The sequence below is a fragment of the Spinacia oleracea genome, chromosome 5 (assembly GCF_020520425.1).
Source record: "Spinacia oleracea cultivar Varoflay chromosome 5, BTI_SOV_V1, whole genome shotgun sequence".
NCBI lineage: Eukaryota > Viridiplantae > Streptophyta > Magnoliopsida > Caryophyllales > Amaranthaceae > Spinacia > Spinacia oleracea.
The window spans coordinates 65,197,203-65,269,291 of NC_079491.1; the positions used below are offsets into that span (position 1 = coordinate 65,197,203).

At 36.5% G+C, this 72,089-nt stretch overlaps 2 protein-coding genes and 1 pseudogene across 2 annotated transcripts; 2 read left to right on the plus strand and 1 right to left on the minus strand.

The window, feature by feature from the left end:
- Positions 1-45,247: 45,247 nt before the first annotated feature.
- On the minus strand, positions 45,248-49,035 carry LOC110799676 (cyclic phosphodiesterase). Its single transcript, XM_022004960.2, has 3 exons — positions 48,538-49,035; positions 45,767-45,821; positions 45,248-45,621 (listed from the first exon to the last, which is right to left on the minus strand). The coding sequence occupies exons 1-3, from the start codon at positions 48,847-48,849 to the stop codon at positions 45,419-45,421; spliced, it is 570 nt and encodes a 189-aa protein (XP_021860652.1). The 5' UTR covers positions 48,850-49,035; the 3' UTR covers positions 45,248-45,418.
- Positions 49,036-61,870: 12,835 nt separating this feature from the next.
- LOC110799677 (replication protein A 70 kDa DNA-binding subunit C-like) lies at positions 61,871-66,152 on the plus strand. Its single transcript, XM_022004961.2, has 15 exons — positions 61,871-61,954; positions 62,038-62,091; positions 62,162-62,176; positions 62,265-62,340; positions 63,749-63,852; positions 63,950-64,217; positions 64,302-64,398; positions 64,470-64,594; positions 64,693-64,777; positions 64,923-65,004; positions 65,151-65,220; positions 65,305-65,438; positions 65,541-65,732; positions 65,805-65,879; positions 65,970-66,152. The coding sequence occupies exons 1-15, from the start codon at positions 61,871-61,873 to the stop codon at positions 66,150-66,152; spliced, it is 1,644 nt and encodes a 547-aa protein (XP_021860653.2).
- A 2,265-nt stretch (positions 66,153-68,417) lies between these two features.
- Positions 68,418-72,089, plus strand: part of LOC110799678 (uncharacterized) — a 6,954-nt pseudogene continuing 3,282 nt past the window's right edge.

A 72,089-nucleotide genomic window follows, 5' to 3' on the forward strand; every position in this document is an offset into this window, starting at 1 on the left:
GGAAACAACCATTAAGCCAGGAATACATATTATTTACACATAATCATTTAGCATAGTTTAGATGCATACTCTCTGTTGCGTGCCTTCCCTAGCTGCGCCCGAACCGAACAAGAACAAGTCTTTAGGACTCCAAGTGTCGTCCCTCCGTAGATAGTCCACAGCACGTCCGGATCCGCCTTAAGATTGACCAACTAGAATCGCCCCTAAGGTACTATAAATTTTCGGCACTTTTGAGCAAGATGTGTGACTGAATTTTTCTCTTAAAATCTCACGTTGAATACTTGAATAACTCGTTATAAATTGTGAACCCAGGCCACATATTTATAGGGGTATGGAAAGTGAATTGGAATCCTATTAGGATACGAATTAATTAAATTAGAATTATAATAAAACTCTTATTTAATTAATTTATCAAATAGAATTAGGAATTTATTCATTAAACGAATTCTGCACGTTTTAGATTTCGTATGCGAACACAAACACTTACGCGAGCATGACCCGCAAGCGTGCAGGCCATGCCCGCGCACAGCCCACACGGCCGCACGGCCCACGCGAGCTACAAGCCCACGCGAGCTGCAGCAATGCTCGCAGCCCACTGCTCGTAGCTGCGCGCGCTGCGCGCGCTGTGCGCGCTGCCACGGCCTGTTGGGCCTGGCCTTGCGCTGGGCCTGGCGTGGCCTTGGCTGTTCGTGTGGCGCGCTTGGCTTGCTGGGTGATGGCCTGGCTTCGTGCTGGGCCCTCGTCCGGCAGGCCTCGTCCGATGCTTATTCGTACGATACGCTTCCGATTAAATTCCCGATTCCGTAATATATTTCCGATACGAACAATATTTAATATTTTCGATTCCAGAATTAATTTCCGTTTCGAACAAATATTTAATATTTCCGTTTCCGGAATTATTTTCCGATTTTGATAATATTTCCGATTCTGACAATATTTCCGTTTCCGGCAATATTTCCGATTCCGGCAATATTTCCATTTCCGATAATATTTTCCGATACGTACCATGTTTCCGTTTCCGGCAATATCTACGACTTGGATAATATTTATATTTCCGATACGATCCATATTTCCGTTTCCGGCAATATCATCGTTTCCGGAGTATTCATTTCTTGCCTGTGACGATCTCAGCTCTCACTGAAACCAAGATCCGTCGATTCCGAATATCCATAGATGGAGTATTTAATGCCATTAAATACTTGATCCGTTTACGTACTATTTGTGTGACCCTACGGGTTCAGTCAAGAGTAAGCTGTGGATTAATATCATTAATTCCACTTGAACTGAAGCGGCCTCTAGCTAGGCATTCAGCTCACTTGATCTCACTGAATTATTAACTTGTTAATTAATACTGAACCGCATTTATTAGACTTAACATAGAATGCATACTTGGACCAAGGGCATTATTTCCTTCAGTCTCCCACTTGTCCTTAGGGACAAGTGTGCATTTCCTAATTCCTTTGTCGCTCGATGCTTGCTCTTGAACATAAGGTAAGAGTTGTCATCCTTATTATGTCCAGAGGTGTTCCTCGGTTTCAGAGTTCAACTGATCAAATAAACAGATAATCATAGCCTATGATTCATCCGAGCACGGCCATGCATTTCACAGTTTCTAGCTCTCCGAGTGGCCTTGTACAACTTTTAAGCATCTCATCCCGATTTATGGGAGGACAATCCCAATCTTGTGATCTTGAGATTAGACTTCGTTTGATAGGTGATTACCTGAGCGTTGCCTTTATAGCCTCCTTTTACGGTGCGACGGTTGGTCAACGTCAAAGCAACCAGTTCTCAAACAAGTAATCTCAAATCACTCAGGTATTGAGGATTTAGTGTCTAATAATTTTAATGAAATTTACTTATGACAGATTTTCATCTCTTACAGTAAAGTTTCATAGGTCTTGTCCGATACTAGTCTTCCCAAAGTAAGTATCTATGCAAATGATTATGACATTGCCATGTCCACATAGTTCAAGAAACAGAACTACTAGTCATCTTGCATTCTAATCGTCTAACGTTTTCTATGCGTCCAATTTTATAGAAAACTCCGACTAGGGACCATTTTCAACCTTTGACATTCAAGTTCACTTGATAGACATTTCTTAGTCACAGGACTGGTCCTGACAGTCTATCTTGAATATATCGTCAAATTGAAGGGACTCATCATTTAATAAACCACAAATTAAATGGAAAAATGAATTCTTTTCATTTATTGTAAATGATTAACCAATAATGTTTTACAAAGATTTAAACTCTAAAACTTTAAAACATTAAACAGAGACATCAAAGCCATTCTCCAATATGCTTGATTCCCATAGCTGCAGTGTGCGAGTTGTGCTTCGCCTGCGGCAGAGGTTTAGTTAATGGATCTGATATGTTGTCATCAGTACCAATTTTGCTTATCTCGACTTCTTTTCTTTCAACGAACTCTCGTAGAAGGTGAAATCTACGAAGTACATGCTTGACTCTCTGGTGGTGTCTAGGCTCCTTTGCCTGTGCAATAGCTCCGTTATTATCACAATACAGGGCTATTGGTCCTTTAATGGAGGGGACTACACCGAGTTCACCTATGAACTTCCTTAGCCATATAGCTTCCTTTGCTGCTTCATGTGCAGCAATGTACTCCGCTTCAGTTGTAGAATCCGCAATGGTGCTTTGCTTAGCACTTTTCCAGCTTACTGCTCCTCCGTTGAGGCAGAAGACAAACCCAGACTGTGATCTGAAATCATCTTTGTCGGTTTGGAAACTTGCGTCCGTATAGCCTTTAACAATTAATTCATCATCTCCACCATAGACCAGGAAGTCATCTTTGTGCCTTTTCAGGTACTTCAGAATGTTCTTGGCAGCAGTCCAATGCGCCTCTCCTGGGTCTGACTGGTATCTGCTCGTAGCACTGAGTGCGTACGCAACATCCGGGCGTGTACATATCATAGCATACATTATTGAACCAATCAATGATGCATATGGAATCCCATTCATTCGTCTACGCTCATCAAGTGTTTTTGGGCACTGAGTCTTGCTTAGAGTCATTCCATGAGACATGGGTAGGTAGCCTCGCTTGGAGTCCGCCATCTTGAACCTATCAAGCACCTTATTGATATAAGTGCTTTGACTAAGTCCAATCATCTTTTTAGATCTATCTCTGTAAATCTTGATGCCCAATATGTACTGTGCTTCTCCTAGATCTTTCATCGGAAAACATTTCCCAAGCCAAATCTTGACAGAGTTCAACATAGGAATGTCATTTCCGATAAGTAATATGTCGTCGACATATAATACTAGGAAAGCAATTTTGCTCCCACTGACCTTCTTGTATACACAAGATTCGTCCGCGTTCTTGATGAAACCAAAGTCACTGACTGCTTCATCAAAACGTATATTCCAGCTCCTGGATGCCTGCTTCAATCCGTAGATTGACTTCTTTAGCTTGCATACCTTTTTAGCATTCTTTGGATCCTCAAAACCTTCAGGCTGTGTCATAAACACAGTTTCTGTTAAAACGCCGTTTAAGAAAGCAGTTTTGACATCCATCTGCCATATTTCGTAATCGTAATATGCAGCGATTGCTAACATTATCCGAATAGACTTTAGCATTGCAACTGGTGAAAAGGTTTCATCGTAATCCACACCGTGGACTTGCCTGTAACCTTTTGCAACCAATCTAGCTTTGAAAACTTCAAGTTTCCCATCCTTGTCCTTTTTCAGTTTGAAAACCCATTTGCTTCCAATGGCTTGGTATCCATCTGGCAAATCGACCAAATCCCACACTTGGTTTTCAGACATGGAGTCTAATTCAGATTGCATGGCTTCTTGCCACTGCTTGGAGCTAGGGCTCGTCATAGCTTGTTTGTAAGTCGCAGGTTCATCACTTTCAAGTAATAGAACGTCATAGCTCTCGTTCGTCAAAATACCTAAGTACCTTTCCGGTTGAGATCTATATCTTTGCGATCTACGCGGGGTAACATTTCTAGATTGACCATGATTCTCACCAGATTCTTCTAAAGATCTCTGAGCTTCATCCTGAATGTCATCTTGAGCAATCTCTAGATTTTGTTGTTCGACTCGAATTTCTTCGAGGTCTACTTTTCTCCCACTTGTCATTTTGGAAATGTGATCTTTCTCCAAAAAGACACCATCTCGAGCAACAAACACCTTGTTCTCAGATGTATTGTAGAAGTAATACCCCTTTGTTTCCTTTGGATAGCCCACAAGGATACATTTGTCAGATTTTGGATGAAGTTTGTCTGAAATTAATCGTTTGACGTATACTTCACATCCCCAAATCTTAAGAAAAGACACATTTGGAGGCTTTCCAAACCATAATTCGTATGGAGTCTTTTCGACAGCTTTAGACGGAGCTCTATTTATAGTGAGTGCAGCTGTATTTAGTGCATGTCCCCAAAATTCTAATGGAAGTTCGGCCTGACCCATCATTGACCTGACCATGTCTAGCAAGGTTCTGTTCCTCCGTTCCGACACACCGTTCCATTGTGGTGTTCCAGGAGGAGTCAATTCTGATAGAATTCCACATTCTTTCAGATGGTCATCAAATTCATAGCTCAGATATTCACCGCCTCTATCAGACCGCAGTGCCTTAATCTTCTTGCCTAATTGATTCTCTACTTCACTCTGAAATTCCTTGAATTTGTCAAAGGATTCAGACTTATGCTTCATTAGGTAGACATAACCATATCTACTGAAGTCATCAGTGAAAGTGATAAAGTAGCTGAAACCACCTCTAGCATTTGTACTCATTGGTCCACATACATCTGTATGGATTAAACCCAATAGTTCATTTGCTCTTTCTCCAACTTTAGAGAAAGGTTGCTTTGTCATTTTGCCAAGTAAACATGATTCGCATTTACCATAATCCTCTAAGTCAAATGGTTCTAGAATTCCTTCCTTTTGAAGTCTTTCTAAGCGTTTCAAGTTTATATGGCCTAATTGACAATGCCACAGATAGGTGAGATCTGAATCATCCTTTTTGGCCTTTTTGGTATTTATGTTATATACTTGTTTGTCGTGATCTAATAAATAAAGTCCATTGACTAATCTAGCAGATCCATAAAACATCTCTTTAAAATAAAACGAACAACTATTGTCTTTTATTAAAAAGGAAAATCCCTTAGCATCTAAGCAAGAAACTGAAATGATGTTTTTAGTAAGACTTGGAACATGGAAACATTCTTCCAGTTCCAAAACTAGCCCGGAGGGCAACGACAAAAAGTAAGTTCCTACAGCTAATGCAGCAATCCGTGCTCCATTTCCCACTCGTAGGTCGACTTCACCCTTGCTTAACTTTCTACTTCTTCTTAGTCCTTGTGGATTGGAACATAAGTGTGAGCCACAACCTGTATCTAATACCCAAGAAGTTGAATTAGCAAGTATACAGTCTATAACGAAAATACATGAAGATGGAACGACTGTTCCGTCTTCTGATCTTCCTTTAGCTTCAAGCAATCTCTCTTCCAATGCCCCTTCTTCTTGCAGTAGAAGCATTCGGATTCAGAAGTGGGTTGACTGACCTTCCTCTTTACAGATTTGGCGCCAGTTTGCTTAGTTGGGCTGGCCTTGTTGCCACCTTTCTTAGCATTCCTCTTCTTTCCAGATTTCTTGAACTTGCCCCCACGCACCATAAGCACATCCTGCTTATCACTTTTGAGCGTCTTTTCAGCGGTCTTCAGCATATCGTGAAGCTCAGTGAGCGTTTTGTCCAGACTATTCATACTGTAGTTCAGTTTGAACTGATCATACCCGCTATGAAGAGAATGGAGGATGGTGTCTATAGCCATTTCCTGAGAAAATTGCTGATCCAGCCGACTCATATTCTCAATGAGTCCAATCATTTTGAGAACATGTGGACTTACGGGCTCGCCTTTCTTAAGCTTGGTCTCAAGAATTTGCCTATGAGTCTCGAATCTTTCGACTCGAGCCAGATCTTGGAACATGTTCTTCAACTCACTGATGATTGTGAAAGCATCTGAGTTGATGAACGTTTTCTGCAGATCCGCACTCATGGTGGCGAGCATTAGACATTTCACATCCTTGTTGGCATCAATCCAACGATTGACAGCTGCCTAAGTGACCACGTCGCCTGCGGCTTCGGGCATCGCCTCATCTAGGACATACTCCTTTTCTTCCTGCATAAGAACTATTTGCAAGTTCCTTTGCCAGTCAAGGAAGTTTTTCCCGTTCAACTTATCCTTTTCGAGAATTGATCGAATGTTGAATGAATTGTTGTTTGCCATATTAAAAACTACAATTGAAAAGAATAAACAAATAAATAACCATTCACAGTTTCTCTTAATAAACTTAAATTCTAGCATACATGCATAATTCAATGTTTATTAAGCATTTTATTCAAGTTATGTGTTCCGGCAGGTGTGAATAAAATGATTCCAAGATCCTAAAATCATTGAAGAACTAAGCACAGTTTGTCGACTTAATCCTAAAACATCTTAGGTAAGCAAAAAGCCTTTTGCTAATAGTCTAGAAACTATTCTTGGTTGATAGGTACGTCTAAGAACTTATTAGGTAAACCTATCGATTTTGCCACGACATAAAAGGACTCCTTACTTATATCGTTGAGTTTCACCAAAACTAACATGTACTCACAATTATTTGTGTACCTTGCCCCTTTAGGACCAATAAGTAACACCTCGCTGAGCGAAAACTATTACTAGATTGATGTAAAGGATATCCAAGCAAGTGTATATTTTGGCATGGCACCTTTTAACTCAATTTTTAAGTTTGGAACTTAAGGCTCTTACTATGTTGGTTAGATTTTAAGTGAACTAAAATCCTTAATCATGCAACATAATCAAGCCACAATCTTATGCATAATTAAGACATATTTAAAGCAATAAATAACTTAAAGCATGCATCAGATAAATGTGATCTAGTATGGCCCGACTTCATCTTGAAGCTTTGACTTCAAAGTCCGTCTGAAAATCTCCGTGGGAGGCACCATTTTCTTCAAATAGGATAAGCTATAATTAAAACTAATTACAACTATTTGATGGTACGCAGACCATATTTGAATTGAAAAACAACTTTGGTACTTTAGACCAATTACATTCAAATTAATGGTACGCAGACCATATTTTCTATCCTATTTGGGCCATACTAGTCACTTCATAACCTGCAAAACAGTACATATACAATATATACCATTCACCCATTCATTATCATGAATGGCCCACATAGCTGGTTAGTAAAACACATTATGCATCACGTAAACATTTGCAGCAATTAATCAAGGGCACCAATAATCTACCAATTATTCAGTCCTTATTAATTCTAATCAAGTTGTTTTAACCTTAAGGATTCGTAGACCTAATCAAGAGTTTATGACTAAAAAGCGCTCCCACTTAAACCAATAAATTCATATGCTTTACTAATTTTAAACATAAAAATGTATTTCATGTCTACCCGGAAACATACAAATTTAATTAAAATTTAAAGCTCATATAAATTTATAATTGAATCCAAAAAGTTTAATTTAATTTCAGTCGTATTTAAATTAATTCATGATTTTAATTTTAGTAAAATAATTAGAATAAATAAAATTTATTATAATTACAATATTCAAAATTAAAATCCAAGAAAATAATTTAAATTATTAATTTTAAAATTAATTAAAATTACGTAAACTGAAAATTTCAAATTAAACATTCAAAACGATCTAATCGTAATGCAAACACCCTACGCATCGCACGCCCATGGGCCACACGCACACAGCCATTGCTGGCCATGTGCGCGCAGCCCATGCGCTCGTCGCATAGCTGCTGCATCTACCCATCGCAAGCCATCGCACAAGTTGGTGCTCGCTGCGCGCGCTCCAGCGCTCGATGCACGCGAGCCATCGGTCGCTGTGCGCGCTCGCCAGCGCTTGCTGCGCGCGCTCCAGCGCTCGATGCACGCGAGCCATCGCTCGCTGTGCGCGAGCCATCGCTCGCTGTGCGCGAGCAATTGCTCGCTGCGCGCGATCGACGCTGGGCGCAGCGCTCGTGGCACGCGAGCTTGCGCTCGCTGCGCGCGAGGCTGCGCGCGCTTGCTCGAGGCAGTGCGCGTTGTGGCGCTGCTCGCCTGCTGCCCACACGCGACTGCCGTGCCTTGCCTTCGCCCATGCCCATTCGTCCATAGCTCGTGGCCCACGACACAAGGCAGGGCTGCTGCCTTGTGCTCGTGCATCATGCCCTTGCTCATTGCATTCGTGCCGCACGCGACGAGCTCCCTTGCTCGTCGTCGCATGCCCGCACTATACAACACCCCTTAAGGGTAACACGAAGCGTCCATTGCTTTGTGCGTGCAAGTTATATGAACGAATCGCATAAAAATTTAAAATTTATATTTAAAATTAATGACAAATTAATAAATTTATATTAATTTCATAATTTTATGGCGAAAAATCGAAAATTTATTATTCAATTGATTTCCGATTATCATGGATTCAAGCCTAGGTCATAAAAATTTAAAATTTATCATAAATTAACAATTTTTATGGTGGTTTTTAATCATAGGTTTCTAATTAAATTATAATTAATTATGAAAATCAAATTAATTCTAAATTATTCTAATTTTCAACTAATTAATCATAATTACAAATTAGATTGCATAATTAACAAGGCTAGGCATTCAAACTTGTTAAACATATACAGTAGGTCAATCAAGATTTATCAACAAGAATCGCAAATATTTAATTTAACATCTTAAATTTACGAAATTTTGCATTCGAAAAACTAAAACCTTCGAAAAGTCATAGTTAGGCTTCGAATTTGAGAATTCTGTGTTCGGCAGAAAAATACTGTTTTTGTCAAAATTTTAGAATGCCTTTTACATGCGGAATTGACACAAAAATAACTCGATTTGGATGAGTAACGAAGAAACTGCCGAAAAACTGCGTACGTATAATTAAATAAACGCAATTTGCAATTAATTAACAATTACGAAAATTAATCACCCCTTTTAATTCTTGCAAATTTGTAATATTTAACCATGTTCATGCAATTTAGATTATGAAAATAATAAGAGGCTCGTGATACCACTGTTAGGTTATGATACATATGACAATTCATAAATCATGCGGAAACAACCATTAAGCCAGGAATACATATTATTTACACATAGTCATTTAGCATAGTTTAGATGCATACTCTTTGTTGCGTGCCTTCCCTAGCTGCGCCCGAACCGAACAAGAACAAGTCTTTAGGACTCCAAGTGTCGTCCCTCCGTAGATAGTCCACAGCACGTCCGGATCCGCCTTAAGATTGACCAACTAGAATCGCCCCTAAGGTACTATAAATTTTCGGCACTTTTGAGCAAGATGTGTGACTGAATTTTTCTCTCAAAAACTCACTTTGAATACTTGAATAACTCGTTATAAATTGTGAACCCAGGCCACATATTTATAGGGGTATGGAAAGAGAATTGGAATCCTATTAGGATACGAATTAATTAAATTAGAATTATAATAAAACTCTTATTTAATTAATTTATCAAATAGAATTAGGAATTTAATCATTAAACGAATTCTGCACGTTTTAGGTTTCGTATGCGAACACAAACACTTACGCGAGCATGACCCGCAAGCATGCAGGCCATGCCCGCGCACAGCCCACACGGCCGCACGGCCCACGCGAGCTACAAGCCCACGCGAGCTGCAGCAATGCTCGCAGCCCACTGCTCGTAGCTGCGCGCGCTGTGCGCGCTGCCACGGCCTGCTGGGCCTGGCCTTGCGCTGGGCCTGGCGTGGCCTTGGCTGTTCGTGTGGCGCGCTTGGCTTGCTGGGCGATGGCCTGGCTTCGTGCTGGGCCCTCGTCCGGCAGGCCTCGTCCGATGCTTATTCGTACGATACGCTTCCGATTAAATTCCCGATTCCGGAATATATTTCCGATACGAACAATATTTAATATTTTCGATTCCGGAATTAATTTCCGTTTCGAACAAATATTTAATATTTCCGTTTCCGGAATTATTTTCCGATTCCGATAATATTTCCGATTCTGACAATATTTCCGTTTCCGGCAATATTTCCGATTCCGGCAATATTTCCATTTCCCATAATATTTCCCGATACGTACCATGTTTCCGTTTCCGGCAATATCTACGACTTGGATAATATTTATATTTCCGATACGATCCATATTTCCGTTTCCGACAATATCATCGTTTCCCGAGTATTCATTTCTTGCCTGTGACGATCTCAGCTCCCACTGAAACCAAGATCCGTCGATTCCGAATATCCATATATGGAGTATTTAATGCCATTAAATACTTGATCCGTTTACGTACAATTTGTGTGAGCCTACGGGTTCAGTCAAGAGTAAGCTGTGGATTAATATCATTAATTGCACTTGAACTGAAGCGGCCTCTAGCTAGGCATTCAGCTCACTTGATCTCACTGAATTATTAACTTGTTAATTAATACTGAACCGCATTTATTAGACTTAACATAGAATGCATACTTGGACCAAGGGCATTATTTCCTTCAGATCAATGGGAAAACTAGGTCGTTACTAGTCTCTCCTAATCAAACAAATTACTCAAACTAACCACTAAACACAAGTAAAGAGGTAAGCAAGGGTCGGAATCCACAAGGACTAAGGTGCGCTAATTTATGCTAATCGAACAACAAGCTAGGTCGGAATAGGGTTGGAAAAGTCAACTAACCAACTAAAACTAAACTAACTACCAAAGGAAAAACATGGTCAAGGAATGAGATCAAACACCAACAATAATGAGACAAGTATACGAGCAACAATTAAGAATGATGATGCATAAGCAAAGTATGAATGATGCGTTGGTTAGAAATAGATCCCCAAATGACTCCCGCCTTGGATCAATTCTTAGAATAGCTAAATGCGAACTCCCGTCCTACACACAACTACCCTTAGGTCACGATTAGGCACAAACCAAACAATAGTCAACTTAGGTCACGATCCCTCGATTTTCCTAAAGTCAACTACCCCAAAATCTAAGTCATACACAAGTAGCTAATTTGCATACAACAAAGTTTGAGTATGCTCAAACAAACAATAATTTAATCATGCAACATCACCAAATTCAAACTCATTTACCCAAATCAATCATTGTTAGGTTTTCACCCAAATCTAAGTCATACACAAGCAAGCTATGACGAGCCCTAGCTCCAAGAAATGGCAAGAAGCCATGCAATCTGAATTAGAATCCATGTATGAAAACCAAGTTTGGGATTTGGTCAATTTGTCGGATGGCTACCAAGCCACATGAAGCAAATGGGTTTTCAAACTGAAAAAGGACAAGGATGGAAAACTTGAAGTTTTCAAAGCTAGATTGGTTGCAAAAGGTTACAGGCAAGTCCACGGAGTGGATTACGATGAAACCTTTTCACCAGTTGCAATGCTAAAGTCCATTCGGATAATGTTAGCAATCACTGCATACTACGATTACGAAATATGGCAGATGGATGTCAAAACCACTTTCTTAAACGGCGTTTTAACAGAAACTGTGTTTATGACACAGCCTGAGGGTTTTGAGGATCCAAAGAATGCTAAAAAGGTATGCAAGCTAAAGATATCAATCTACGGATTGAAGCAGGCATCAAGGAGCTGGAATATACGTTTTGATGAAGCAGTCAGTGACTTTGGTTTCATCAAGAACGCAGACGAATCTTGTGTATACAAGAAGGTCAGTGGGAGCAAAATTTCTTTTCTAGTATTATATGTCGACGACATATTACTTATCGGAAATGACATTCCTATGTTGAACTCTGTCAAGATTTGGCTTGGGAAATGTTTTTCGATGAAGGATCTAGGAGCAGCACAGTACATATTGGGCATCAAGATTTACAGAGATAGATCTAAAAAGATGATTGGACTTAGTCAAAGAACTTATATCAATAAGGTGCTTGAAAGGTTCAAGATGGCAGACTCGAAGCGAGACTACCTACCCATGTCTCATGGAATAACTCTAAGCAAGACTCAGTGCCCAAAAACACTTGATGAGCGTAGACGAATGAATGGGATTCCATATGCATCATTGATTGGTTCAATAATGTATGCTATGATATGTACACGCCTGGATGTTGCGTACGCACTCAACGCTACGAGCAGATACCAGTCAGACCCAGGAGAGGCACATTGGACTGCTGCCAAGAATATTCTGAAATACCTGAAAAGGCACAAAGATCACTTCCTGGTCTATGGTGGAGATGATGAATTAATTGTTAAAGGCTATACGGACGCAAGTTTCCAAACCGACAAAGATGATTTCAGATCACAATCTGGGTTTGTCTTCTACCTTAACGGAGGTGCAGTAAGCTGGAAAAGTGCTAAGCAAAGCACCATTGCGGATTCTACAACTGAAGCGGAGTACATTGCTGCACATGAAGTAGCAAAAGAAGCTACATGGATAAGGAAGTTCATAGGTGAACTTGGTGTAGTCCCCTCCATTAAAGGACCAATAGCCCTGTATTGTGATAATAACGGAGCTATTGCACAGGCAAAGGAGCCTAGACACCACCAAAGAGTCAAGCATGTACTTCGTAGATTTCACCTTCTACGAGAGTTCGTTGAAAGAAAAGAAGTCGAGATAAGCAAGATTAGAACTGATGACAACATATCAGATCCATTGACTAAACCTCTGCCAAAGGCGAAGCACAACTCGCACGCTGCAGCTATGGGAATCAAGCATATTGGAGAATGGCTTTGATGTCCTTGATTAATGTTTTAAAGTTTTAGAGTTTAATACTTTGTAAAACATTATTGGTTAATCATTCACAATATATGAATAGAATTCATTTTCCATTTAATTTGTGGTTTATTAAATGATGAGTCCCTTCAATTTGACGAAATATTCAAGATAGACTGTCAGGACCAGTCCTGTGACTAAGAAATGTCTATCAAGTGAACTTGAATGTCAAAAGTTGAAAATGGTCCCTGGTCGGAGTTTTCTATAAAGATGGACGCATAGAAAACTGAAGGAAATAATGCCCTTGGTCCAAGTATGCATTTAATGTTAAGTCTAATAAATGCGGTTCAGTATTAATTAACAAGTTAAAAATTCAGTGAGATCAAGTGAGCTGAATGCCTAGCTAGTGGTCGTTTCAGTTCAAGTGGAATTAATGATATTAATCCACAGCTTACTCTTGACTGAACCCGTAGGGTCACACAAATAGTATGTAAACGGATCAAGTATTTAATGGCATTAAATACTCCATCTATGGATATTCGGAATCGACGGATCTTTGTTTCAGTGGGAGCTGAGATCGTCAAAGGCAAGTAAATGAATACTCTGGAAACGATGATATTGCCGGAAACGGAAATATGGATCGTATCGGAAATATAAATATTATCCAAGTCGTAGATGTTGCCGGAAACGGAAACATGGTACGTATCGGAAAATATTATCGGAAATGGAAATATTGCCAGAATCGGAAATATTGCCGGAATCGGAAATATTGACGGAAACGGAAATATTGTCAGAATCGAAAATATTATCGGAATCGGAAAATAATTCCGGAAACGGAAATATTAAATATTTGTTCAAAACGGAAATTAATTCCGGAATCGGAAATATTAAATATTGTTCGTATCGGAAATAAAATCCGGAATCGAGAATTTAATCGGAAGCGTATCGTACGAATTAACATCGGACGAGGCCTGCCAGACGAAGGCCCAGCACGAAGCGGGGCCATCGCCCAGCAAGCCAAAGCATAACACACCCACGCCAAGCCTCGACCAGGCCCAGCGCAAAAGCCAGGCCCAGCCGAAGCTTTGGGCGCGAGCATGCGGACCGAGGGCTGCGACGAGTGGGCTTGCGCTGTGCGTGGGCCGGAAGGCCTGCGTGCGGTGCTTGTGTATCACTCGAAGTGTGTTACTCGAATCCTAAGGCTACCGGGATTCGTCATATGATTAAATCTAATCCTAAAAGATTTAGTTTATTTAATTAGAGTCCTAGTAGGATTATAATTAAATAAATTAGTATTCTAATAGGATTATAATTCCTTTCCATAAACTCTATAAATAGGTGCCTAGGGTCACATATTTACATCGAGATTTAAAGTATTCAAAGGTAAGATTTTCAAGCAAAAACCAGCCACAAACACTTGCCTATTAGCCGAAAATCCTAGTACCTTAAGGGCGATTCTAGTTGGTAAAGCTTAAGGCGGATCCGGACGTGCTGTGGACTATCTACGGAGGGACGACACTTGGAGTCCTAAAGACTTGTTCTTGTTCGGTTCGGGCGCAGCTAGGGAGGGCACGCTACAAAGTGTATGCATCTGAATTATGCTAAATGATTATGTGTTAATAATATGTTTCCTGGATTTATGGTTTTTCCGCATGATTTATGTTTATTCATATGTATCATAACCTAACAGTGGTATCACGAGCCCCTTATTATTTTCATAATCTAAATTGCATGAACATGGTTAAATTTTACAAATTTGCAAAGAATTAAAGGGGTGATTAATTTTCGTAATTAATTGCAAATTGCAAATTGCAAGTTTTTCGGCAGTTTCTTCGTTACTCATCCGAATCGAGTGATTTTTGTGTCAATTCCGCATGTAAAAGGCATTCTAAAATTTTGACAAAATTAATATTTTTCGGCCGAACCCAGAATTTCGAAGCCTAACTATGACTCTTCGGAGGTTTAAGTTTTTCGAACGCAAAAGTTTGTAAATTTAAGATGTTAAATTAAGTATTTGCGATTCTTGTTGATACATCTTGAGTTTTTGATTGACCTACAGTATATGTTTAACAATTATGAATTCCTAGACTTGTTAATTATACAACCTAATTTGTAATTATGATTAATTTGTTGAAATTCGAATAATTTAGAATTGATTTGTTTTTCATAATTAATTAATAATTTAATTAGGTATCCATGATTAAAATCCACCATAAAAATTGTTAATTTATGTTAAATTTTAAATTTTTATGACCTAGATTTGAATCCATGTTAATCGGAAATTAATTGATTAATAAATTTTCGATTTTTCGCCCTAAAATTATGAAATTAATATGATTTATTAATTTGTCATTAATTTTGAATTAAAAATTTTAAATTTTTATATAACACGACCATAAATCTTGCACGCACAAAGCAATGGACGCTACGTGTTACCCTTAAGGGGTGTTGTATAGTGCGGGCACGCGACGACGAGCAAGGGAGCTCGTCGCCCTTGCGGTACAATGCAACGAGCAAGGGCCATGGCGCACGAGCACAAGGCAGCACGCTGCCTTGTGTCGAGTGCCGTGTGCAGCGTGGGCGAGTAGGCAAGGGCGATGGGCCAAGGCGCAAGCCAGCGAGCAGACGCGTGTGGGCAGCAAGCGTGCTGCGCCACAGCGCGCGCTGCCGCGCCCAGCGAAGCAAGCAGACGCGAAGCAAGCAGGCGCGACGAGTGAGCGGGCTGCGCGCAGCGTGGCCTGTGCTTGCTGCGATGCGTGTGGCCTGCTTGCGTGGTGCTGTACGATCGGTCGAGGGGCGTTAAGCCTCGTGCACTCGACGGGGCTTGGGCGGAAGCCCAAGTGCTCGTCGTGTTACGATTGAGTCGTTTTGAATTTTAATTTGAAATTTTCAGTTCGGAAATAATTTTAATTAATTTTAAAATTAATAATTTAAATTGTTTTCTCGGATTTTAATTTTGAATATTATAATTATTATAAATTTTATTTATACTAATTATTTGACTAAAATTAAACCTTGAATTAATTTAAATACATTTAATTCAACTGAAAAATAAATTTAATAAAATGGATTCAATTATAAATTTATATGAGCTTTAAATTTTAATTAAATTTGTTTGTTTCCGGTTAGACTAGAAATACATTTTTATGTTTAAAATTAGTAAAGCATATGAATTTATTGGTTTAAGTGGGAGCAATTTTAGTCATAAACTCTTGATTAGGTCTACTAATCCTTTAAGGTTAAACAACTTAATTAGAATTAATAAGGACTGAATAATTGGTAGATTATTGGTGCCCTTGATTCATTGCTGCAAATATTTATGTGATGCATACAACGTGCTTTTACTAACCAGCTATGTGGACCATTCATGATAATGAATGGGTGAATGGTATATACTGTATATGTACTGTTTTGCAGATTATGATGTGACTAGTATGGCCCAAATAGGATAGAAAATATGGTCTGCGTACCATTAATTTGAATGTAATTGGTCTAAAGCACCAAATTTGTTTTTCAATTCAAAAATGGTTTGCGTACCATCAGGTAGTTGTAATTAGTTTAATTATAGCTTATCCTATTTGAAGAAAATGGAGCCTCCCACGGTGAAATTCAAGACGAAGTTTCCATCCATTTTCAAGACGGACTTTGAAGTTGAAGCTTCAAGATGAAGTCGGGCCATACTAGATCACATTTATCTTATGCATGCTTTAAGTTATTTATTGCTTTTAAATATGTCTTAAATATGCATGAGATTGTGGCTTGATTATGTTGCATGATTAAGGATTTTAGTTCACTTAAAATCTAACCAACATAGTAAGAGCCTTAAGTTCCAAACTTAAAATTTGAGTTAAAAGGTGCCATGCCAAAATAAAACTTACTTGGATATCCTTTACATCGATTTTAGTAATAGGTTTCCGCCATAGCGAGGTGTTACTTATCGATACTAAAGGGGTAAGGTACACAAATAATTGTGAGTACATGTTAGTTTTGGTGAAACTCAACGATATAAGTAAGGAGTCCTTTTATGTCGTGGAAAAATCGATAGGTTTACCTAATAAGTTCTTAGACGTACCTATCAACCAAGAGTAATTTCTAGACTATTAGCAAAAGGCTTTTGCTTACCTAAAATGTTTTAGAATTGAGTCAAAATACATAATGTGCTTAATTCTTCAATGGTTTTAGGGTCTTGGAATCATTTTAGTAACACCTGCCGGAACGATAAAATCGAATAAAATGCTAATAACTTGTATGAATTGCATAATTGCTTTAATTTTCAAGTTATTACTCATGATAAATGTTTAGAATTTGCATGCTTCAATGTATGTTTTAATTATTGTTTATAATTAAATATCTTGCACTGCGGTAAATCCTTTTAGAAAGGTAACAGTAAATTTCCTAGATTGGCAGTGAATCCAAGAACGATTCACGGAAATGAGAGAAAATGAGCAATTTAAATGTACGTTTCTTATAGAGACTTAATTTTATGGTTGTTTTCGAGTATCAAAGTCGAATGGCAAACCGATTGTTGCTTCTGAATTCAAAATACAATGTAGTTTTGAGATCATAAAGCATTGAGTTTAAACTCTCAGCTTTACCAATGGTTAACAACCTAATATCTTTGTCCATTTATTTTCTCGAATGAGTCTAGTCCCTAGACATTCGAATAGATCGATGCTTAGAGAACTTTAGAAGCTTCTGGTAAGATCATCTAGTTGAAACAGAATATTCAACATAAATAAAATGGTAAGAACTCTGTTGGAATGACATCGGACATGTCTAACAAAGTATAAAAGTCAAACACTAGAGAAGTTAATTCTTAAGACTATAAGAAAGGGTACAAGAAATAGGAAAACAAGGAACAAATGAAAGGAATTTACGATTCCGTTTCTACCTATAAGCTTATGTTTAAAGAAAAGTGACCTAGCAATCAAACTTCCTTGGTGTCATATACCGCTTGAAGTTCTTACTTCGGTAATAACTCAAACAATGGAAGCTAGGGTACACTAATGACCTACAAGTGGGAAATGAAGCATGGCAATGCTACATTAGTTGTAGGGTCATCTAGTTTGTTTTAAGTCCTTTCAAAGGCTGGAACTTAATGGATATTTTGTTCCATAATCAGCATACCTAAATTTCTGCTTCAAACACAGTAAGACTCACATTCAGAAGAACGAAAACAATGCTTGTTTGTTTGTTTATTTGAATGAAATGGTCATTTACAGTTTGAGTCAATATGCTTGATTAAAAACAAACAACTCTTTAACAATAAAAACTTTACTAGGTTCAAATCAACCCCTTGATTTGAGTTCCCCTAATCTTTGGCATTGTTGCTTAGACCATATCAACAAGTTAACATTCATAAGCTCTATTTCGATGGACTTTTGAAAGTTGATTGATTTCTAAATCAATTCAAGACAAGCTAGTCTTACTTGTTGAAAGTAACAAAAGATATGAACTATTGTTAGAACGCCTAGACGATAGAGTTCAAAGCTAAAGAAAGATTTTATGACTTTATTATTTCACCTAAATTTGAGTGAATATAGGTTTATTTACTCAAATGTGATATAAGTTGAATCTGTTTGGCTAGTTCAAAGATTCAGAAGTATAAATCCCACTTGGAAAGAAATCATAAAGATCTAGGTTAGATCATGTTGATGATTACTTAAGTCAAGAATGATCATCAATGATTGTGTGTAGTAAAATTCACAATCTAGATCCATAAGATATGGCATATCTAAGTTGGAATGATCGAAGTCGATTAGTACTTGATTCGATCAATGATGGATCATAATGACTTTTCCTATAATTTCTAAACAAAATGCTCAACTACCACCAAACTAAACCAAATTCGTCAAAGCGCGCTATTGAAAAGTAATTTCAGAATATCTTTTCATAATATATCTAAAGAGTTCCTAAACTCAGTGGGAGCTTGTTTTGTTATTCAAACTAAGGCCCAAGTATAGATATATGTTTCATTGTGATGAGACACAAGGGTATTGTTTGTACCACGAATTTTTGAGAACATAATGTTTGTTTGCTCGAAATAATGTCCTTTTGGAGATCCGTTTCCAAAATGACAAGTGGGAGAATATAGACCTCGAAAGTCTTCGAGGCGAACAACAAACATAAACGGACATTCCGGAGGATTTTCGAAAATCTTCAGAAAATCCGAACTTATTCTTTAAGGACTTTAGAAGTGGCTTTAAAGAATAGACATCTCTTAGAAGACTTTACAAGTGCTTCAAGGAGAACAGAATATTCAAAGGACTTTCAAGTGGCTATTGATATTCTATTGTTTGATGTTCTATACTCAAGTAGGCATAGAATTCAAGTCACTGAAACTATGAGATTCTTCTATTAGATAGTGAAGAAACATAGAGTTCAAGTCAATGAAACTATGAAATTCTTCTATTAGATAGTGAAGAAAACCTACAAATTACAGTCAAACTATTATCATGTAGATTAATGAGTTTGTGACTTGTAAGAAAGCTATGACGAAACCTAGATTCCCTAAAATGGTTAGAGGCTATAAATAGACTCAATGTTTTGGACGGTTAAAGGCCATAAAACATAACCAATGTTTTGATGACAAAATTGAAATTTTGTTGATTTGCAAGAATAGATTAAACACCTATTGGTTGCGAATTGGTTTTAAGGATAAAAACCATCAAACATGGAGTTGTGTTCACACACAAAAGCTAGATTAGTTGCTAAAGGTTACAAGAAAATTCATGGCATGGATTGTGTTGAAACCTCATGCATAATCATCATGCTCAAGTCTATAAATCAAGAAATGATTGCATATTGGTACATATGGCAATTGGATGACAAAACGTATTCCTCAATCAAATGTTGGAATAAACTATGTACATGGCATGTCATAGGATTTGTGTATCCAAATAAATGCTTGAAAAGGAAAGCTAGCTTATGAAATCTAAGTACATATTTAAGCATGCAATTGGGAATTAGAACTGTATTTTAGTGAACCTAATAAGTATTTTAGTTTCATAAAATATACATGATTCTTATAGATATATAAGAAGTTTAGTGGGAGTACGTAAAACTTAATTGGTCCTATGTGTATCACACACATATCTCTCTATTGTGAAATAATATTCAAATGCTAATGACTTAGATTTGAAATTATTCATCAATGAGGGACCAAGGCGAAACTTAGTGCATACTGGGTATTAAGATCTATTTACAAAGATCTTATATTATTGTTTTGGATTAAGTAATGGCATTTACTAAATCAAACACGAAAGACTCCATTGGAGATATTCGACCCATGTGAATAAATCTAAGTAAAGAATGTTTGAACTATGTATAAGCATTTACTAAGTTAAACATCAAAGGATCTAAGTAAGATTCTTAACCTATATTATATGTCAAAGAATTTAGCTGGATTCAGTGTCTACTGAAACTGAATGAGCTAAAGTTACATGAATAGAATTCAATTGGGAATTATTCTGCAAAAGAATTTATCATGTATGATATAATATGAGGATCGCCAAATACGTATCGTATGACTTCAGGCATGACGAACATATACCAATCTCTATTGATCTAAGTAAAGATCTACTAGATTGAGATCAAGAAAAACTTATGGTACTTGAAAAGGGACATAAGAGTAGTTCTTGATTCAAGGAAATAAACATATGCTAAATATTGATGCTACACGCATAAACACTGGTAAAGGATCAAGCAAGATTCCTTTGGAGTTAACCATTGACAAGGACAAGCTAAAGAGCATAGTGTTTTGAAATGGCAACATGGACTGGAGACCATGAGTTGTTGCGTGGGAAATTAAAATAATAATTTCTATGTTCTAAGATACAGCTGGAAAGTTTTCCACATATCCGTGAACTGCTTGGATAAGTAAATCCAAACCAAAGCATCACTAGCAACCTATACAGTTGAAGTAGAAGTACTTATTCCCTAAGAAGCAATAAAACTGAGTTGTTTACATTAAAAAGTTCTTCACTGAACTTGGGTGGATCACATGTCTGCTAACTTGATGATTCTTCATTGCAAAATGCGTGGAACCACTAATGTAGCAAGAAAGACTAGATCACAAGATAAACATACTCAAAAGATCTTATCATCTATCTCGAAGAACATTCGATGAAAAGGATATTAAGATTGGCAAAGTATGATAACTAAACCTATGCAACAAGTGAGAAGCAACACTCACATTGTAGCACTGGAAATCAAGCATAGCTTTGAATTCCATGAACTGTTTTAAAGATGGGTTAGAGGCCCATGGTTGTAAAACGTTGGGGTTGAACATTTATCATATATGAAATGTATTTTTCATATTCCATTTAATCTTGGTTTAGTATTAAATGATGAGTCCCTTCAATTTGACGATATATTCAAGATAGACTGTCAGGACCAGTCCTGTGACTAAGAAATGTCTATCAAGTGAACTTGAATGTCAAAAGTTGAAAATGGTCCCTGGTCTGAGTTTTCTATAAAGATGGACGCATAGAAAACGTTAGACGACCAGAATGTAAGATGACTAGTAGTTCTGTTTCTAGAAATATGTGGACATGGCAACGTCGTAATCATTTGCATAGATACTTACTTTGGGAAGACTAGTATCGGACAGACCTATGAACTTTACTGTAAGAGATGAAAATCTGTCATAAGTAAATTTCATTAAAATTATTAGACACTAATCCTCAATACCTGAGTGATTTGAGATTACTTGTTTGAGAACTGCTTACTTTGACGTTGACCAACAGTCGCACCGTAAAAGGAGGCTATAAAGGCAACGCTCAGGTAATCACCTATAAAACAAATTCTAATCTCAAGATCGCAAGATTGGGATTGTCCTCCCATAAATCGGGATGAGATGCTTAAAAGTTGTACAAGGCCACTCGGAGAGCTAGAAACTGTAAAATGCATGGCCATGCTCGGATGAATCATAGGCTATGATTATCTGTTTATTTGATCAGTTGAACTCTGAAACCGAGAAACGCCTCTGGACATAATAAGGATGACAACTCTTACCTTATGTTCAAGAGCAAGCATCGAGCGACAAAGGAATTAGGAAATGCACACTTGTCCCTAAGGACAAGTGGGAGACTGAAGGAAATAATGCCCTCGGTCCAAGTATGCATTTAATGTTAAGTCTAATAAATGCGGTTCAGTATTAATTAACATGTTAATAATTCAGTGAGATCAAGTGAGCTGAATGCCTAGCTAGAGGCCGCTTCAGTTCAAGTGGAATTAAAGACATTAATCCACAGCTTACTCTTGACTGAACCCGTAGGGTCACACAAATAGTACGTAAACGGATCAAGTAATTAATCGCATTAAATACTCCATCTATGGATATTCGGAATCGACATATCTTGGTTTCAGTGGGAGCTGAGATCGTCAAAGGCAAGTAAATAAATACTCCGGAAACGATGATATTGCCGGAAATGAAAATATGGATCGTATAGGAAATATAAATATTATCCAAGTCGTAGATGTTGCCGGAAACAGAAACATGGTACGTATCGGAAAATATTATCGGAAATGGAAATATTGCCGGAATCAGAAATATTGCCGGAATCGGAAATATTTCCGGAAACGGAAATATTGTCAGAATCGGAAATATTATCGAAATCGGAAAATAATTCCGGAAACGGAAATATTAAATATTTGTTCAAAACGGAAATAAATTCCGGAATCGGAAATATTAAATATTGTTCGTATCGGAAATGAATTCCGGAATCGAGAATTTAATCGGAAGCGTATAGTACGAATTAGCATCGGACGAAGCCTGCCAGACGAAGGCCCAGCACGAAGCCGGGCCTTGGCCCAGCAAGCCAAAGCGCAACACACCCACGCCAAGCCTCAACCAGGCCCAGCGCAAAAGCCAGGCCCAGCCGAAGCTTTGGGCGCGAGCATGCGGACCGAGTGCTGCGACGAGTGGGCTTGCGCTGTGCGTGGGCCGTAAGGCCTGCGTGCGGTGCTTGTGTATCACTCGAAGTGTGTTACTCGAATCCTAAGGCTACCGGGATTCGTCATATGATTAAATCTAATCCTAAAAGATTTAGTTTATTTATTTAGAGTCCTAGTAGGATTATAATTAAATAAATTAGTATTCTAATAGGATTATAATTCCTTCCCATAAACTCTATAAATAGGTGCCTAGGGTCACATATTAACATCGAGATTTAAAGTATTCAAAGGTAATATTTTCAAGCAAAAATCAGCCACAAACACTTGCCTATTAGCCGAAAATCCTAGTACCTTAAGGGCGATTCTAGTTGGTCAAGCTTAAGGCGAATCCGGACGTGCTGTGGACTATCTACGGAGGGACGACACTTGGAGTCCTAAAGACTTGTTCTTGTTCGGTTCGGGCGCAGCTAGGGAGGGCACGCTACAAAGTGTATGCATCTGAATTATGCTAAATGATTATGTGTTAATAATATGTTTCCTGGCTTTATGGTTTTTCCGCATGATTTATGTTTATTCATATGTATCATAACCTAACAAAAACGTGAGACGACTTGAATGCAAGATGACTAGTAGTTCTGTTTCTTGAACTATGTGGACATGGCAATGTCGTAATCATTTGCATAGATACTTACTTTGGGAAGACTAGTATCGGACAGACCTATGAAACTTTACTGTAAGAGATGAAAATCTGTCATAAGTAAATTTCATTAAAATTATTAGATACTAAATCCTCAATACCTGAGTGATTTGAGATTACTTGTTTGAGAACTGGTTACTTTGACGTTGACCAACCATCGCACCGTAAAAGGAGGCTATAAAGGCAACGCTCGGGTAATCACCTATCAAACGAAGTCTAATCTCAAGATCGCAAGATTGGGATTGTCCTCCCATAAATTGGGATGAGATGCTAAAAAGTTGTACTAGGCCACTCGGAGAGCTAGAAACTGTAAAATGCATGGCCGTGCTCAGATGAATCATAGGCTATGATTATCTGTTTATTTGATCAGTTGAACTCTGAAACCGAGAAACACCTCTGGACCTAATTGTTAGGTTATGATACATATGACAATTCATAAATCATGCGGAAAAACCATAAACCCAGGAAAACATATTATTTACACATAATCATTTAGCATAGATTAGATGCATACTCTTTGTTGCGTGCCTTCCCTAGCTGCGCCCGAACCGAACAAGAACAAGTCTTTAGGACTCCAAGTGTCGTCCCTCCGTAGATAGTCCACAGCACGTCCGGATCCGCCTTAAGATTGACCAACTAGAATCGCCCTTAAGGTACTATTATTTTCGGCACTTTATAGGCAAATGTGTGACTGAATTTTTCTCTCAAAAACTCACTTTGAATACTTTGAAACTTGTGTTATAAATTGTGAGCCCTAGCCTCATATTTATAGCGGTATAAAAAGGGAATTGAAATCCTATTCAGATACAAATTAATTAAACCTAGAATCCTACAAGAACTCTAATTTAATTAATTTATCAAATAGAATTAGGAATTTAATCATTAACCGAACTCTGCATGTTTTAGGAAACGTGCATGAACACAAACACTTGCATACACACGCACGGCAGCCACGATGGGCCCCATGCGTGCGCGCGAGCAGCAGCCCACTCAGCGCCCGCGCGCGCTGCGCGCTGCGCGTGCTGTGCGCGCTGTGCGCTGCGCGCGCTGTGCGCGCTGTGCGCGCTGCGCGCTGCGCGCAGCCTCCTGGGCCTGGCCTTGCGCTGGGCCTGGCGTGGCTGTTTGTGCGGCGCGCTTGGCTTGCTGGGCGATGGCCTGGCTTCGTGCTGGGCCTCGTCCGGCAGGCCTCGTCCGATGCTTATTCGTACGATGCGCTTCCGATTAAATTTTCCGATTCCGGAATTCATTTCCGATACGAACAATATTTAATATTTCCGATTCCGGAATTAATTTCCGTTTCGAACAAATATTTAATATTTCCGTTTCCGGAATTATTTTCCGATTCCGGTAATATTTCCGATTCTGACAATATTTCCGTTTCCGGCAATATTTCCGATTCTGGCAATATTTCCATTTCCGATAATATTTTCCGACACGTACCATGTTTCCGTTTCCGGCAACATCTACGACTTGGATAATATTTATATTTCCGATACGATCCATATTTCCGTTTCCGGCAATATCATCGTTTCCGGAGTATTCATTCCTTGCCTGTGACGATCTTAGCTCCCACTGAAACCAAGATCCGTCGGTTCCGAATATTCATAGATGGAGTATTTAATGCTATTAAATACTTGATCCGTTTACGTACTATTTGTGTGACCCTACGGGTTCAGTCAAGAGTAAGCTGTGGATTAATATCATTAATTCCACTTGAACTAAAGCGGCCTCTAGCTAGGCATTCAGCTCACTTGATCTCACTGAATTATTAACTTGTTAATTAATACTGAACCGCATTTATTAGACTTAACATAGAATGCATACTTGGACCAAGGGCATTATTTCCTTCAGTCTCCCACTTGTCCTTAGGGACAAGTGTGCATTTCCTAATTCCTTTGTCGCTCGATGCTTGCTCTTGAACATAAGGTAAGAGTTGTCATCCTTATTATGTCCAGAGGTGTTCCTCGGTTTCAGAGTTCAACTGATCAAATAAACAGATAATCATAGCCTATGATTCATCCGAGCACGGCCATGCATTTCACAGTTTCTAGCTCTCCGAGTGGCCTTGTACAACTTTTAAGCATCTCATCCCGATTTATGGGAGGACAATCCCAATCTTGCGATCTTGAGATTAGACTTCGTTTGATAGGTGATTACCTGAGCGTTGCCTTTATAGCCTCCTTTTACGGTGCGACGGTTGGTCAACGTCAAAGCAACCAGTTCTCAAACAAGTAATCTTCAAATCACTCAGGTATTGAGGATTTAGTGTCTAATAATTTAATGAAATTTACTTATGACAAACTTTCATCTCTTACAGTAAAGTTTCATAGGTCTCGTCCGATACTAGTCTTCCCAAAGTAAGTATCTATGCAAATGATTATGACATTGCCATGTCCACATAGTTCAAGAAACAGAACTACTAGTCATCTTGCATTCTAATCGTCTAACGTTTTCTATGCGTCCAATTTTATAGAAAACTCCGATTAGGGAACATTTTCAACCTTTGACATTCAAGTTCACTTGATAGACATTTCTTAGTCACGGGACTGGTCCTGACAGTCTATCTTGAATATATCGTCAAATTGAAGGGACTTATCATTTAATAAACCACAAATTAAATGGAAAAATGAATTCTTTTCATTTATTGTGAATGATTAACCAATAATGTTTTACAAAGATTTAAACTCTAAAACTTTAAAACATTAAACAGAGACATCAAAGCCATTCTCCAATATGCTTGATTCCCATAGCTGCAGTGTGCGAGTTGTGCTTCGCCTGCGGCAGAGGTTTAGTTAATGGATCTGATATGTTGTCATCAGTTCCAATTTTGCTTATCTCGACTTCTTTTCTTTCAACGAACTCTCGTAGAAGGTGAAATCTACGAAGTACATGCTTGACTCTCTGGTGGTGTCTAGGCTCTTTTGCCTGTGCAATAGCTCCGTTATTATCACAATACAGTGCTATTGGTCCTTTAATGGAGGGGACTACACCAAGTTCTCCTATGAACTTCCTTAGCCATATAGCTTCCTTTGCTGCTTCATGTGCAGCAATGTACTCCGCTTCAGTTGTAGAATCCGCAATGGTGCTTTGCTTAGCACTTTTCCAGCTTACTGCTCCTCCGTTGAGGCAGAAGACAAACCCAGACTGTGATCTGAAATCATCTTTGTCGGTTTGGAAACTTGCGTCCGTATAGCCTGTAACAATTAATTCATCATCTCCACCATAGACCAGGAAGTCATCTTTGCGCCTTTTCAGGTACTTTAGAATATTCTTGGCAGCAGTCCAATGCGCCTCTCCTGGGTCTGACTGGTATCTGCTCGTAGCACTGAGTGCGTACGCAACATCCGGGCGTGTACATATCATAGCATACATTATTGAACCAATCAATGATGCATATGGAATCCCATTCATTCGTCTACGCTCATCAAGTGTTTTTGGGCACTGAGTCTTGCTTAGAGTCATTCCATGAGACATGGGTAGGTAGCCTCGCTTGGAGTCCGCCAACTTGAACCAATCAAGCACCTTATTGATATAAGTGCTTTGACTAAGTCCAATCATCCTTTTAGATCTATCTCTGTAAATCTTGATGCCCAATATGTACTGTGCTTCTCCTAGATCCTTCATCGAAAAACATTTCCCAAGCCAAATCTTGACAGAGTTCAACATAGGAATGTCATTTCCGATAAGCAATATGTCGTCGACATATAATACTAGGAAAGCAATTTTGCTCCCACTGACCTTCTTGTATACACAAGATTCGTCCGCGTTCTTGATGAAACCAAAGTCACTGACTGCTTCATCAAAACGCGCATTCCAGCTCCTGGATGCCTGCTTCAATCCGTAGATTGACTTCTTTAGCTTGCATACCTTTTTAGCATTCTTTGGATCCTCAAAACCTTCAGGCTGTGTCATAAACACAGTTTCTGTTAAAACGCCGTTTAAGAAAGCAGTTTTGACATCCATCTGCCATATTTCGTAATCGTAATATGCAGCGATTGCTAACATTATTCGAATAGACTTTAGCATTGCAACTGGTGAAAAGGTTTCATCGTAATCCACACCGTGGACTTGCCTGTAACCTTTTGCAACCAATCTAGCTTTGAAAACTTCAAGTTTCCCATCCTTGTCCTTTTTCAGTTTGAAAACCCATTTGCTTCCAATGGCTTGGTAGCCATCTGGCAAATCGACCAAATCCCATACTTGGTTTTCAGACATGGAGTCTAATTCAGATTGCATGGCTTCTTGCCATTGCTTGGAGCTAGGGCTCGTCATAGCTTGCTTGTAAGTCGCAGGTTCATCACTTTCAAGTAATAGAACGTCATAGCTCTCGTTCGTCAAAATACCTAAGTACCTTTCCAGTTGAGATCTATATCTTTGCGATCTACGCGGGGTAACATTTCTAGATTGACCATGATTCTCACCAGATTCTTCTAAAGATCTCTGAGTTTCATCCTGAATGTCATCTTGAGCATTCTCTAGAGTTTGTTGTTCGACTCGAATTTCTTCGAGGTCTACTTTTCTCCCACTTGTCATTTTGGAAATGTGATCCTTCTCCAAAAAGACACCATCTCGAGCAACAAACACTTTGTTCTCAGATGTATTGTAGAAGTAATACCCCTTTGTTTCCTTTGGATAGCCCACAAGGATACATTTGTCAGATTTTGGATGAAGTTTGTCTGAAATTAATCGTTTGACGTATACTTCACATCCCCAAATCTTAAGAAAAGACACATTTGGAGGCTTTCCAAACCATAATTCGTATGGAGTCTTTTCGACAGCTTTAGACGGAGCTCTATTTATAGTGAGTGCAGATGTGTTTAGTGCATGTCCCCAAAATTCTAATGGAAGTTCGGCCTGACCCATCATTGACCTGACCATGTCTAGGAAGGTTCTGTTCCTCCGTTCTGACACACCGTTCCATTGTGGTGTTCCAGGAGGAGTCAATTCTGATAGAATTCCACATTCTTTCAGATGGTCATCAAATTCATAGCTCAGATATTCACCGCCTCTATCAGACCGCAGTGCCTTAATCTTCTTGCCTAATTGATTCTCTACTTCACTCTGAAATTCCTTGAATTTGTCAAAGGATTCAGACTTATGCTTCATTAGGTAGACATAACCATACCTACTGAAGTCATCAGTGAAAGTGATAAAGTAGCTGAAACCACCTCTAGCATTTGTACTCATTGGTCCACATACATCTGTATGGATTAAACCCAATAGTTCATTTGCTCTTTCTCCAACTTTAGAGAAAGGTTGCTTTGTCATTTTGCCAAGTAAACATGATTCGCATTTACCATAATCCTCTAAGTCAAATGGTTCTAGAATTCCTTCTCTTTGAAGTCTTTCTAAGCGTTTCAAGTTTATATGGCCTAATCGACAATGCCACAGATAGGTGAGATCTGAATCATCCTTTTTGGCCTTTTTGGTATTTATGTTATATACTTGTTTGTCGTGATCTAATAAATAAAGTCCATTGACTAATCTAGCAGATCCATAAAACATCTCTTTAAAATAAAACGAACAACTATTGTCTTTTATTATAAAGGAAAATCCCTTAGCATCTAAGCAAGAAACTGAAATGATGTTTTTAGTAAGACTTGGAACATGGAAACATTCTTCCAGTTCCAAAACTAGCCCGGAGGGCAACGACAAATAGTAAGTTCCTACAGCTAATGCAGCAATCCGTGCTCCATTTCCCACTCGTAGGTCGACTTCACCCTTGCTTAACTTTCTACTTCTTCTTAGTCCCTGTGGATTGGAACATAAGTGTGAGCCACAACCTGTATCTAATACCCAAGAAGTTGAATTAGCAAGTATACAGTCTATAACGAAAATACCTGAAGATGGAACGACTGTTCCGTTCTTCTGATCTTCCTTTAGCTTTGGACATTCTCTTTTGTAATGGCATATTCCATCACAATAAAGACAGCTTGATGTGGACTTGTCCTGCTTTGATTTAGCATTGCCCTTGGACTTTCCACCTTTCTTGAATGGTCTCTTTCTAGCCTTGAGTAAATCTTTGGCTTCACAGTCCAGTACTATTTCAGCCTTTCTGACAAGGTGAATAAATTCTGCAACTGTTTCTTCTCTTGGTTCACTTAGGTATAGTTGCTTGAAGCGACCAAACCCACTGTGTAGTGAATTGAGCAAGACAGAGACTGCCATCCTTTCGCTTATTGGTGTTCCTAGTAGACTTAGGCGATCAAAATATGAACACATAAGATCCACATGGAACCTCAGTGGGACGCCTACCCTTTGTTTAGTGCGAAGGAGCTGAACATGTGTTTCTTGGACCTCCATCCTATAACACCTGTTGGGAGAACTAACCTTTAGACCAGACATTGATTCAATCAACTCATGGACGTTCAGGTCCCTGTCCTCCGTACTTCCACGACAGATATCCCTCAGATTCTTGATGAGCGTAAAAGGTTCATAGGCTACAAACCTTCTAGCCCAATCATCAGGGATATTGTTCAGCATGAGACTCATAACCTTTTTGAGATCCGCATCCCAGGCGTAAAATCTCTCAGGGGTCATGTCTCTGGCATAGTAGCTTGGCATGGGATGTGACAGTACATACTCAAGTCCATTGAGTTTGACTATTTCAACTAGCTTAGCTTCCCATTCAAGAAAATTTGTCAGGTTCAGCTTGACCATAAGCTCAGAACCCATGATGATGTTTTGATTGTTGTTTGCCATATTAAAACTACAATTGAAAAGAATAAACAAATAAATAACCATTCACAGTTTCTCTTAATAAACTTAAATTCTAGCATACATGCATAATTCAATGTTTATTAAGCATTTTATTCAAATTATGTGTTCCGGCAGGTGTGAATAAAATGATTCCAAGATCCTAAAATCATTGAAGAACTAAGCACAGTTTGTCGACTTAATCCTAGAACATCTTAGGTAAGCAAAAGCCTTTTGCTAATAGTCTAGAAACTATTCTTGGTTGATAGGTACGTCTAAGAACTTATTAGGTAAACCTATCGAATTTGCCACGACATAAAAGGACTCCTTACTTATATCGTTGAGTTTCACCAAAACTAACATGTACTCACAATTATTTGTGTACCTTGCCCCTTTAGGACCAATAAGTAACACCTCGCTGAGCGAAAACTATTACTAGATTGATGTAAAGGATATCCACGCAAGTGTATATTTTGGCATGGCACCTTTTAACTCAATTTTTAAGTTTGGAACTTAAGGCTCTTACTATGTTGGTTAGATTTTAAGTGAACTAAAATCCTTAATCATGCAACATAATCAAGCTTTTGATCTCATGCATTTTAAGACATATTTAAAACAATAAATAACTTAAAACATGCATAAGATATTTGTGATCTAGTATGGCCCGACTTCATCTTGAAGCTTTGACTTCAAAGTCCGTCTTGAAAATCTCCGTGGGAGGCACCATTTTCTTCAAATAGGATAAGCTATAACTAATTACAACTATTTGATGGTTCGCAGACCATATTTGAATTGAAAAATAACTTTGGTACTTTAGACCAATTACATTCAAATTAATGGTACGCAGACCATATTTTCTATCCTATTTGGCCATACTAGTCACTTCATAACCTGCAAAACAGTACATATACAATATATACCATTCACCCATTCATTATCATGAATGGCCCACATAGCTGGTTAGTAAAACACATTATGCATCACGTAAACATTTGCAGCAATTAATCAAGGGCACCAATAATCTACCAATTATTCAGTCCTTATTAATTCTAATCAAGTTGTTTTAACCTTAAGGATTTGTAGACCTAATCAAGAGTTTATGACTAAAAAGCGCTCCCACTTAAACCAATAAATTCATATGCTTTACCAATTTTAAACATAAAAATGTATTTCTAGTCTAACCGGAAACATACAAATTTAATTAAAATTTAAAGCTCATATAAATTTATAATTGAATCCAAAAAGTTTAATTTAATTTCAGTCGCATTTAAATTAATTCATGATTTTAATTTTAGTAAAATAATTAGAATAAATAACATTTATTATAATTATAATATTCAAAATTAAAATCCAAGAAAATAATTTAAATTATTAATTTTAAAATTAATTAAAATTACGTGAACTGAAATTTTCAAATTAAACATTCAAAACGATCTAATCGTAACGCAAACACCCTACGCGTAGCACGCCCATGGGCCGCACGCACACAGCCAATGCTGGCCATGTGCGCGCAGCCCATGCGCTCGTCGCATAGCTGCTGCATCCCTATCGCAAGCCTCCGCACGCATTGGTGCTCGCTGCGCGCGCCAGCGCTCATCGCACGCGGGCTATCGCTCGCAGTGCGCGCGCGACATCGCTCGCTGGGCGCGCGACATCGCTCGCTGGGCGCGCGACATCGCTCGCTGGGCGCGCGACATCGCTCGCTGGGCGGGCGACATCGCTCGCTGTGCGCGCGAGCAATGCTAGGCGCAGCGCTCGTGGCACGCGAGCTTGCGCTCGCTGCGCGCGAGGCTGCGCGCTCTTGTGCGAGGCAGCGCGCGTTGTGGCGCAGCTCGCTTGCTGCCCACACGCGACTGCCTTGGCTCGCCCTACGCCCATGCCCATTCGTCCATTGGTCGTGGCACACGACACAAGGCAGGGCTGCTGCCTTGTGCTCGTGCACTACGCCCTTGCTCATTGCATTCGTGCCGCATGGGCGACGAGCTCCCTTGCTCGTCGTCGCATGCCCGCATTATACAACACCCCTTAAGGGTAACACGAAGCGTCCATTGCTTCGTGCGTGCAAGTTATATGAACGAATCGCATAAAAATTTAAAATTTATATTTAAAATTAATGACAAATTAATAAATAATATTAATTTCATAATTTTAGGGCGAAAAAATCGAAAATTTATTATCCAACTGATTTCCGATTGTTATGGATTCAAGTCTAGGTCATAAAAATTTAAAATTTATCGTAAATTTACAATTTTTATGGTGGTTTTTAATCATAGGTTTCTAATTAAATTACAATTAATTATGAAAATCAAATTAATTCTAAATTATTCTAATTTTCAACAAATTAATCATAATTACAAATTAGATTGCATAATTAACAAGACTAGGCATTCAAACTTGTTAAACATATGCAGTAGGTCAATCAAAAATTCAAGATTTATCAACAAGAATCGCAAATATTTAATTTAACATCTTAAATTTACGAAATATTGCATTCGAAAAACTAAAACCTTCGAAAAGTCATAGTTAGGCTTCGAATTTGAGAATTCTGGGTTCGGCAGAAAAATATTATTTTTGTCAAAATTTTAGAATGCCTTTTACATGCGGAATTGACACAAAAATCACTCAATTCGGATGAGTAACGAAGAAACTGCCGAAAAACTGCGTACGTATAATTAAATAAACGCAATTTGCAATTAATTAACAATTACGAAAATTAATCACCCCTTTTAATTCTTGCAAATTTGTAATATTTAACCATGTTCATGCAATTTAGATTATGAAAATAATAAGGGGCTCGTGATACCACTGTTAGGTTATGATACATATGACAATTCATAAATCATGCGGAAAAACCATAAACCCATGAAAACATATTATTTACACATAATCATTTAGCATAGATTAGATGCATACTCTTTGTTGCGTGCCTTCCCTAGCTGCGCCCGAACCGAACAAGAACAAGTCTTTAGGACTCCAAGTGTCGTCCCTCCGTAGATAGTCCACAGCACGTCCGGATCCGCCTTAAGATTGACCAACTAGAATCGCCCTTAAGGTACTATTATTTTCGGCACTTTATAGGCAAATGTGTGACTGAATTTCTCTCTCAAAAACTCACTTTGAATACTTTGAAACTTGTGTTATAAATTGTGAGCCCTAGCCTCATATTTATAGCGGTATGGAAAGGGAATCGAAATCCTATTCAGATACAAATTAATTAAACCTAGAATCCTACAAGAACTCTAATTTAATTAATTTATCAAATAGAATTAGGAATTTAATCATTAACCGAACTCTGCATGTTTTAGGAAACGTGCATGAACACAAACACTTGCATACACACGCACGGCAGCCACGATGGGCCCCATGCGTGCGCGCGAGCAGCAGCCCACTCAGCGCCCGCGCGCGCTGCGTGCTGTGCGCGCTGTGCGCTGCGCGTGCTGTGCGCGCTGTGCGCGCTGCGCGCTGCGCGCAGCCTGCTGGGCCTGGCCTTGCGCTGGGCCTGGCGTGGCTGTTTGTGCGGCGCGCTTCGCTTGCTGGGCGATGGCCTGGCTTCGTGCTGGGCCTCGTCCGGCAGGCCTCGTCCGATGCTTATTCGTACGATGCGCTTCCGATTAAATTTTCCGATTCCGGAATTCATTTCCGATACGAACAATATTTAATATTTCCGATTCCGGAATTAATTTCCGTTTCGAACAAATATTTAATATTTCCGTTTCCGGAATTATTTTCCGATTCCGGTAATATTTCCGATTCTGACAATATTTCCGTTTCCGGCAATATTTCCGATTCTGGCAATATTTCCATTTCCGATAATATTTTCCGACACGTACCATGTTTCCGTTTCCGGCAACATCTACGACTTGGATAATATTTATATTTCCGATACGATCCATATTTCCGTTTCCGGCAATATCATCGTTTCCGGAGTATTCATTCCTTGCCTGTGACGATCTTAGCTCCCACTGAAACCAAGATCCGTCGGTTCCGAATATTCATAGATGGAGTATTTAATGCTATTAAATACTTGATCCGTTTACGTACTATTTGTGTGACCCTACGGGTTCAGTCAAGAGTAAGCTGTGGATTAATATCATTAATTCCACTTGAACTAAAGCGGCCTCTAGCTAGGCATTCAGCTCACTTGATCTCACTGAATTATTAACTTGTTAATTAATACTGAACCGCATTTATTAGACTTAACATAGAATGCATACTTGGACCAAGGGCATTATTTCCTTCACTAATAAGGATGACAACTCTTACCTTATGTTCAAGAGCAAGCATCGAGCGACAAACGAATTAGGAAATGCACACTTGTCCCTAAGGACAAGTGGGAGACTGAAGGAAATAATGCCCTTGGTCCAAGCATGCATTTAATGTTAAGTCTAATAAATGTGGTTCAGTATTAATTAACAAGTTAATAATTCAGTGAGATCAAGTGAGCTGAATGCCTAGCTAGAGGCCGCTTCAGTTCAAGTGGAATTAATGATATTAATCCACAGCTTACTCTTGACTGAACCCGTAGGGTCACACAAATAGTACGTAAACGGATCAAGTATTTAATGGCATTAAATACTCCATCTATGGGTATTCGGAATCGGCGGATCTTGGTTTCAGTGGGAGCTGAGATCGTCAAAGGCAAGCAAGTGAATACTCCGGAAACGATGATATTGCCGGAAACGGACATATGGATCGTATCGGAAATATAAATATTATCCAAGTCGTAGATGTTGCCGGAAACGGAAACATGGTACGTATCGGAAAATATTATTGGAAATGGAAATATTGCCGGAATCGGAAATATTTCCGAAAACGGAAATATTGTCAGAATCGAAAATATTATCGAAATCGGAAAATAATTCCGGAAACGGAAATATTAAATTTTTCTTCAAAACGGAAATAAATTCCGGAATCGGAAATATTAAATATTGTTCGTATCGGAAATGAATTCCGGAATCGAGAATTTAATCGGAAGCGTATCGTACGAATTAGCATCGGACGAAGCCTGCCAGACGAAGGCCCAGCACGAAGCCGGGCCTTGGCCCAGCAAGCCAAAGCGCAACACACCCACGCCAAGCCTCGACCAGGCCCAGCGCAAAAGCCAGGCCCAGCCGAAGCTTTGGGCGCGAGCATGCGGACCGAGTGCTGCGACGAGTGGGCTTGCGCTGTGCGTGGGCCGTAAGGCCTGCGTGCGGTGCTTGTGTATCACTCGAAGTGTGTTACTCGAATCCTAAGGCTACCGGGATTCGTCATATGATTAAATCTAATCCTAAAAGATTTAGTTTATTTAATTAGAGTCCTAGTAGGATTATAATTAAATAAATTAGTATTCTAATAGGATTATAATTCCTTCCCATAAACTCTATAAATAGGTGCCTAGGGTCACATATTTACATCGAGATTTAAAGTATTCAAAGGTAAGATTTTCAAGCAAAAATCAGCCACAAACACTTGCCTATTAGCCGAAAATCCTAGTACCTTAAGGGCGATTCTAGTTGGTCAAGCTTAAGGCGAATTCGGACGTGCTGTGGACTATCTACGGAGGGACGACACTTGGATTCCTAAAGACTTGTTCTTGTTCAGTTCGGGCGCAGCTAGGGAGGGCACGCTACAAAGTGTATGCATCTGAATTATGCTAAATGATTATGTGTTAATAATATGTTTCCTGGCTTTATGGTTTTTCCGCATGATTTATGTTTATTCATATGTATCATAACCTAACAAAAACGTGAGACGACTTGAATGCAAGATGACTAGTAGTTCTGTTTCTTGAACTATGTGGACATGGCAATGTCGTAATTATTTGCATAGATATTTACTTTGGGAAGACTAGTATCGGACAGACCTATGAAACTTTACTGTAAGAGATGAAAATCTGTCATAAGTAAATTTCATTAAAATTATTAGATACTAAATCCTCAATACCTGAGTGATTTGAGATTACTTGTTTGAGAACTGGTTACTTTGACGTTGACCAACCATTGCACCGTAAAAGGAGGCTATAAAGGCAACGCTCGGGTAATCACCTATCAAACGAAGTCTAATCTCAAGATCGCAAGATTGGGATTGTCCTCCCATAAATTGGGATGAGATGCTAAAAAGTTGTACTAGGCCACTCGGAGAGCTAGAAACTGTAAAATGCATGGCCGTGCTCAGATGAATCATAGTCTATGATTATCTGTTTATTTGATCAGTTGAACTCTGAAACCGAGAAACACCTCTGGACCTAATAAGGATGACAACTCTTACCTTATGTTCAAGAGCAAGCATCGAGCGACAAACGAATTAGGAAATGCACACTTGTCCCTAAGGACAAGTGGGAGACTGAAGGAAATAATGCCCTTGGTCCAAGTATGCATTTAATGTTAAGTCTAATAAATGTGGTTCAGTATTAATTAACAAGTTAATAATTCAGTGAGATCAAGTGAGCTGAATGCCTAGCTAAAGGCCGCTTCAGTTCAAGTGGAATTAATGATATTAATCCACAGCTTACTCTTGACTGAACCCGTAGGGTCACACAAATAGTACGTAAACGGATCAAGTATTTAATGGCATTAAATACTCCATCTATGGGTATTCGGAATCGGCGGATCTTGGTTTCAGTGGGAGCTGAGATCGTCAAAGGCAAGCAAGTGAATACTCCGGAAACGATGATATTGCCGGAAACGGACATATGGATCGTATCGGAAATATAAATATTATCCAAGTCGTATATGTTGCCGGAAACGGAAACATGGTACGTATCGGAAAATATTATTGGAAATGGAAATATTGCCGGAATCGGAAATATTTCCGGAAACGGAAATATTGTCAGAATCGGAAATATTATCGAAATCGGAAAATAATTCCGGAAACGGAAATATTAAATATTTGTTCAAAACGGAAATAAATTCCGGAATCGGAAATATTAAATATTGTTCGTATCGGAAATGAATTCCGGAATCGAGAATTTAATCGGAAGCGTATCGTACGAATTAGCATCGGACGAAGCCTGCCAGACGAAGGCCCAGCACGAAGTCGGGCCATCGCCCAGCAAGCCGAAGAACAACAAACACACGCCAGCCACGCCAGGCCCAGCGCAAGGCTAGGCCCAGCAAAGGCCAAGGCGCGCGCGCGCGGGCTGATGCTCGTTGGCTGCGAGCAGCGCCAGCTCGTGTGGGCCGCAAGGCTTGCGTGGGTTTGTGCGATGCTCGTGCTCTTTCAACGCTTGTGTTTCAATACAAATCCTAAAGCTAATGGAATTTGTTCTATGATTAAATCCTAATCCTAATAAAGATAGAATTTGTTTAATACAGTTTTAATAAGATTCTAATTAAATAAATTAGTATCCTAATAGGATTCCAAGTCCTTTTCCATAACTCTATTTAAATATTCCTAGGGTCACATATTTAGATTGAGAATTGAAGTATTCAAAGGTAAGAGTTTCAAGCAAAAATCAGCCACAAACACTTGCCCTATTAGCCGAAATTTATAGTACCTTAAGGGCGATTCTAGTTGGTCAAGCTTAAGGCGAATCCGGACGTGCTGTGGACTATCTACGGAGGGACGACACTTGGATTCCTAAAGACTTGTTCTTGTTCGGTTTGGGGCGCAGCTAGGGAGGGCACGCTAAAAAGTGTATGCATCTGAATTATGCTAAATGATTATGCGTAAATAATATGTTTCCTGGCTTTATGGTTTTTCCGCATGATTTATGTTTATCCATATGTATCATAACCTAACATATGGTAGCATACTATTTTCTTTCATCATACTATAGGACACGTAGAAGCAGCATGACATAGATGGATATATATTTTGGTGGGATATTAAAATGAGATTCATGAAAGTATTAAACAAATAAAAGTTATGTTAATCTTAAGCATACAATTGATCATTTCAGGTATATAAAACAAATACTTACTTATTAAGAAAGTTTGTTGTGAACCGGCTGTTTAGGCGTATGCACTATTTTTGTGTTGCTTTCCCGAAATTTTTTAGGCTTAGCGGCACATTCTTTGCCTACTTTGTAAGTTCCTTGATTGCATCTATCAGTAGGAACTAGTTGTCCTTTGCTTCTCTTTGGCTTTGGCTGCTGGGCTTTTTAACGTCTTGCATTCTCGGATTAGAAGACTAATCACTGTGGCGTTTCTTCCTTTTAATTATTTTGTGTCTAAGCAACATTAACCGTCGGTGATTAAAATATTTCCCCCTTTCTCCCTTCTTTGATAAAAACATTTTAGTATAAAGAAATGTAAGAGACATAATACTTTTGTGTTCAGTTAGATGTGCTTGTCATAGTCTTGGATACTTCAAGAATCCACAAGTGTCAGGGTATAGAAGTCCTTAGACTGAACATCTTCTCCTGTTAGGAAACAAATTTCTTCTGTTAGCAACACATTTCTTCTGTTAGGCAATATTTGATTTTATCATATTCCTATTCGAGATGCATGGAGTAATATGTCTATATAGCATTTCTTTCAAACCCTCCCTTAGATTTGTTTCGCAACCTCTCTAGAAAGGTGTTAGCTATTTATTACTCTGTATATACGAGGTTCTCATGCCTTCCTAGGTGTCTTGCCTCATTTGTATTGACGGCTCATTGATAACCTCCTGTAGTATTATGAAAACGAAATTGCAAATGCTTAGGCAACCTTTGGTTAACTTTTTTCCCTCTCGCACATGCTTTAGCATTCAGTCTTTTGTGAATGTTTTGGTTTTTGATATTATATTGAAGATTTTGATATTAAGATGGGATAATTCAGAGTATGGAAAAAGAGATGGTTAGTTCATCCATCTAAATCTAGAGTATGTTAGTTCATCCGACCATCTAAATCCATGGTCATTTTGCTAATGTAAATACATATTTCTCTACTATGAGTATGATGATTGTGTTTACCAATTTCCATCTTCTTTACTGTTCCCTAAAGTAAGGACTTTCCAGCATTGCACAAATTGCAGAAAAATTCATGAATCTGCTGATTTCACATAATTGTTGTAGTGTCTTTTCTTGTATCATTGTACAAATGAGTAGTTTCTGTTGTATTGTGCTACACACTGATTATGTTTGTTGTTGTTGTTGATTTGTTGGGCCTGATGTCACGTTGTTGTTGCCCTGCTGCCCTTCTGATGTCCTGTTGCCCTCCTGCTGCCCTCCTGATGCCCTCCTGCTGTCCTCTTGATGTCCTGCTGATGCCCTCCTATAGGATGCTCTCCTACTGATATTGTTGTGCTGTTGATACTGTTGTTCTCCTGTTTTGTTGTATTGATTTGACTTTTTTGTATGCACCAATCTATTGAAATTCAACCATGCGTTAAAGTTGTAACAGTGGTAGAAATATCCGAATATATCACTCAGGCATCTTTCAAGACATGTTACTTTGTGGTTTTTGTTAGTTTTGGGATTGTGGGGTGTTGCAAGCCCTAAAGTGTTTTTTTAGTTGAGATTCAACAACAATTGGTTCTCTTTTGATTAATAATATTACTTGGAGTTGATAAATCTTCAATTCCTATGAAATTTGGTTTATTTTTGCTATTTTATCAATGATTATTTTTTATAGGTGACCGTGCTTGCAAATGCATGAAAAAATACGCTAGCTTCATTTTGGGTGTCTCTAACCACCTTTTTTGACAATATCTAATTGCATCTAAATATCATTATTTAAAAAATAAGTTACTGCCTCTAATTATATTTGGAGGCATTATTAAATTGCTGCCCCTAAATATACGTCGTTTTAGAAACAACTTTTTATACCGCCTCTGATTATATTTCGATGCAAAATTAAATGGTTGCCCCTAACTTTTTATATCGCCTCTAATTATATTTGGAGGTAAAATTATATGTCTGCCCCTAAATATATTATGTCTTTAGAATCAAATTTTAATATTGCCTCTAAATATATTTTGATGCAAATATATGTTAGCCCCTAAATAGTTTTTGAGGCAAAAATTGTGCACTACTAGAAAATGAATATATAACGACAAGATAATAACGACAAACACAATATACAGTCGTTACCAGTACAAGTGCCGCATTGTATTACGACGAGAAATCAGTTCGTCGTAAGTGGTGAACAAGAAAAAAAAAAGTTAAAAACAAAATAAATTTGTTTGTCGTTATTTATCATTTCTAAAGCATTTTCGAAGCCCATCTCGAATTTTACTCTCCTCTAACCTAAAATCCTAGGTTAAAATCGCCTCCAAACGCGATTCTCAAATTCCATTCCTCTGAATTTCTTTTCTACTCCCAGTAATGATTTTACTTATTAATGTGATATAGCCATATAGGGCTTCATTTATCCTCTTGGTGTAATTGATCGATGAATTTGGGTTCAGATCTAGCTGTTAATATCATCGACCGCAACAATTCTGGTAATTTCCTAATTTTTCTTTGATTTGTACGGGGAACAGTTATTTCTATCGTTAATTGTTGTGAATTGAATCCTTATGTAGTTGTTCTTGAGACTTGAAATTCTGTTTTTCTGATAAATGCAAAATGATAAATAGGTGATTTATCTCAAATGAGGTGTTGTCAAGAAAGAAAAAATCTTAGACGAGTTATGGATTTGTAATTTTCTTGTTAATAGATTTGTAATTTCTTGTTAATTATTACCCCTTTTGGGCTCACGGGTCAAAGTATATTCTACTGTCTAATCGCCTTCGAAGTGAAAATTGAAAGGAATTAGGAATTTTTGTTGGATGAAAAGGTAGATTTGTACTTTTTTCATCCTAAATTTACTGTTTTTATTTCTCTAAATTGCAATTTGAATATTTTGATAGAATTTGGACTGTAATTCCCCTAATATTCCATTTCATTATGCTCAGCTGTTACCAACATTATTTCTTCCTCATATAGATGTTTTTCCCCTTTTCATCTTCTGGTCAGGTATACAACATTTCTTAAGTTTTGTATATGAAGGGAAAAAAATGGATTCTTTTTTATATAATCAAGGTTTGACCATAATCAATAAATTTTTTGGCCTTGTTAACAATTCTTCCCCTAAGAACAATAGCTTTTGCTGTAGCTTTTTCTTTTGGCTCAATTGATTAATGGAGTTTATTCATTGTTCAGTATCGTCTAGGCACTTATCATATCTGTAGTGCTTCTGCATACAAACAATTTGTGGCAACATTTTCAAACCAAAAAATGACCAATTATTTTAATTTATAAAATGTGTGATGCTAATGCACTAGACAATATGTTACTGGAACGTTTCATTGTTACTCATGAAGAAGTAATCAAAACAAGTCTTTATCCTCTTATTGACACAGTTAACATGGATGGCTTAGCTAAGATGATATACCACGTGTCTTGGACTGTATATGCTTATGGTGTTAGAGCAATGATATTGCACCCATGTCCTATCTGTTTTAGTTTTGGATTTTTTAATGAATCGGGCCTCTAGTGTATACATAAATGTTGCCTTAGTTTGACTTGCTACTGGTCTGTGTGTTTTGGATTACATTTGTGTGTGAAACTCATTGATCTTTTACTATCTCTAAGGTACTTTGATTACCTCTTTTGTGATTTTCTTAAATGTTATACTCGCTGAATTATAAACTTCTTTATTGCCTATCATTTGTTTTTTTTCTTTCTAGTGTGGCGTTTATTTTCTTTCATTGCAGTGATAAAGATTTGCTACTATGTCTTTAAAATGTGTATACTTATCTCCTTAAAGCTCAAATTCTAACTCATTGTTGTTTCATACTTTCTTTGCTTTCCTCGTGGTCATATTCAAGCTGCGAATTTTGTAGTTAGAATCAAGCTGTGAATTTAATTTGTGGTATGTATTCTGGCTCTGCTCTCAGTATTTGCGCTATATGTTATTTAGTCGGTTTATTTTCACTACAAATGCTATTGTTTTTTCTTTTCTGTAATCTATGTATTGTGTGTCAATATGATCTGCAACTTTTGTGCTCTATAGTTTGTCTTATGGGTGCTTGAATATCACAAGTTATTTGCACGACATATGGGGATCATTATACAACATGCAAATATCTGTCCAGTGAGAGTACTCTATTGGGATGATATTGGAGATAAGAATAGGTACGTATGTGGATTGTCGTTACTGTAAGAATTAGACATGTAGCTTTCAGTTTAAGCCTGATTATATAAGTTATGTGAACTAAACCAACAAAAGCAAGGACAATTCTGCCATCCACTTCCACACTTCCTTTTGTTGAACTGACATGAGGCTGCCCATCATACCAACAAACTGCAGCCTCCAAAACTTATGAAACCTTCTCTATTAGCTGAACTGTCCAAAACCAAAGAAACGGGGATAAAAAATCTCGGTCTTGTTCAGTCAGGACTGCAGGAACTCAGAAATTACGTGGCACACTTCACGCAGGTCAAAAAGAAATTATGGTTCTAATTAAACCAGGCTCTAAGTGACTTATGGTAGCTTTTGGGGAAATAAACTGTTTTCAATTCAGTTTCTGTTGTAGAGTTCTTGAGAACTGCTAGGGGGGATTGTGTTTTGATAAACTGATATTTATCTGAAATAAACCTACTGAGGTGGTGTTTAAAGACTTACTGAGGTGGGATTGTGTTGGTGTTTTGTTGGTAGCTGCAGTTTACTCTGCAATTTATTTTACTTCTCTTATTAAAACCAAATATGTCCAGAATCTTCCTTGAACTTCCTCTGAAGTCTTTAAGCTTATTTTCATGAAACTAAATTAGAACTTTGATAGTTGGTTGTAACTAGAGTTTCTTGTGTATGATATTAATTTTGTTGTGGTTATACATGTTGCAGGATGCAGCTCATGAAATAGTAGAAGAACCAACACTTCCTCATGTCCAGGTAATTTTTCACTTTTCTTCTTATATATGAAGGTGACACCTTGTCTTCTTCTATGTGTAGGTAACAAAATCATATTTTTACCAATCTCATGGGCACGGTACAAGAAGAGAATAATGCACTTAGGAACCGCATGAGTTCAAGTATTTAAGATGTGCTGCTACAAAAACTCCAATATCTCTAATCCAAGAAGGGACGCTCCAAATCTTGATTATATTTGATGTAGATTTTTTTTGTTTTAGATCAAACAAGAGATAGTTTAGAATTTAAAGACAAGATGACGTGGGTGTGATTCTTGGTTTCACATAAATTCTATATATGATGTTGAAATACATTCTAGTAATGAAATTTCCATTTGCTTTGATAGATAAAATTGTAGATTTAACTCTTAGTATAGATCAAGTTATTTGATCTTATTAGTTTGGTTGTTTTGACTCACATTGAAATTGCTTATTATAAATCCTATGTTTATTGATTACGTTTAATATAAATTTAGTGTATTATTCTATATACTTTTTATGATTTTTAATGAATTGCATGTTATAAATATTTTTCATATTAACGACAAAATATATTTATTTTTTATAGTTACATTAACGTCGAAATATTTTGTCGTTGTTGGACGATAATTAAAATTATTGTGTCAATTTGATTCTCTTTTTACGTCAACTTTATTGGTTGTTATTTGTTGTTTGTTCGACGTCATTGAATACATAATAACGACAAACAAGTATTTTGTCGTTAATGAATAACGACAAACAATTATTTTGTCGTTAATGAATAACGACAAACAATGATTCCGTCGTGTAAAATTCACGACGAACGTTGACGTTAATACTATTAACGTCGGAACCTATTACGACAAAACACACGACGAACTTTGTTCGTCGTTAAAGGTTTTAACGACGAATTTTTAGACTTATAACGACAAAAAAGTTTGTCGTTATAAACCCTTTTTCTAGTAGTGGTGGTTGCCTCTAATCATATTTTGAGACAAATATATACGAACGCATCTAATTATATTTTGAGGCAATAATTTATGGTTGCCTCTAATTATATTTTGAGGCAAAGATATATGGTTGTCTCTAAATGTATAGGCTTTTAGGAGCAACACATTGTATTGCCTCAAAAAGGGGTCTTTAGAGGCAACCACGAATTAGCGGCGGACTTATTAGAGGCATCCAGTTTTTTGCATCAAAAACTCATTAGAGGCTACATCCCCACTTTTAGAGGCAATAATGGCTTGCCTCTGTAAGCGATTTTTCTAGTAGTGTTAAACCGTTGCTATAGGCCTATTACAACAGTTAATTGATCTATGGTAACTGTTTATTGCCGTTGCTATAAGCCTATTTTGTAGTAGTGGATAAAAATTACTCTGTTATACATTAAATTTATCGTAGCCTGAGTGTGCGCAAGATCTTTTGTTCTTTCTCTGTTTCTTTCATTTTTCCTGTTTTGCGGATTTGTAACATTGATAAATTGGCATTGGTAGTAGCTAGACCTAGGGCTGTCAAATTGGGTCATCGGACCGATTTCGGAGCAATTAAAAAATGTTCGGGTCACTTTGATATCGGTTAATATCGGGTCAATATTTCTATTCGGGTCGATTCAGATCGGTTCGGATAACTTCGCTTAGGGTGAAATCGGGTGATAAATTATTTCGGATTGAACTCAATTTCGGATCGGGTAGCTTCGGCCTGGGCCAATCTCAGGTTCTGTTGGAACTGGTTCGGGTTTATAACGGTTTTTTACCGGTTTGATTTGGTTGGGATTGAGTTTGGTTCGGGTGTATTCCAGATTTGTGTAAAATTTGATCGGTTTACTTCGGGTACGGGTTATGTCCGGATAGCCTAATTCTCTGATTCAGGTCAAGTATGGGTCGGTGAGTCTCGGGTTCGGGTGAAGTTCGAATAAGACCTATCTCGGAGTTGAGTCAATTACAGATTGGGTTTGAAGTTCAAGTTTAGATACAGTTAAGTTTGAAATCTTGTGTACTACGGAATATTAATCGAGTGACACTCGAGTTTGCGATAAAGTCATATCACTTTATTATTCTATTACTTCATGCCAAATAAATTTTTTTGTATACTTTGGTTGATTTCTCTCCAAATTATTTAATATAAATAGAACATAGAATAAATTCTTCATGTATCACCCAAAACCACCCAAAAATATTTATGGTTGAATGAAAATTTAAGAAGAAACTGTGATTGTTTCGGTGAATTTAGCACTACATGGACATGTGTAGGTATATGATTTCTTGATTTTTTACATTTTTCCCAATTCATTCGCATTACTACCAATTATTACCAGCTGCCAACCTAGATTTTTCACATATTGGGCAATTGACCTGTTATACAAAGCGTGCAGCTAACTAAAATAACACAACAAAATGATCCAATTACACTAAGAAACCTAATATGCGTTGGAAGTAAAATTTATAAAATATTCTATCATATCTAATTATTTTTTGTAAGAATTTTTAGGCTCATGCAGGTCGGAATAATAAAACTATTAACAAAATGTTTCAAGTTTTTAAGCAAGAACACGTAAGTTACAAACTAAGAGCAGTTTGAAATTCTTTTATTGAACGGCACAAGTTGCGTAGTACATCATTAATCCTTGTTCCAGCAACATTTCATCAACAAACACACTAATAATTTAAGATGGAAAAGAGCTCAAATTAGGGTGCGCAAAGCACATATTCTTCCACCTTTACCCAGGACTTGAGAGTCTTATCACTAGGAGTTATGTACAGTTCTAGGCGATCTATCGCGAAGCTCATTGTATCAATCGTGTCATCCAACTTTTTAGCTTCCGCTAGGGCTTCATGCTTCTCTTCATCTGTAAAGTCCGCGTATAGAAGGCTCATGTGTGGCAGGTAAGCTGTCAATTTTTATGTTTATTATAAATCAATTAAATGGTATATATTTTAGACAACATAATACTTAAACCATAATTTTAAAGATAACATAAACAATTTCATATTACATTAAAATCAAAGACAACACTAGCTTAGCTTAGAACTTACGTGTGGAACGGTCGTAACCAAAATGTGCATCAAAATGTTCGCTAATTCCGACCACCTGCATAAAGAATTTAGCATATTTCTTGATTAATGATTCAAAGCAAAATGTTGATACACGTATACCCACCTCTAAAAGATGGGTAACAAATTCATCTCCTAAACTACGGTAATACATACATATACTTTATTTCTAAATAATTGTATATTTTGATTTTTGACACTATTCACTTATCTTATTCTGAGCATAATTTTCTATTAATAAATAAAATTAAATATTATTAAGTAAAATATTATCGGGTTTGTGTCAACGTATATTTTAAATTGACCAACTTTTATAACTTTTGCTAATACCTAATTATGAGGATTATATAGGGAGTAGTATTTATTAAGTTATACATTACGGAGTACATGAAAGTTAAAATAATACAACTATTAAAAAAAGGAAGAAATGTATTGTAAATTCCTAACAGTGCGATAGAGGGGAGAGACAATTCAATGTCCAACGACTCCAACCCATACAATAAGGAGGTGCCCATGGATGTACGTAGACAAATTTTAAGAGATACATGCATGTGGTAATTTGCTAATTTATTACTCCGCAGAACAAGGCCTTAAATATTTGGGTCCAAAAAAATAAATTTTGGTGGGTATGCTTAGAGCCTTAGATTGCCCAATTATTCCCCTAAAAAAAAAAAAGGAGTTTGCCCAATTATACACTTTATATAAGAAAAAAGAACGTGCGGAATATAGTTGCTTGTTTGCTTCTGGATCAGTGTTTGAGGAAATAAAAATCAATAACACCAAATACATAACATGTTAATTTTGTAAATACACTAAACTTTTAAAGGTATCATTTAAAGAATGATGGTAACAAAAATAAGAAAAATGGCACTGTGTATGTGAAAAATTACGTATTTATGTATGATATAAAATAAGAACAATGCTATAAAAAAAATAAGAAAAATGACGTTTTAATGTGAAAAATTGCATGTTTATGTGAAAATGGGTTTGTAGACCACAACCTGTCATGTGTTTTCCAACACATAACAGTGTGCGTCTACGCCGTTCTCATCAGCGGTTAGCAATTAGCACCCACCTAACAACTTTGAGGTCGCTGGTTAGATATCCATTCTCAACCCTTTTTTTAGCTTTTAACAAAAGACAAATTTTAAAAAAACAAATAATAATTACTCCATACATACTCACACCCTACTTCGTATTACACTACGAAATATAATAGGTAGTGTTACTAATTGCTAAATGATTAAGACCACCAAGCTACATCAATCTTAATAGCGGTAACTTACATTTACATCAATCATTTTATAATCTCCACTAACAAATCCTCCAATTCACCATACAAAGTGAAATCACAATTAGCATTACAAACACAAAGTATTTACTCGAAAAAGGATCTTTAAAAAAAAAAAATCCGTACTCTTTGGACAAAGAATCATAAACCCTACTGGTGGATTCTACGAAGTATTTTCTAACCCACCAGCACGGAATAGTTTTGTAAATGGTTCCTAAATCTCACCAACTCTTGATAGATCATATAATTTTTCCTAAGTCTCTTAAACTTTTGTCTCATACTCCATCCGTATTTATTTAAGAGACACACTTGGTCGGGCACAGGTATTAAGAATAAAAATTGAATGAAATAAAGTATTTTTTCTCCGTTCCGCAATAGATGCATCGTTTCTCTTTTGGACACTATTCATTAACTAACGTTGCCAATTATTCTTTTACATTTTGTAAAAACAAACATAGTCAAGTGAGATCTTATTAAATTCGTATTAATGTGAGAATTCCAAGTATCAATTTTTTATAATTTTTACTTATATGCAATTAGAGATATTAATGTTCAAAGAAACAGGTTGGGATACGTGAAAAAAGAAATGATGCATCTATTGCGCGAAACGGATGAAGTAATAAACAAATGGGGTTCGGTAGATATTTTAATAGGTAAAACAAGTGGGGACCATGTCATTTTAAGGGGTGGGATGAGGTGTAGTTCTGAAATTAATTGTTTAATAGGATGTGGAACATAAGATATATTAGATAAATTATTTAATTAGATGGGAGGTTGATAAGTTACTAAAAATAGCAAGTGTATATATCTTAAATAAATACAGCCAAAAAAGACAAGTGTGTCCCTTAAATAAATAAGTAGGGAGTATCATATAAGTAACCCATAACCTAATTAAATCTTGGTATTCTATTAACTGGGATAACTATCAACATGCATCATATTATTAAGAAAACAACCACCACGTCATAAAAGCAAAAAAACCTCAAATTTCCAGAGATTGTCCTATACTGTGCTTCTAAATTTGTATTACAAGCCCTATACAAAAAAACATTATAGATAAAATTGTTTTTAAAAAGCATGTGACCGATCAGCCTGTGCCAGTCAAAAGCAAGAAAATTAGAGTCAACCTTCGGGCAGAAATAGGCTACATATACCCCTTGGGTATGAAATAGTTCCATATCCTGAGCTGTGATTGATTTAGATTTAGTTATTTTAGATTTAAATTTATGGGTAATGATTAAATGTTCTATTTGACAACAAAAAAATCAATTTTAGATTTCTATCTCATAATAATTCTTTTATATGTTCCTTTGTCAAAAAAATTGGATTTTTGTATGCATTCGAGGGTTGCAGACTTGTGAATATGAAGTTGTCAACTATCTTTTGTTTAGTTGGTCAAAGTTTTAGACAGGGATCGATCTGGTATCTAATACTTGGGATAAATTTTTTTTAAAAAAAGTACCTGAGGGGTAGCGTCGAGGCGGAGAAAAACAGACTGCCAGAAAGAGTCACCGGTAGAGACATCCTTAACTTGAGCAGGATAAGCCTTCAACCCATGGCAAGCAGCCCTGAATTTGTCAAGTGCATCTTTACCCTTCAAGTTGATTGGCCCTATAACTGTAAGATGAGGATCAAACTTAGGCCCACCAAATTTTGATCGTAGACCGCTCATCAACTTCTTGATCCTCTTCAATGCGTCCTTTGATGGAGTCGCCCATACTGCGTACGCCCCTTCCTCATCAGATCGCTTGGAATTAACCTTATCTTCAGACATTGTCACAATGTTACTTTTTTGGAATGGATTTATAATTTAAGACTTTGGAATTCATATGTTTTTCAGTATTTTGTTTTTGTATTTATAAGCTTAAACCAATTTTATGTTGCATTTGTTTAATATTTTTCGGGGGACAATTACGGTATTGTAAAAAGAGTTGTATATTTACAAGTGGTATGGAATCTATAAAACGTGTAAAGTCGTATTGCAGTTACCGACTAATCATTAAAATCAAGCATTTCATCTCCTTCTTTGGCCTCTTCTTGCAATTAGAATCTATCCATCTCTATTATATAAAGAACAGCTGAGGGCGTTTTGGTAACTCAACTTTTCGTGTCCCCAAGCAAAAAAGACGAATGTAGCCTTCACACTTTAGTTGCAACCCAAACCCTTCGGCCTTCCGCGGTTCCGCCTTCGCTCTCCCCTCCCGTTTCCTTCTCTCTCCTCCCTCCCTGCAACACAAACCCTTTGCTCTCCCTCCCGTGCTCTCCCTCCCGTTCGTTTTCTTCTCTCTCCTCCATCAGATTCTCTCCTTCAATCTTATTCATCTACTACAAAATCAACATGCTCGAAAAAATCCATACAAAAAAAAATCGAGATCTAATTGGTGTGGCGGGTTCCAATTATCTGGGGTAGAAATGGGGAAGAACGAGTTCAGAATCACGCTACATCCCTCTCTCTTAGGTAAAACATTCAATTTCTCTTATTTATTAAATCTTTCGATTTCAAATTTTTAAGATTTGGGGGTTTAATTTTGTTCCAGCTCCATTGATTGATGATTAAGATTTGGCGAATAAATCGAGTTACAGAATCACGATCTTTCTCTCTCAGGTATATCACTCAATTTCTTTACTATTATTGATAGTCGTAGTTGATCAAGGGAATACCGGGATTTGCTAACATTAACTGAGCTGTGTTATAATCCCGTAACAGTGTTATATTACCAACCTGTATTTTTGTGTTAATTCTTTGTTGTTTAATGCCATTGTGTTTGAATTTTGATTACATTTTTGTGTTAATTCTTTGAATTTGGTTGTTTAATGCCATTGTATTTGAATTTTGATTGCATTTTTGTGTTAATTCTTTCAATTTGGTTGTTTTATGCTATTGGGTTTGAATTTTGATTTCATTTGTGTGTTGATTCTTTGAATTTGGTTGTTTGAATTGATAGGTTGCTGCCACTGGAGTTATGATTATTGGGGATGATTTATCCAATCTGGTTCTGAGGCTTCGTGGTGGAATTATTGAGCCTTCTCTGATGGCCCTGGCTAGGAAATTCAACCAAGAGAAGATGATATGCCGCAAGTAAGTATTTCGGAATTGATTGACTGCTTGATGCTTTTTCGTTTTAGCAAGCTTTCTATGGTGATTGGCATTGAGATTATCTATTGTGTATAGAGTCCTTTTGCAATCCTCTTCTTACTGTCTTGCAATGAGTATAGTAACTGTTGAGCTTTGACTCAGTCATTTTGGTTGAATCCCATGAAGTCATGAGCATATGTACATTATGTATTTGGTTATCAATTGTTATTGTATGCCTTGGCCTTGATGTTGCTTCTAAATTTTCTTTGACTTGGATTCTTTCAATCCCAAACTTGACTGATGCATGATCATGTGGTAATTACTAATTAGTGCTTTCATTAGTGACCAAAATGTCATAGTTGATGATGAGAAACGGAATCAAACTGTAAGTGCATGTTTGGTATGGGAAAATTGAAGATGAGAAACGGAATCAAATAATCCAATCCATTTTTAAGTGTTTGTTAAGATTAAAATGTAACCCATTCCGTTATCCGACGGTAATAGACTCCTCTGAAATGTTACTGTGCACTTCCCTGTGGTAACGCAATCCCTTAACCTCCTCTAACAATAAAAAGATGTGCTTCCATTTATCACAGATGAAAGCTCATCTCAATCTCCCTCCCATCTCTTATCCGTATTTGGAAATTATGAATTTGTTTAACTGTGCTTCGTGCTCTTATCCGAATCGCAGTGGTAACTGATTTTCTGTCCTCCTGATTGTGGTTTTGAGTACTTTGAAAAACCGATCTCAACTTTTGAAAATATTAGTAAAACAATTTAAAATTTTATGTCTGGAAAAAATAATTCAAAAAGATCGCAATCTTATCCGAATCGCATTGGTAATTGATTTTTCTTTCCTCCTCCAGATTGTGGTTTTGATTACTTTGGAAAACAAATCTCAAATTTTGAATGATTATCGTGATGATGTTTTATCCAAAAAAATTCCAGAAGACAGGGAGCAGTTTTTTTACCTAACTACGAGTATTTTACCAGGTATTACTTCGATTCCCCCACATATATGTGAACTGTATTTTCTTTTACCTAACTACGAGTATTTTTTTAATGTTCTAATTCAGTCATTGTGTTTGTTAATTTAGATTTCATTTGATTAAGTTTTTGGAGGTGTTGTTGAACCTTTAGTTGATATATGCAATCGTTTGGGTTACATTGAACCAATCTTTTGAAAGGTGTTGTTGAACCATTATCAATACTTTGACAGGTTCTGTTGTAATCCCCCGTAAATTTATAAATTTTATTAAATATATTTTAACGTATATTATTTATATTTAAATAGAATTTATGAATTTTAGTAATAAATATATAATTAACGTATATTTATTTTATTTACGTTTTAAATATTTTAACGATTTATGAAATTAAAAGTAATTTTAGAATTTTACGTTGAAAAGAATTCGAATTACGAAAACACGTTCGATTGAAATTAGAAATTTGGATTCTAACAACTTAAATCCTACTCCTAGCCCAATTTGGAAAAGCCCAAACCAAAAAAATAAAGACAAAACCCAACCAATACTCCCTTTCTCTTTTCTAATTCACGTACAAACCAACTACACCCAAAACCCTCCATCCTCCTTCAACCTCACGCACAACACCAGCAACTCATCCTCTCTCATCGCCGTTTCTCTCCTTCACGTCGGTCTCCTCGCCGTCGGTAAGTCTCCTCCGACCTTCTCCTTCGTCCTTTCCTCCTCCATTGTTCCTCGTTAAGTTCGTTTATCTCATGGATTTGTTCTCACACCCCTGATTCGCTGTTGGTGTTCGAACCCGCAGCCTGAACCTTGCTGTAACCGTCGTCCGCGGCAACCTCTCATCGTGCCGCCGTCCACCTTGCACGGTAGCCTTCTCTTTCCTCCTCCCTTTTTCTTTTTATTTTTCGTTCTTTTCATTGCTTGAGCTCTTTGATTTCGTGGCTGACCACCACCATGTTCGCGCAACAACCACCGCACGCAACCACCGTGCTCATCCCTCGCCGCGAGCCACCACCTGTCCGCCGGCCAGCCATTCTCTCTCCCTATTTTCTTGGTTATTTCTTGAACCTTAAGTAACGAATTATTTTAATTAATTATGGTTTGTTAATTTAAATTATGTTCTTGATATTACATTTATAATTTTTATGGCTTGGATTTGATTTTCAGATTTGGTGTGAAATTATTATAAACCAATTATTTTCAGTTTTGGTTAATTAAAAATTAAGTTAGGGCTTAATCATGATTTATTGATTTGAATTATGTTTTCTTGAATTAAAGTTATGGGTTTTGTGATTTAAATTATAAATTTAAGATTATATGAATTTTATAATAAAGTTATTAATTTTCAGATTATCAAATTACATTGAAATATTAATTTTGATTGTTTAAAGTATGAAATTCAAGGTTTTTATGATTATAAATCATGGTAGGTTGAGTATGGATTATTGAAATTGTTGTTTTGAGATACTAGGAACGTAGATTGACTTTGGGGAAGCTTTTAAATGAATTTATATTGCTGAAAATTTAAAGTACGATGTTTGCAAAAAGTTTTCAACGAATTTCAATCACTAGTTCAATAACTATGATGCTAGGAAATCAAATGTTTAAGTTTTGTTATTGGGGAAGGTTCTAAATATGCTTAGGATGCATTTAGAATGCTTTATTATGATTGCCAATGATTAGAAATTGATTGGGATTACTTGTTGGTTGTTTTAGGCGGAGAATTCTCTTTAGGCGACTTTTGAAAGTGTCAAAGCGGGCTATCAGTTTGTTTACACAAGGTACGTACATACCTGTGTGCTTGGAATACGTGCTAATTGTTGAAACCATGTTGAATTTGTTGTTGAACTTGGCTATGTTGATATTATTGTTGAACTTGGTGATGTTGATATTATCGACGAACCTAGTTAGGTTGAAATTGCATGTTTAATACTGTTGGATGGACGTATTGAACCTATATTGCATTAAGAGAATTATAACATGTTAGTATGGATGATTGATGCAAACATGTTTGATTGGGAACACTAGATTACTTTGTATATGTTGATTCAGATCAGTTGATTGTTGTTCCCTTTTTAGCTTTTCACTACTTTATGAGGGCCGAGGACCTTGTTTAGTAAGTTAAAACTTTATACCCATATACAGGGTTGATCATGGTTAAAGGAAAGGTTGGGTAAATTGGAATGAGTCTTGATTGATGCCTTTATGATCACGTACTTAATTCTAAGATAAAAATAGTTGTGAACGAATGTGGATTATATGCCTTATGTGATTGTTGAGTCATAACAGAGTCTCAATTTGTAAATCATGTAAAGTGAAACTGAGTAGCAATAGCTTTAGACTGTGCACGTCTAAAGTGACGGACAAACAGGAGTTGGGGTTCATGGTGGTAGCCCATGGCCTTTATCTCGGACCGGATTGATCACCGTGTCCTATTTTTATTCAAATGTTCCTCGATATCGCAGGTCTCTGAGGTTACGGAGTCGCGCCCGTACCTCGTCTTCCTTAGTGAAGGCTGTCGGAAGGTCAACTCGGTCCATTGTCTATTTCAACTAAAATAATATTATTGCTAAAAGTCTAGCCTAGTCTAGTCTGGTCAAGTATGGTCGTCAAACTATCATGTTTTGCCTGCCTTTATTTGTGTTCATTAGTATCATGTTAGGGTTGTTCGTTTAATAGAATCATGTTAGGATTATTATTGATTTAGTATGTAGTACTCAGCTTTGCTGATTACGTGCTTTTGCTTGTGCATGTTGATCATGGCTATGCCTTATTGATCCTGTGATGACCCAATCTTTGGTGAGCAGTCTCTAAGGATCAATAAGCATTGTCCATCTGCAGGTTTGAAGATGTTGCATCATTGGGATCGGGAATAGAGAGCTTGTATTTAGTTTTGATTTGCTAAGTTGACTTGGGTTTGTTTAATTGGACTTTAAACTTGTCGTACTATTTATATTTCCTTATTTTCGTTGGTTGATTTTTGGGACTAAACCTGTAATCGATTATTTATAAACCTAAAGTTAGTTTTATGTTTTCCGCTGCAAAATTCTGAATAAGCCGTTACGTTTTCACACGGGCGATAATGCCTTGATAATTCTCTACGTTTTATATTAAAAGGTTATTTTAGAAAAGAAAGAATTGTCGGGGTGTTACAAAGTGGTATCTAGAAGCTAAGGTTTTACTTTAATAAATTTTTAGGCGCCTAACTATCTAGTTATTTAAAATAAATTTCTTAAAAATCGAGCTTCTACGTATTATAGTGTTCAAAAATTGGTACTTTTTTTTTGGGGGGGCAGATTTCCTTTTATCTTGTTTGAAAGTATATAATATTTCTTATTTAAGTTCGAAATCAAATTATTTATTCGAATTAAAGTGACTTTCGAAATTTTTATTCTTTTTCTTATTATTTATTATTCAAAAATGAGTACAATTTTTTTTAGAAGTTCAAATATTTTTTAAAATTGTTTCAAGAGTTAGAATTCGTTATTTTAAAAAAAAGAAATATATAAATCTTCTTCGAATTAATAACTTTATTTTCTAATTTATTCGCTACGCATTTCCTTAATTTATTTTACTTTATTTATTTTATATTTTTATTCTATGTTATAATTTTATTATATTATCGTCCTTTTACTTTGTTATTTAAACTATTTCAATGCTTTAGTTTATGAGAGATGGGTAGTATAAGAAGGGCATATAAGATAGAATTATATGTGCATTAGTAGCTAGTCAATGCTAGCATAAGAAATTGATTGTTATGTACGTGCGTGTGCTAATTGTTTAATGTTACATTTAAATGTGCATAAAGAATTGTTTGCTTCCACCAAACTTATTGCATTATTGAACTTTGTTTATGATTTGGCTGGAAAATCGTTAGTGAGACATGGAATTGTTTATTTCAGGAATAAAATGTTTCTTTCCAAGTATACCAACATAGGATCTTTCGAGAAACTTGATATAGAAACCCCTGACATTTACGTGAAGAAAATTGTGTTTGGATGTGAATATCATGCTAAAGTTCAAGGGAAACCTATCTTAATGAGAAAGGATACCATAGCAGCCACTATCATTAATTGCTTACCTAACAAATTTCCATACCTAGAACTCAAGGAAAAGTTTAAAGACATGCATTCTGATAATGGAACTCCAAACTTGGCTAAGTATGGGACTAGGGATGGTAGATGGAAATATGACTCAGAAATTCTGACCACCATTATTGAGGCGGCAGAAAGTGGGTTTAGAGACGGTAAAATCGTAGGGAGTCATGTTGGAGATGAAGTTACAGAAGAACCTATGGGAGTAAGTGTAAATAATGACCTAGAGGAAAATGATGTAGCTGTGGAGAATGCGAATGTAGGTGTTGAGGCAGAGAATCCTAACCCAGCGGCCCATGAGCCAACCATTGAGATTTCTAGTGATTCAGATGCAGAGCTCGAAAGTGAACAGGAGATTGCAAGTGAGCCTAATCAAAATGAAGACATGGAAGAAGATGAAGACCCTGAGGAAGAGTTTGATGATCTTGAGATCTAAATTTCACTCCGCAAGTCTCAGGAGCAATGGATAGGCAAGAGGCCACAAATATTTTGAAGTCATAAATAGTTAATTAGCTCTTTTATGTTTTAAAGAATAAGTAGCAAAGCTACAACAGTTTAAGGTTAAAATTTATTGAAGTTTGAAATGTTCTTTATTATTTTGAAGGATGTAATAAACTTTTTTGGAGTTAGCAATAAAAGTTAAAGTTTTCAAGGAATTGTTCTTTATTCTATTCCATGATACCCCAACCTTTAGGTAACACGTCATGGATTAATTTCTCTATTGGTTGCATACTTAGTGTGAATTGTGGATCAATTTAATTGCCACAATAATATTAAATGATTTGAGTACATAAAGGAAGTGAGGGCCAATCTAGACCCTCATGACCAATATGATTCAAAATGTCATGCCTTATGTGCAGTGTGTGAATGTCTTTCGTGAATTATTGAGGATGATTATTTTTCAATGATTATTGCATCTTGTAGACGATCGTTGCACCTTCGTAAACGATTGTCGTGCCTTCGTAAATGATGTGTATTAATGTGAACATTGTTGGTTGAGGCGATCTTTATGGTCAATTCAAGTATTAAATTGTATGGGATAACGTATAGGTGATGTTTCAAACCTAAAGTAGAGTATACTAATTGCAGGTCGCGTTCTAGAATGGCCAACAACAATGATCTAGCCGTTGCTATTCGTCTCTTGGCGGAAAAGCTGACTCAGGAAAGAACTGAGCGCCCCAATTCTGCAGGGGAAATGTTTGAAAGACTTGCTAGGGTTAAACCACCATACTTCAAGGGGAAATCAGACCCTACCTTCTTAGAAAATTGGATTAGGGAGTTTGAGAAACTGTTTGAGGCTGTGAGTTGCCCTAGGAGTATGAGAGTAGGTCAAGCTGTCCTTTACCTAAAAGATGAAGCCGATCTGTGGTGGAGAGAGAATGAAACTAGGCTAAGTACTGCCGAGGGATTTAATTGGGACTCATTTGTTGTTGCATTGAGGGAAAAGTTTTATCTTCCTTTTATAACAAAACGAAAAGCACAGGAATTCATAAACCTTGGGATGGGGAGTATGACCATCGCTGAATATTATAGCAAATTTATAGTGCTGTCGAAGTTTGCACCTGAGGTTGTAGCCACAGAGGAGATAAAGGCTCAGATGTTTGAGCAAGGGTTGACCAATGAGATCCAGTTGGGATTAGGTGGAGAAACCTTTACACCTTTAGAGAATGTGTATGAGAGAACTGCCCATATTCATGGTTTACAGTCTAGAAGGGACAAGAAAAATGTTGTTGGGGAGAAAAGAAAAGAGTTTGATGCTGGGAAAAACCGGGGAAATTTCAAGAAGAATAGAAACCTGAATAGGAATGAGAGTGGAAATGGAAATTTTCAAGGAAGAAGCAATCAGGGGCACCACAACAACTCGAACCAATCTAAGAGAGTGCATCATTGCAAGATTTGCAGTAGCAATCACCCTGGTAAGAACTGCAAAGGAGAACTAGTGACCTGCAACTATTGTCAGAAAAGGGGGCATAGGGAGTATGAGTGCTTCACTAAGCACAGAAAGGAACAAAATAGTAATGGAGGTGGAAACCAAGTGAGTTTAACCAGTCTGGAGGTCAAAATTCAAAGCCTGAAGGGGCACAAAACAATCAAGAGAACTATAATAAGCCTGCAAATGATAACAACAACCCGAATAAGGCTCCAGGAAAGTTGTACATGATGAATCAGAATGAGGATGAACGATCTGCCGATACAGATTCTGATACTTTTTCTATTAACTCCGCGCAAGTTAAGCATTATTTAATTCGTGGTAACTTGTTCTTTTGTTTCGTCATCTGTTGTGAAAAGTCTAAAGTGAGTAGTTTTAGTGAAATAGGAATTTTGAGGATAGAATTCGTCGAAAAGAGAATTTTGGTTAGCTATTCCCTGAGGTGAGTTACGAGGGCGTAACTCGTTTTCTTTAAGGGGGGTAGAATGCGATAGAAATTCGCGCTTTTTACCTATTTTATGGAAATTTTTATGCATTTTATTGCTTATTTTAGCAAATTTTACAAGTTGATGCAAAACAAATAGATTCTCCGCATAAGAAAAGGTGTTCATGAGTAACACAAACAGCTTTGAGTTGGCAAAAGTGTGCATATAGGTGGCACAAGTACTCCTCTAGTGAGAATAAGTTAAAATCATTTGGGAAAATGTGGGAATTTTCGTGTCAAGTTTCGGGACGAAACTTCTTTTAAGAGGGGTAGATTGTAATCCCCGTAAATTTATAAATTTTATTAAATATATTTTAATGTATATCATTTATATTTAAATAGAATTTATGAATTTTAGTAATAAATATATAATTAACGTATATTTATTTTATTTACGTTTTAAATATTTTAACGATTTATGAAATTAAAAGTAATTTTAGAATTTTACGTTGAAAAGAATTCGAATTACGAAAACACGTTCGATTGAAATTAGAAATTTGGATTCTAACAACTTCTCCTTCGTCCTTTCCTCCTCCTTTGTTCCTCGTTAAGTTCTTTTATCTCATGGATTTGTTCTCACACCCCTGATTCGCTGTTGGTGTTCGAACCCGCAGCCTGAATCTTGCTATAACCGTCGTCCGGCAACCTCTCATCGTGCCGCCGTCCACCTTGCACGGTAGCCTTCTCTTTCCTCCTCCCTTTTTCTTTTTATTTTTCGTTCTTTTTATTGCTTGAGCTCTTTGATTTCGTGGCTGACCACCACCATGTTCGCGCAGCAACCACCGCACGCAACCACCGTGCTCATCCCTCGCCGCGAGCCACCACCTGTCCGTCGGCCAGCCATTCTCTCTCCCAATTTTCTTGGTTATTTCTTGAACCTTAAGTAACGAATTATTTTAATTAATTATGGTTTGTTAATTTAAATTATGTTCTTGATATTAAATTTATAATTTTTTATGGCTTGGATTTGATTTTCAGATTTGGTGTGAAATTATTATAAACCAATTATTTTCAGTTTTCCTTAATTAAAAATTAAGTTAGGGCTTAATCATGATTTATTGATTTGAATTATGTTTTCTTGAATTAAAGTTATGGGTTTTGTGATTTAAATTATAAATTTAAGATTATATGAATTTTATAATAAAGTTATTAATTTTCAGATTATCAAATTACATTGAAATATTAATTTTGATTGTTTAAAGTATGAAATTCAAGGTTTTTATGATTATAAATCATGGTAGGTTGAGTATGGATTATTGAAATTGTTGTTTTGAGATACTAGGAACGTAGATTGACTTTGGTGAAGCTTTTAAATGAATTTATATTGCTGAAAATTTAAAGTACGATGTTTGCAAAAAGTTTTCAACGAATTTCAATCACTAGTTCAATAACTATGATGCTAGGAAATCAAATGTTTAAGTTTTGTTATTGGGGAAGGTTCTAAATATGCTTAGGATGCATTTAGAATGCTTTTTTATGATTGCCAATGATTAGAAATTGATTGGGATTACTTGTTGGTTGTTTTAGGCGGAGAATTCTCTTTAGGCGACTTTTGAAAGTGTTAAAGTGGCCTATCAATTTGTTTACACAAGGTACGTACATACCTGTGTGCTTGGAATGTGTGCTAATTGTTGAAACCATGTTGAATTTGTTGTTGAACTTGGCTATGTTGATATTATTGTTGAACTTGGTGATGTTGATATTATCGACGAACCTAGTTAGGTTGAAATTGCATGTTTAATACTGTTGGATGGACGTATTGAACCTATATTGCATTAAGAGAATTATAACATGTTAGTATGGATGATTGATGCAAACATGTTTGATTGGGAACACTAGATTACTTTGTATATGTTGATTCAGATCAGTTGATTGTTGTTCCCTTTTTAGCTTTTCACTACTTTATGAGGGCCGAGGACCTTGTTTAGTAAGTTAAAACTTTATACCCATATACAGGGTTGATCATGGTTAAAGGAAAGGTTGGGTAAATTGGAATGAGTCTTGATTGATGCCTTTATGATCACGTACTTAATTCTAAGATAAAAATAGTTGTGAACGAATGTGGATTATATGCCTTATGTGATTGTTGAGTCATAACAAAGTCTCAATTTGTAAATCATGTAAAGTGAAACTGAGTAGCAATAGCTTTAGACTGTGCACGTCTAAAGTGACGGAGAAATAGGAGTTGGGGTTCATGGTGGTAGCCCATGGCCTTTATCTCGGACCGGATTGATCACCGTGTCCTATTTTTATTCAAATGTTCCTCGATATCGCAGGTCTCTGAGGTTACGGAGTCGCGCCCGTACCTCGTCTTCCTTAGTGAAGGCTGTCGGACGGTCAACTCGGTCCATTGTCTATTTCAACTAAAATAATATTATTGCTAAAAGTCTAGCCTAGTCTAGTCTGGTCAAGTATGGTCCTCAAACTATCATGTTTTGTCTGCCTTTATTTGTGTTCATTAGTATCATGTTAGGGTTGTTCGTTTAATAGAATCATGTTAGGATTATTATTGATTTAGTATGTAGTACTCAACTTTGCTGATTACGTGCTTTTGCTTGTGCATGTTGATCATGGCTATGCCTTATTGATCCTGTGATGACCCAATCTTTGGTGAGCAGTCTCTAAGGATCAATAAGCATTGTCCATCTGCAGGTTTGAAGATGTTGCATCATTGGGATCGGGAATAGAGAGCTTGTATTTAGTTTTGATTTGCTAAGTTGACTTGGGTTTGTTTAATTGGACTTTAAACTTGTCGTACTATTTATATTTCCTTATTTTCGTTGGTTGATTTTTGGGACTAAACCTGTAATCGATTATTTATAAACCTAAAGTTAGTTTTATGTTTTCCGCTGCAAAATTCTGAATAAGCCGTTATGTTTTCACACGGGCGATAATGCCTTGATAATTCTCTACGTTTTATATTAAAAGGTTATTTTAGAAAAGAAAGAATTGTCGAGGTGTTACATCTGTTTAGTAGCTAATCGCCTAATCATTTGTAGTGGTGTAATTGCTATGGTAAACATGAACTTTATTTTTGTAGCTTCTATGGTTTCTATCAGTTTATGTTGATTGATTTTGTATGATGCAAACTACTAAGCTTCTAAATGACTAAATGTGAAACTAGCAATAATTAATGGATCCTTCCTATCACTGTGCTTCATCATGGCTCGAATATTCGTGGTGTTTACAATCAGCTTGATTCATTATTCATGATTATGTGTCACTTGATCTATACTATACTACAACAGGTGTCACACCCAATGAATTGACTGGCCTATTTAACTTGACTTACCTCAATATTGAACTAAAACTCCCCCGTATAAAATTATCAAGTCTTTTCTGTTTTGCTCTGCTGAGATTATGCTGCTTCTGTATTACGGTGGCGAGCTTTTTTTTTTTTTTTTTTTTTTTTTTTTTTTTTTTTTTTTTTTTTCTGTTCTGCTCTCTGATATGCTTTGTTGCTGCTATATGTTTTGTGTGTGTGTTGGGCTTAGCCAAAGTCAGTACATTCTGCGGTGACGAGTTTCTTCTTTTTTGTTGCCCGCTGGTGTATGCTTTCTGAATACTGTGCCTATTAGAATGTTATTCTATTTGTTTTGATAGACCATTGTCATAAGAGAAATTCGTTTATTCAATGTTAACTGAAGAGTCCTTATAAAAGTGGAGGGTGTGCTTAACCTAAATCTTTGAACGCCTGCTCTCTCTCTCTTCGACTCCATCTTCTTCATCCTCTCCCTTTCTCTCTCCTTTCACATTTGAATTTCTCCGCTTTTCATTCTGTCGCCGAAAACGGCCGCCTTCACCGGCTCGAGGGCAGGAGAAAGAGGTGAAAGTGGTTGTTATATTGGGGCCTACTGGTTCAGAAAAATCGGATCGTTCGATAAGAGCCCAGTTTACAGAGGGCTTCATATTTTGAACGGAATATGAGTTTTTATCTATAAAATCGATTTTACAAGTAATAAAATCAATTTAATATTAAATCTTTTGCAGCTTCCTGTATTTGAGTTATAGGAAATCTTGGTTGAGATTTTTAATAACGAGTCATACATGAGATATTTAAAAAGCCGAATTTACAATCTTTTTTATTTTATTTGCAAGGCTATCCTAATTCAATTATGCAGATTTTACAATTTAATTTGTTAAGTTGCAGTTGTCAATTCTTTGTCCTCCTTTGAATTTTAACTTTTACTTCAGCAGTTTCAGAAAATCCTGAAAGCGAATGATGACATTCAACTGTAAGTTTAGAACTGAAGGCATCCCCAAGGATTCTCGCACTCACATAACAAGATTCACATCCGATTTTCAGGTTTTTTCCTATTATTTATTTGCCTTTTCCATCATTTCAATCAGTATTCTTAATCCGTCAACTTAATTGCGGTGTGTTTAAAGATACGTGGTTCAATCATTAAGCTCTGTGGTTCAAATCTGATGATTAATGAACAGGTTGAACAACTGCACAAAATCTTTAAGTTATGTGGTTCCAGAGTTCAAGTTTCTGTGTTTTGTTTTGCAGTATCGCATATGTGAGGTATGGGTTTCTCTCCCTTCTATTTTATTTTTTTATGATTTTCCTTTCTCTTTTGTTAAACTTACCAACTTTGTTTCCAATTTTCCAGGTAAACCATGAGGACTTCAATGAAGGCATCATTCAAGTCCAAGCAAAGAAGAAAGCAAGCCTAAATTACTATGCTGGTCTCACTTTTCGTTTATTAATTTTTGTTTTTGGAGTTTATAGTAATTGTTCTGCAAATAAAACAGTGACGTTGTAAGGATAGGATTTTAGTTGTTCTCCTATTTTTCTGTAATGCTATGTACAAAATTTTTAGTCAACTAATTAATTATACCGTCTTTAACTTTTAAAGTTGGTTTTTTTTTGTATTACAATTCTTCATAAACTGTGTTTATCAGTTTATCTAAAAGTAATGCTTTAGTTATGCTAACAGCTGTCTTTGAACTAAACATAAAGGAGGGTTGTATTCAGTGAGAAATACGTGTTAAGAATCCCTAAAAACAGTGAACTTTTTGTTTAGAATTTATAATGGTGTATAAACTGTTTCTCTTTGGATTTTGTGTTTAACAAAATTGTTGTTATGTATAAGGAAACAAGTAAAGATAGAGATTGGGAACAAAATGTCCGGAGGAGGAAATATTGTTTTCATATTATCTTGCACGCATCGCGTGCATATAAAACTAGTAACTATATACTAGAAGAGACACCATGAATGACACGTGTCATCTCCTGGTGAATCCTTTGTATTTTTCTTTTTTAAATTACCTTTTAACTATTTAAAAATAAATTATTTTGTTTTTCCATAAAATTGAATAATAATTGATAATAATAGAAAAAGTTTTAAAAAAAAACGTATGAAATATTATGATAACAGTGATCGGGTTCAATAACAACTTCAAATAAATGATCCTGTGGTATAGAATAACGTGTGAAATGGAATAAATAAAATATAAAAAAATCCACTGAAATCCTGCGGAAAATAAAAAAACGTGTGAAATTGAATAGCAAGAATTTATTTAACTGGTATCCTAAAATTGTTATACTAAAAACGTGGAAAAGATCCTATAGAATAACCAGTTACAAAAATAAAGTTCCTAAATAAATGGAATATCTAATCATTAGGGGATAAAAACGGTCATTAGGGAATATCTAATCATTATGGGATAAATATGCTTTCCCTCTATTCACGTTCAGTTTTTGAATAATTCCCTGAGTCCCTGCAAAATAGGAAACCATATAACAAGATTACAAAAATATCTCAGAAATTACGTAAATAAGATTGCAACATTGAGTATTTTTTTTCTCAGAAATTACGTAAACAAGATTACAATAGGAAGCCCTAAACAAGATTACAACATTGAATATTTTTGGGAATTATAAATTTATAAAATACTCCCTGCTTATCCAGAATCCCAAGAATCTAGAATAATCACAACAAATTAGGGTAACCTAGAATTCAACCGGGTATATATATACTCCCTTCTCAACCAACAATAATATCAAGCATCTATCTATTCTAATATACGTGAAGTCTGAGAAAAAAAATGGCCAAGAATTTTACACCCATATACACTATTAATCCTTCTATAGAAAACATAACGATACAAGCAAGGATTATCCGACTATGGACCGTTCATGCCTTCAATAATCCGAGTGAAACAAATGCTATTGAAATGGTTTTACTAGATGCAGAGGTAATTTCATCATTCATATTGTGCTATACTCGATATTAATATTCAAGTTTTAGTATGCTGCTAACTACTTTTTTATTTTATTTTTATTGCATACTAGGGAGGCAAGATTCAAGCTTCTATTAAAAAGTCTTTTATCTCAAAATGGCAGAATGTTTTCCTCGAAGGACAAGCGTACAATATTTCGTATTTTGGTGTTGGAAAGAATGCTGGAGACTATAAACCCACGATGCATCCATATAAAATTAACTTTAGAATGTTTACTCAAGCTCAAGCCGTAGAAGTGGTTGCATCGACCATTCCTATGGATGGTTTTGATTTTAAGTCTTACGAAGCACTAAAAGATTTAGACAACAGTGTATTAATCGGTATAAAAATCTACTTAGATTTTGGTATATTATATTTATTTTTTTATATTATTCGCTTTTCATATCATTTTTTTGTAAAAATAGATTGTATTGGATATCTTTCTAGAATATTATCAACTGATCAATTTATTAGAGATGGTAACCCCCAAAAAATGCTCAATATTCAACTAGAGGATTTGCAGTAAGTATATTTTTAATGTTTTTTAAGAAAATACAATTATTATTTTTGTACTAACTTTGTTGTTTTTTCAGGAAAAATTTCTTGAGTTGCACTTTGTGGAATCAATATGCTGATCAATTGACAGAATACTTATCTAATCATCCAAATTGTCAAGTTTTTATTGCCATCCAGTATGCAAAAATCAAGACTTTTCATGGTATATATATTATTTGAGTTGAATTAAATCCTTGTGTCATTTTATGCATTGATGGGGTTTCGCATTCTTATACGTTTATCTTTCTTACGCATTTAAAGGTGTTGTTGGAATATCGAGTTCCCTATTTGTGACTGGACTCCATATAAATACTGATATTGCAGAGATAAATGCTTTTAAAAAGAGGTATGTGTATTTTTTTGTTGTCCTTACTACTATTTTTTTCTTATCTAAATAAACTTTTATAATAAGTATACTTGCACAAAAAAAATTCATGCAGATTTGGGAGTGAAGGAAAGACTTCTTCAGAAATGATGGAATAAATAAGTAGTCACATCTCTCAGAAAAATGAAAACGAGTTCCTGAAAAAATCGGAGAGGAAACATGTTGATGAGATTCTTGAAATGCAGGAGGTGAGCACATTAATTCTTTTATTTGATGCTTATATAGACAGAAAAAAAAGATGGCATATGTTTGCAACTATGTGGCATTAGCCACTGTGCACTTATTCTACTAATCACTGAGAGTTTACTGTGAATTTTGGATTTTTATGGCATAGGTTTGCAACTGTGTGACATTAGCCACAATAGACTCTATTGAGCTTGAGAATGGTTGGTTCTACCTTGCATGTAAGAAAGACTACAAGAAAGTTTAAGATCAAAAAATTGATGAGCTAACGAAGTTTTGGTGCGAAAAGTGCAATAATTATGTAGATCCTGTTCCAAGGTTCAAACTTCAAGTAAGGGTGATGGATGAATCAGGAAGTGCTTCATTTGTTATTTTTGATCGCGAGGTGGTACAAATCTTAGGAATGTCTGCATTACATATAAGAGAATGCCAAATTAAGGTATACTTAGTTCATCTGTGATTGTTCCTATATGTTACTATGTGCTAAAAGTGTATTACATATTATTGTAGACCTTTTGATCTATTTTTAAACTTGATGCAGGATGGAAATAAGGATGACAATGACGATTCAGTGCCTAAAGATTTAAAAGAACTGCTGGACCGGAAGTTTTTATTTAAAGTTAAAGTTACAGATTATAACCTTAAGCAAAGCTGCCCATTATTCACAGTAACAAAGATGTCTGATGATGTAGATCTCATAAAGACATTCCAAGATGTAGAGGATCCTAATGAGGTACTTTTATAATCAAATAAAACTCTAATACTTTAACAATATAGAATTGCTTACCCTCTCTGTTTATAATAGGTTATGGAGCATGAAGAACAACTAGACGTGACTTCAAAATCTGTCAACCATTGCAAGGATACTAACACAGAGAAGGTATAAAAATAAATATCTAAAAGTATATTAAACACACGTATACATTTGTTGTTTGAGAGACATGTATTTAATTAGGTCTATTATATGCAGAATATACTCAACAATGACAATGAGAATATGGATGACAATTGTGAGGAACTTTGTATCACTCCAAACCATAAAAGAAGCTTTGAAGAGTTAGGGTGCACAAGCTCGGAAGGGCATATTACATCATCTGAGTTTTCTACTAATAAAACTCAGCGAAAGATTGTCGTCAAAAAAGAGAAGGACTAAAGTTACTGCAAAAAGAATTAAGAGTATTTATTTTCATTTGTAGTATTAATATTCTGGTGTTTTTTTAAGTTTAATGATTTTCTGATTGTTGATTTTGGATTTTGAAGTGTTCTTTTTTTTCATGTCGTTTTTATTGGTTAATGTTTGATGATTTTGGATTTTGATGTGTTCTTTTCTTTTCATGTCGTATTATTGGTTAATAAAAGCCTCTGAATTTTTTTCAATTTCCCTGCTCTGTTCTTTATTTTTTAATACTTGATTATAGTTAATAGCATGATAAGTTTGAACCAAAACAAAAACCGGTATGGGCGTTAAAACTTAAACAACAAAATTGATCAAAAGATCATGAGAAGACTTGAATATGGATAGGAAACGTATGCAACAAAGTACCAGGTCAAGCCTTGATTAGTACTGATTTCCACACACTGCAATAGCAAGGGATGGTTCATCATCTAAATTCTGTTTTATCATGTCCAAGTATGCTTTCACAGCTTCTTGTGTATTTCCATGTTGCTGAAAAGCCAGGAAAATTGAACTTTTCTGCACATTTACAATCATAGAACAAGGAAGTCAGATGGCACACGATCCATACCTGCTGAACATATGCCAGTTGAACAGCTATAGGTGCCAATTCATTTTCTATATCATCATCTGCCCAGTTATCTTCCATCAGTGATTCTTGACCCACTCTGTAAAACAAATAAATCACTCATGAGTTTACAAGATCAACTCAAATTTCAGCAATAACTCCCACTACACTACAATAGAAGTTATACCATTTTTATTACCCTCATCCGAAACACTGTCAACAACTATATGCAGCAAAGTCTATGCCAGTGCGGTGTTTGGCAAGGCAAGTCATCTGAATGGTGTAACGTCGAGGGCAGGGTGATGTAGCCCAGAATATGGGCATGTTTAAGGTGAGTGTAGATGTTGCAGTATTTGCGGGAGGAAGGGTGGGGCTGGGGGCTGTGGTGAGGTCGAGTGAAGGGGTGGTGTTGGCTGTGGGGTGAGACGACATGAGACAACCTGGGATGCAAGACTTGGGGAAGTGATGGCTGCTCGCTTTGGCCTGTGGGTAGCTAACAGACCTGACTTTTTTAAGGTTGAGTTGCAGTGCAATGGCGAAGGAAATATGCAAGGGGAAGCTATGGCGAACACTTAATGACAGCTATAAAGCAAGCTTTAAAGACACCTCTCCTGAATTTTGAACACTTAATTCTCAGCATACCTCTGATCAGACCACTTAAGTTCCTGAAACCGTACCCCAAACCAATCTAGTTTTGCACAGCTTATCAAATTGGACTACTTAATTTAGCCAAGTTCTAAAATACATTTATGCAAAATTAAGGAAGTTTCGATTCATTTGATAAAATTAAATCTGAATTATGATTTGTAATTACATGAAAACTCCCTAATATTACTTAAACTAAACAGCATTCCTACTAAATGAGTGATATAAATATATAGTATGATCCAAGTGAAAGCCCGACATTGATGCACATTGCATTATTCAAATACCTGCTTTATTGCCTATTTACCTTTTCATAAACAAAGGCTTAATGCTGATTACATGAGATGATGAATCTATAAGGGCATTGCGCCTTAAAGAACTGGAAAGTTAGAAGAAGATAAAACTTCAAAAGAGTTAAAAAATACGAGCATATGGTAAAAAAACTTTCAGAACGAGCCAAATTATAATACTAACAGTCTCAAAACTTAATTCAGGTGACAACGCTGATTTAACTTTGATAGAATTTAGAACTAACAGAAGCAACACAAATGTTTGGTACACTTATGCTTTGTCGTTAGTTTCGAATCCCATAAAAGTGACAGATTATCCAATCCTATAAAAGTGACATATTTTTAAATCCCATAAAAGTGACAGATTTTTGAATCCCTTAAAAATGACAGATTTCTAGATCCCATAAAAGTGATGGATATCTAAAAGATAAAATCATAAAAGATATTGTAATCTAGGGCAAAAAAGAGTTTGACACTTTATTGATGATTACGGAAAATATAGTGTAATGACAGATTCTTAAAACCCTAAAAGTGATAGATAATTATGGGATAAAACTAAAAAAGAATCATTAATAGTTTGCCGCCAATATCAGATTCTTAATTTATACATTTGTCACTGTAAACCCTAACAGTTTCTAAAGTAGAAAAATAATGAATCCACGTTTGCTAGATAATTATCATTAATAGGTCATTTTTACGCATCATTCTTAACCAGAAAAGTTTGATCAGAGGCAGAAAAGAATGGATCAAATGCTTAAGAAAAATGCCAGGATGAACAGAATAACCATTTTAAGGGAAAAGCGACGACTATCAATCGAAGCAAGAAGGACATCAAACCATCAAAGAAGACCACTAAGAGATATATCAAATGGCAAGTACTCTTAAGCATTCTTTAACATTTACATTTGAGCATTATAGAGGGTGTTTGCATTGAAAAAAAAAGAACATATTTTTAGATAAGAGTATTCTTAATGCTTTGTTAATGTACCTCAACTTTGTAGTCTCCGATGATCATGGCCAATCATCTTCAAGTCAGAAGCAATTTCGTACTCCTAGAGAACTAGCAACATCATCTGTGTATCATAGCACCGAACACTCTCATTGCATCAATGGGTTTGCTGCATCTAATCATTCACCTGAATCAATCAAACAAATGCCGACCAGTGGCATGAATATAACACCAGATAGATTCACAAGCGAACACAATACTAACCATGCAAGTACTTCTTTAGGTATCTATTATATTTTACAGGTTATTACACCGTAAAAATTCAAATTAAAAATTCAGTCAGATTCTGAACTACTTATACATTAACACAAGTATCATTCTCATTATAACATTTGGGCATCATATGGATACCGATAGCGACCATAACTCAAATGTTGATTATGAAGGTATTGGCCGACCATTTATCTTTTGTTTAATGTATTATTTTGTAGCTTATTACTATATCAATTTCAATACAGAACACGAGATCGTCGATGAACTGATTGAGGACGACTCAAATATTGACATTGAAGGTTTGAAACATCTCATCATTTCCACGCCCACCCTCTCTGTTAGTAAAGCTCATTGTAAATTAATTATGCTACATTTTTTTTTTTGGAAATTCAAGGTGGGAACGATATATATGCGGATGTTACTGGTTTTGAAGGTACTTATTCCGTAACTATTTATATATTAATAACTAACAATCACCTATATGATATTTATGTTCCAAGCGTATTCATTAAACATGTAGGCTATTGGGACATTGGAGATCCAACATACACATGTGAATATTGTGATGCATTCATGTGGTTTGAAGAGAGAGCAAGGAAAGATCGAAAAACAAACCCAAAATTTAACATATGTTGCATGCAAGGAAAGGTTCAACTTCCTAAGCTCCGAGATCCACCTAAAGTACTTCAGGATCTATACACAAATCAAGATTCAGAGAGCAAGAATTCCAGGAAAATACACGAGCATATAATATGATGTTTACCTTTACTTTAATGGGTGGGAAGATTGATTCATCTGTCAACAAGGGACGTGGTCCATTTACCTTTAGACTATATGGACAAAATTACCATAGAATGGGGAGTTTATTGCCAACAAAGGGATCATCACCAAAATTTTCACAACTATATATATATGATACTGAAAACGAAGTATCTAACAGATTGCATGCTTACAGGTGTGTTGTGATTACCTTAAAATTATGTTGAAATTGCATATTATGCTTGAATCGTTGTTGACCCCATTGGCGTGACCTAAAGTGTATTCCTAACTGATATTTTTTGCCAATGTATTCATGTAGCTCAAACATTGAAAGAAATGCAAGGAACGCATTAGATGATTCAATTGTTGAAAGTTTGCGAGAGATGTTGGATGCATACAATCCTCTAGCACAGGCATTTAGGGAGGCTAGGGATCGATTTGAATCCAATAATGAGGAGTCTGTTAAGCTTAAACTCATTGGAAATAGGGAAAGTGATGGCAAAACTTACAATCTACCAACTGCATCCGAAGTGGCTGCTCTTATTGTTGGAGAAATTGGGAGTTCAACAGGAGCAAGAGATATTATAGTTGAGACACAAACTGGCCAATTGAAACGTATAAACGAGTTACATCCATCTTATCTTCCCCTACAATATCCGTTATTATTCCCTTATGGAGAGGATGGATACCGACTTGGTATTCAATTAAGGGACACATCTTGCAACAGAAAAAGAAAGAAATTGACCATGAGGGAATTTTTTGCATTTAGAATATGCGAGAGAAAAGATGAATCTGTCACTATTTTGTGGGCCCGAAAATTACTCCAACAGTTTTTGGTTGACGCATACACAATAATAGAATCTGAAAGGATATGCTTCGTTCGGACGCATCAAAAACAGTTGAGAGTAGACAAGTACAAGAATTTGAGAGAAATACCAGGACAAAACACTAATTCTTCTTCTACCGAAAAACGCATAGTCTTGCCTTCATCTTTTACTGGTGGTGCTACATACATGGTTCAAAATTACCAAGATGCTATGGATCTATGCAAATGGTATGGATATCCTGATTTATTTATTACCTTTACATGCAATCCAAAATGGCCAGAAATCATGCGATATGTATAGAAAAGACTTCTTAAACCTGAAGATCGACCAGACATTCTGTGTAGAGTTTTTAAAATGAAGCTAGATTAGTTGATTAAAGATTTGAAGGGTGGAAAATTATTTGGAAGAACACAAGCTTGTGAGTTTTAATATTTATATAATAAATATCTTTTATGATTTTTCATTTATCTTAATCTTTACTATATTCTTTAGTCTAATATGAAACTTTATATGTGTAGTGGTCTACACAATTGAATTTCAAAAGCGAGGCTTACCTCATGCTCATATTGTATTGTTCTTGTTCCAAGAAGACATCGATCGGGTTATTTCTGCAGAGATACCTGACAAGGAAACAAATCCAGAATTATATAAATTGGTTACAGACTCCATGATTCATGGTCCATGTGGTGAATATAACATGCGTGCTCCGTGCATGAAAGTTGGAAAGTGTATAAAGAAATTCCCTAAAAATTTCAACGAGAGAACGGCAGTGGATGATCAAGGATTTCCTGTGTACAGAAGAAGCAACAATGATCGGACAATAGAAAAGAATGGAGTTACTTTAGATAATAGATATGTCGTTCCATATAATGCTTATCTTCTATTGAAATATGGAGCTCACATCAATGTTGAGTGGTGCAATCAATCACGTGCAGTAAAATATATTTTTAAGTATATTAGCAAGGGTCATGATCAAGTAACTGCATCGTTGAGTCAGACAAGTGAAAGTGACGACCATATAAAAGATGAGATAAAAGCATACTACGATTGTAGGTAATTCTCAACATCACTTAAAAGACCTTATATGGTTTTCTAACTTCTATTTAAATATTGAATATTTCATATAGTTTCTTTCTTTTCAATTTTAGGGTGAATTTCATTGTGCTTATCATTAATCTTCGTAAGTTTACAGGTATATCTCTCCATGTGAAGCGGTATGGAGAATTTTGGGATATGATATTCACTATAGGACTCCATCAGTTGAAAGGTTGAGCTTCCACCTACCCAATGAACAAAGTATTGTGTTTGAAGATGACGAGTCATTGGAGGACATCGTGAACAAGCCGGGGATTGATAAATCAATGTTCTTAAGTTGGATGGAATGTAATAGAACAAATCAGAAAGCAAGAGAATTAACTTATTGTGAATTTCCGACGGAGTTTGTGTGCAACAAAAACGGGAAGAAGGAATGGACGAAAAGGGTACAAAGATTTTCTATTGGAAGAATTTACTATGTTCCTCCGAGAAGTGGGGAATTGCACTATTTAGGTGCTTTGTTGATTACAGTAAGAGGTTGAGACATGTTACGAAGAAATCAGAACAGTC

What these genes read in the sequence shown, in the direction of transcription:
- LOC110799677 (XM_022004961.2), top strand. Translation starts at nt 61,871, where the DNA reads ATGACATTCAACTGTAAGTTTAGAACTGAAGGCATCCCCAAGGATTCT. An exon ending in TGGTTTTACTAGATGCAGAG is followed by an intron (nt 63,853 to 63,949) that starts GTAATTTCATCA and finishes ATTGCATACTAG; the next exon opens with GGAGGCAAGATTCAAGCTTC. An exon ending in TAAGAGAATGCCAAATTAAG is followed by an intron (nt 65,439 to 65,540) that starts GTATACTTAGTT and finishes AACTTGATGCAG; the next exon opens with GATGGAAATAAGGATGACAA.
- LOC110799676 (XM_022004960.2), bottom strand. Translation starts at nt 48,849, where the DNA reads ATGTCTGAAGATAAGGTTAATTCCAAGCGATCTGATGAGGAAGGGGCG. An exon ending in GCCTCGACGCTACCCCTCAG is followed by an intron (nt 45,822 to 48,537) that starts GTACTTTTTTTA and finishes TTCTTTATGCAG; the next exon opens with GTGGTCGGAATTAGCGAACA. An exon ending in TGGTTACGACCGTTCCACAC is followed by an intron (nt 45,622 to 45,766) that starts GTAAGTTCTAAG and finishes AAAAATTGACAG; the next exon opens with CTTACCTGCCACACATGAGC.